The sequence below is a fragment of the Physella acuta genome, unplaced genomic scaffold (assembly GCF_028476545.2).
Source record: "Physella acuta isolate Inbredline_101_S28 unplaced genomic scaffold, ASM2847654v3 ptg000777l, whole genome shotgun sequence".
NCBI lineage: Eukaryota > Metazoa > Mollusca > Gastropoda > Physidae > Physella > Physella acuta.
Genome location: NW_026732295.1, coordinates 1 through 54,885, shown reverse-complemented (window position 1 = coordinate 54,885; position 54,885 = coordinate 1). Strand labels below are relative to the sequence as shown.

Here is a 54,885-nt window from a genome sequence, read left to right as displayed (position 1 = left end):
AACCCAGGCCTCTGAGAGTAGAATTATAACATACTAACATTAACCCCAGTCAATACGTGGCCACCAGTGTTTTTACCAGACTTTTTTTCTCCGGGGAGGGGGAGGTGGATCACTTGATATTTCCGGGGGGGGGGGGGGGGGGGGGCGGACCAAATTTTCCGGGGGAGCGAACAATGATAAAAGTATATATTTTCTATATAAATTTCCATTTCGTTCGGGGGGGGGGGGGTCAATACGTGACCACAAACTAACGCTAACCCCAGTCTGACCACAAACTAACGCTAACCCCAGTCAACACGTGCCCACAAACTAACCCTAACCCCAGTCTCGCCACAAACTAACCCTTACCCCAGTCTCGCCACAAACTAACCCTAACCCTAACCCCAGTCCACACGTGGCCACAAGCCAACCCTAACCCCAGTCTCGCCACAAACTAACCCTAACCCCAGTCCACACGTGGCCACAAGCCAACCCTAACCCCAGTCTCGCCACAAGCCAACCCTAACCCCAGTCTCGCCACAAACTAACCCTAACCCCAGTCTTGCCACAAACTAACCCTAACCCCAGTCCACACGTGGCCACAAGCCAACCCTAACCCCAGTCTCGCCACAAGCCAACCCTAACCCCAGTCTCGCCACAAACTAACCCTAACCACAGTCTCGCCACAAACTAACCCTAACCCCAGTCTCGCCACAAACTAACCCTAACCCCAGTCCACACGTGACCACAAACTAACCCTAACCCCAGTCTGCCCACAAACTAACCCTAACCCCAGTCTGACCACAAACTAACCCTACCCCCGGGCTGAAGTCGATCAGATCACCGAGCTAGGACGAGCTGTCCCCGACCAACCACTCCAACCCCACAAATTAGACTTGCTAATATTTGCCATATATCTTTGACCCCCGCTCGTAGCTCCGGTTTTTTTCGCCGAGGGGGGTGGGGTATGTGGGGGACATGTGTAGGGTATTAAGTAGCTTTATGAGGATTATGGGATTCCCTCAATGGCACATCGACAAAATCTTTGAATTTTTTTTATACAAAAAGGGGAAGTAATAAAGTATTCGTTACAATTATTGCATTATATTCGCACAATGGGTCTAGTATTTTAATTACATGGATACAATGTTTCGTGGGTCTATTATTCAAGTTGAAAGGCCTAGTATTTTAATTAAATGGGTCTCGGACATAATTACTAGCATCTAGTATTATTTATTGCTTAGAAAATATACGAGAGAGATCTAGTATTATTTATTGCTTAGAAAATATACGAGAGAACAAGTGTACTTGTATTTCACTTAATATGGGAGACGCAATAAGAGATTGTTTTCTTGCTTAGTTTCATAGTTTGAAAGGTTGTTTTTTTTAAATAATTGTTGTCTACAGTTATTTCGTCCTGTAGTTGTCCTCTATCTCTCCTGTATTTATCATCTATTTGTCCTCTAACTGCCCTATATGTGTTTAGTATTTGTCCTTTAACTGTCCTTATCTCTGCCCCCCCCTACCCCGTATTGTTATTGAACATGATTACAGTGTTACTCAACGTAAAGAAATACAAAGTTCAAAGTCCAAGTTTTCGCTCCGTCAACAGCAAATTGAATTTGAATTTCTTGACAACAAGAATAGAGCTTATTGGCCTGCAGGTCAATGAATTCGCCGAGAAAATAGATTTGTATTTGTTGTTCTAGTCGATCAATGAATTCGCCGAGAAAATAGATTTGCATTTGTTGTTCTAGTCGATCAATCAATGTACACGGTGCGAACTGCCGTCTGCTTCTTTACAACAATGGCGTGACAGATCACGCGAATGCCCCAACAAACATGTCACGTTGACACGCTACTAAGACGAAGACTGCCTGTGTTCATGAGGTGATAGATCACGTTGCTACACTGAGAAAACGTGACAGATCAAAGTGACACAGATTAAAACGTGACTGTTCACGAAAACACGCTGTGAACCCGAGGTGACAAATCACGTTGTCACGCCATAAACACGGTGTCACATTGTGACGTTTGTGACGGGGTAGCATAAACGTGACATTATTTCTACTTTAACTCGAACATATAAAGATCACATTCGTGACACACTATAAAAACATGTATGACAACGTGACATCAAACAGGCGTTAAATCCAACATATAACAACCACATACACCACAACACGGTGCAATAAACTTTATACAACCTTGCTGTATGTACAAGTACATGACGTCATCTCCCAGCCCATAGCGAGGTGTAAAAAGTAATAACCGAAATATTTTTTTATCACCCAGATACGGACCTAAACCATTTGAAACCACTTTGACCATAAAATATTTATCGTGCCCGATCTTGGGTGGAAGTAATTGTGTGTTTAATGTTACCAGACAACCTCCCCCAGCGGTCTGTTTTAGATCGGATGTAAACCTACAATGGCTGGCTTCCTCTCTAATGTGAACTTTATCTTACCATCAAATGTCCTTTTCGTAACACACGTAAGACCAGTGTTTCTTCCAGACTTTTTTCTCGGGGGAGGGGGGGGGGGGGGGGGGGCTGTAGACTTTCTTCGGGGGGGGGGGGGGGCGGACACTGTTAAAAGTATATATTTTCTATATAAATTATATAAATTTCATTTCGTTTGGGGGGAGGGGGGCGGTAAAAAAATTTATATATATATATATATATATATATATATATATATATATATATATATATATATATATATATATATATATATATATATATATATATATATATATATATATATATATATATATATATATATATATATATATATATATATATATATATATATATATATATGTGTGTATATATGTATATATATATATATATTTCTAAAATGTTCACAACATGGTTCTAAAGCTTTGGCTTTCATCAATTTTTGTGTTAAGCTCTTGTTGAAATAAAACTGTTGTTTAATAATGACTTTTATTACTTTTTGGATTAAGCTCTTGGTGAAATTAAACTGTTGTGTGATAATGGTGAGATTTTTTTTGCCAAGATGCCTTAATGGATTAAGAACACAATGGTATATAGTCTCGAAAACAATGAAAAAATGGAGTTAGAACAGTCTGGTTCTCGGGAAGCAGCCATCATCATCTGTTCTTCCAGTACCTTGTTCTCTGCATGGTTGTAAAGGCTTGTTTGTCCTTAGAGATGCGTGTTTTAATTTCAGCGGTGAAGTCAGCTTCTAATTGACAATGCTGCCTAAATATGTGAAATCTTTTACTTTCTCTAGTGTTGTTTATTTTAATGGTTTCCTGTCTAGATGTATTTTGCCTTATAACTTTGATATTGTTAATGTTTAGTTTTTCTAATTGACAGTACTGCCTAAATATGTGAAATCTTTGACTTTCTCTAGTGTTGTTATTTTAATAGTTTCCTGTTTAGATGTATTTTGTTTTATAACTTTGATATTGTTAATGTTTAGTTTGAGATCAACTTCCTAAGGGAAACAGCCAAGCTAGCCATCAAATCTGTTGAGCATTTGTGTTTAAATTCGCCCTGGATTTTGATGTGGATGTAGAAAGTATCAACTGTTTTATCCTTTACTTGGCCTATAAAATGTGGTCATTGTCCTTAGGATAGAGCTTTTATTATTTGCTAGAATGTAAAATCCTAACAAATAATGATATAGAAAATTTAAACTTAAAAATCTTGCCAATGAACATACAATACACATTTAAAATGTTTACACGTTAGGCCGCTGAACATAAAAAAAAATGGTTTCATCTTGCGTCACATACTTGACCAATTATCTCACAGCCTCGCTGAGATAAAACCGGTATCTCTTCAGGTAGGGAGAACAAGAGGATTTCACATGACAGGGTTTCATAGTTTCTCTCTCTCTCTCTCTCTCTCTCTGCGCCCTATGGAGGTCAAGGGGGAGAGGCGGTGGGGATATAGGGGTAGAAGTCAATCAATCTTCGTATCCAAAATATACTATTTTTGACTGAGAAGGGAGCGCTAAAAGTTTTTTTTTTTTAATTTCCTAACGATCTCTACTTTGATGCAAGATGTCAACGATAGAAATGTATTTTATGGCTGTTTTCGTTTTATGTGTGAAACTACTGTGTGAATATACAAGTAATTCTCACATAAAAGGCGAATGCGTATCAGTAATGTAAAACTTTTCCGTCATGCTCTAGAGATTTAAATGAGAAATTTTATGACCGGAGTTGGCGCGGGTCAATGTGTTGTATCGGTTTCCACTTCACAAGACGGGATGGCAGTTGTCTGTGAGGTGGTGGCCAACGACGCCGATTTCTTTCAGAAGTTGCAGAAGTTAATGGCAGGACACAATGAGCAGTGAATGACTGTAAGTGCACCAGAGGTTGGTAACGGCGTGGAGTTGATTACAGTGCCGGCAGAGCTAGGTGACGGCCGCCTTCACACTGCTCGCTGCAGTTAGCTGACGCTTTGAAATCTTGCTTTGATACGCCGGCTGATAAGTTGTGATACGCGAGCGGATAAGTTGTGATTGACGAAGGGAGATGAGGAGATAGGACTTGAATGAATTATCAGACCACATCTAAATGTTAGGTTAGGTTTTTGAAAAGACCCAGTTAAATTTTTGAATTTTCTTTAATTGGTTTAGCGCTCAATACAAATTTTATCCACTACATAAATCTGACAACTTGTAGGTGACAAGTGATGTTTAAAAAATAATTTGTTTTTCATCCTCGATTTTTAGCCTTTAACAATGTAGCAATGTAGTCCGTTATTGTGATTTTTGTTTTGGGCGTAATTGATGGAGGAGGTTTATTTTTAGTAATGTACGCATGTGTTATACTAAAAATAAGTGTTACTGTTGTGTTACGTTCATCCTCGCTTTTTAGCCTTTACCCATTTAGCAATATAGAACATTATTGGGATTTTTTTTTTTGGCATTATTGGTGGAGGAGGCTTATTTTTAGTAATGTATGCATGTGTTATGCTAAAAATAAGTGTTACTGTGGTCTCATATATGTATGGAGTTGTGTCACGTGATATGTAGTGAGCTGTCTCTGTTGTGTCGCGTGATATGCAGTGAGCTGTGTCACGTGATATGCAGTGAGTTGTCTTTTGTGTCACGTGATATGCAGTGAGGTGTCTTTTGTGTCACGTGATATGCAGTGAGGTGTCTTATGTGTCACGTGATATGCAGTGAGGTGTCTTTTGTGTCACGTGATATGCAGTGAGGTGTCTTATGTGTCACGTGATATGCAGTGAGGTGTCTTTTGTGTCACGTGATATGCAGTGAGGTGTCTTATGTGTCACGTGATATGCAGTGAGGTGTCTTTTGTGTCACGTGATATGCAGTGAGGTGTCTTATGTGTCACGTGATATGCAGTGAGTTGTGTCACGTGATATGCAGTGAGGTGTCTTTTGTGTCACGTGATATGCAGTGAGGTGTCTTATGTGTCACGTGATATGCAGTGAGGTGTCTCTGAAATGTGCAGCATCCCATGGTCTCCTATTAAGATGTTATTTCTTCTGCCGCTTTTTTTATTCCCGTCATTCTTTTTTTTTGTCCTTGACCTCTCCACCCACACAAGAAAACGTTGACGCCCCCCCCCCCCCCTCACGGAACCCAACATTCCGTTTTGCCCCGATCCTACCCATTGAAGCACAACCCTCGCGTTCATTGACGGCTTTTGTTCCGTGCTTTCATTCTCACACGGTCCTCGTGGACTACAAAGGCTGATTTTTTTTATTAGAACATTCCTAGAGACCAACAAAGGCTGATTTTTTTTATTAGAACATTCCTAGAGACCAACAAAAGCTGAATTTTTTATTAGAACATTCCTAGAGACCAACAAAGGCTGATTTTTTTCATTAGAACATTCCTTGAGACCAACAAAGGCTGATTTTTTTTATTAGAACATTCCTAGAGACCAACAAAGGCTGATTTTTTTTATTAGAACATTCCTAGAGACCAACAAAAGCTGAATTTTTTATTAGAACATTCCTAGAGACCAACAAAGGCTGATTTTTTTCATTAGAACATTCCTTGAGACCAACAAAGGCTGAATTTTTTATTAGAACATTCCTAGAGACCAACAAAGGCTGAATTTTTTCATTAGAACATTCCTAGAGACCATCAAAGGCTGAATTTTTTTTATTAGAACATTCCTTGAGACCAACAAAGGCTGAATTTTTTCATTAGAACATTCCTAGAGACCATCAAAGGCTGATTTTTTTTATTAGAACATTCCTAGAGACCATCAAAGGCTGAATTTTTTTTATTAGAACATTCCTTGAGACCAACAAAGGCTGAATTTTTTCATTAGAACATTCCATTTAGACCAACAAATGCTCAATTTTTTCATTAGAACATTCCTTGACACCAACAAAGGCTGAATTTTTTTATTAGAACATTCCTTGAGACCAACAAAGGCTGAATTTTTTCATTAGAACATTCCATTTAGACCAACAAATGCTCAATTTTTTCATTAGAACATTCCTTGACACCAACAAAGGCTGAATTTTTTCATTAGAACATTCCTTGAGACCAACAAATGCTGAACTTTTTCATTAGAACATTCCATGATACGAACAATGGCTGAATTTTTACTTTCTCGTATATACGTAGTATAGAGAAAGTATTGTAATCGTGCAAAAAAAAATCGAGATTTTTACAAATCTCTACATTTTACACCTCACTGATACGGAAAAACATAATTTTGCAATCTTGTCCGTATGTCTGTGTGTGTGTGTGTGTGTGTCTGTGTGTGTGTGTGTTTAAACACGATTACTTGAGTACCGTTACAGCTAGGTTGATGAAATTTCATATACAAGTATTTTATCAAAATCGTAGATCCGTATCAACTTTTGAGCGATTTCCGATAACCGGAAGTGGTACTTTTTCTACTTTGAATTTTTCAAAAGCCTATAACTTGAGTACTATTTCAGATAGATAAATGAAATTTCACATGTAAGTAAAAGATCTAATTCTCTACCTTCTGTTAAATTTTGAGTAATTTCCGTTGACGGGAAGTACTAATTTACGCTATTTCCGATTTCTCAAAAACGCATCTAAATTTATAAAGTACTAATAATATTGCGCACCATTATGAACATCTTTATTTGGTGTTCGCTTGGTGTGCAATACTTTTTTCTATGAGATTCTATTTTATTTTTAAAAGTTTATGTAGGCCTATTTAAAATGGATTAAAAATCATAACTATATCCCGAGTTCCCATCCCCTGTTGTTTTATATAAGAATATTCGAGAAAGTTTAGGGGAGATCACTCCCGGTTTATTTCATTAGAACACCATTGAGACAAACAAAAGCTGATTTTTTTAAAAATTAAAACTTTCTTTGAGACCAACAAAGGATGATAATTTTATTAGGTATATGATGGAACATTCCATTTGACGAAAAAATACCAATTTTTACTATAACATTCATTGGAACAAATGCTGATTGTTTTCCATCAGAATATTCGTTTGATGATTTTTTAATGCTTTGTAATAAATTATAGAAAAGGTGTATAATGACATTTTAATTAGGTAACAATTAAGATAAAACATTGCTTACTGCATTGTTCATTTCAAATCGGATTACCTTCTTTTTTAACAGTTACAAAATTGGGTGAGTGGTCGAACTATGACCTAATATATGATAATCACTAGAACATTAACGTAAACATCATCTTTTCATTCCTTTAAATGTTAAAGTCAGATTTAAAGACCAAATCAGCACCTCGTGACGTCATACATCACGTGATCAACACCCCGTGGGAACTTCATCCCACTTGAAATGACGGACATGTTTGTTTACATTCTCGCTTGGTTGATCTAGCATGACAGACACGGCACAACCAACATACGGTACGTCATCACTCAATACGTACCCCTGTGGCGTCATAAGATCAAATGTCACCCGCGGTCTTAACTGTAACTACCCTCCTCCTCCCCCCTTACCCCCACATATTTTACGGATTGCTACATTGTACCGTTTATCTTTTAAATTATTTACTTTTGGACTGTCTACCGCAACTCATTGCCTTTAAAGGTTGGCGATAATCTGTACTAATACAAATAATTATATCTAATCAGCTGTTCGTTAACGGGGCCAAAAGAAATGAGTTGCTCAATAAATTGGGCAGGCAATGTCTTAGTGTGATTCAGTAAATTGAGCAGGCAATGTCTTAGTGTGATTCATTAAATTGGGCAGGCAATGTCTTAGTGTGATTCAGTAAATTGGGCAGGCAATGTCTTAGTGTGATTCAGTAAATTGAGCAGGCAATGTCTTAGTGTGATTCAGTAAATTGAGCAGGCAATGTCTTAGTGTGATTCAGTAAATTGAGCAGGCAATGTCTTAGTGTGATTCAGTAAATTGAGCAGGCAAGGTCTGAGTGTGATTCGGTAAATTGGGCAGGCAATGTCTTAGTGTGATTCAGTAAATTGGGCAGGCAATGTCTTAGTGTGATTCAGTAAATTGGGCAGGCAATGTCTTAGTGTGATTCAGTAAATTGAGCAGGCAAGGTCTGAGTGTGATTCAGTAAATTGAGCAGGCAATGTCTTAGTGTGATTCAGTAAATTGAGCAGGCAAGGTCTGAGTGTGATTCAGTAAATTGAGCAGGCAAGGTCTGAGTGTGATTCAGTAAATTGAGCAGGCAATGTCTTAGTGTGATTCAGTAAATTGAGCAGGCAATGTCTTAGTGTGATTCAGTAAATTGAGCAGGCAAGGTCTGAGTGTGATTCAGTAAATTGAGCAGGCAATGTCTAAGTGTGATTCAGTAAATTGGGCAGGCAAGGTCTGAGTGTGATTCAGTAAATTGAGCAGGCAATGTCTAAGTGTGATTCAGTAAATTGGGCAGGCAAGGTCTGAGTGTGATTCAGTAAATTGAGCAGGCAATGTCTTAGTGTGATTCAGTAAATTGGGCAGGCAATGTCTAAGTGTGATTCAGTAAATTGAGCAGGCAATGTCTGAGTGTGATTCAGTAAATTGGGCAGGCAATGTCTAAGTGTGATTCAGTAAATTGGGCAGGCAAGGTCTGAGTGTGATTCAGTAAATTGAGCAGGCAATGTCTTAGTGTGAATGTGCCCCTCGCGACTAGACTACATGTGACACTGCTACTATCACAAGTATTCACAAGACTGTTGGCTACAGTATAGGGCTACACTATTTGACACTGCTACCCTCATTGTGGGGCTCGGCTACACTGTGAGACTGGTACCCTAACAGTATACGGCTAATCTATGTGTGACACCGTTACTCTCACAGCCTAGTGATGTAACTGCCTTGCACAACAGTTGTTAGTGGAGTTCTTATCTTTGTGTGGTCAAAATGTGGGTAACATCTCAACTGTCGGTTTAACCAGGATCGTAATCTGCTGTCAATGAGAGGTGCTTGAGACTTAAGGGTCAATGATGTGAACGATCCTTAAGGGTCAAGGATGTGATGGACACATCACCGCTGGTGCAGTGAGTGAGATTATATAGGGGTCTACAATCTATCTTGATTGTTTTATTGTGCCTAAGGGGTCGTGCCATGACCATTTATGTTTTGTTTAACAGTGTGTCATCACACTCCACCCATCTCGCTTGATCCACCCATCTCCACTCGATCCGCCTTAGTCCACGCTTACATCCACCCATAACAAATGGATCCACCCTCTCACCTGATCCACCCAACTTTATTCGATTCACCCAACTTTATTCGATCCACCCAACTTTAATCCAAAAAACGACAACGAATTGTAAAAACTGAAAGGTTTTGCCTCAAATCCCCATCAAAGAAAGCCCAAAATACATTTGCTTTATACCAAATCCAGCTCCGTTCTCCGTAAAATAAATTATGCTGAACACGGGACAGCCATTGTTTTATTTGTACATACAACAAGACGTATACGCCGATGGCGCTACCAACTTACGCCTCAATCCTCCCCTTTAACCCCCCCCCCCCATACACACACACGCCTACGTAGTCCAAGTAGATTATGCTAATATTCCCCGGCTTAAAGGATTTCGGTATTTTATAGTAGGTCTTCCAGCTCGAACTCTGAGAAAACTCGTCGCTCTCCTTCGTCGGATTACATGGCCAAATTAACGGGACTTTTCTTAGCTCGTGTGACCGATAGTGGGAGGACTGATGTGGTTAGTGGGGTCTTTTCGTTTCTTCAAGATTTTAGTTTCTTAAAGTTTTTGTGTCTAAAAGTTTTTAGTTTCTTGAAGTTTTTAGTTTCTTGAAGTTTTTAGTTTCTTGAAGTTTTTAGTTTCTTAAAGCTTTTTGGTTTCTTAAAGTTTTGACATGCAACACCGAGTTAGTGAAGGGACAAAAAAGAAACGAATGAAATGATGTTGTTTTAATTGACAATTTTTGTATCACTCCAATGAGTGAGTCTAGTATGTAATCGTCGGATGGTTGTCTCTTCCAATCAAGTTGTTTGTTTAATCAAATCAAGTTGTTTGTTTAATCAAATCAAGTTGTTTGTTTAATCAAATCATGTTGTTTGTTTAATCAAATCAAGTTGTTTGTTTAATCAAATCAAGTTGTTTGTTTAATCAAATCAAGTTATTCGTTTAATCAAATCATGTTGTTTGTTTAACTGGTTAGGTGTTTGCTCTTACTCTTCACCTGCTAGACTAAGGTGACAAAGTTGAATTTCATTCAATGAAATGATGGGTGTATTGTAGCAGACAAGGTTGAATTCACTCACTTGGGAAACTATGTGTATTGCAGTAAAAGTTGAATTTCACTCAATGAACAGTAAGTGTATTGTGGTAGATACAATGGTATTTCACTCCAACTCCAAGAAAAACTGAGAGTATTTATTGTATAAGGTATATCAGCATAGTCTTTAAACACCACCGCCCATAGACGTTTCGGTAATTAGTTTGTGATAATTTGATAAAGTGTTTAATTACCCACCCACTGACAAAACTGACCTTGCAGAAAACGACGCCCATCTTAAATACTCTAAGCGCCTAGGCCTTGACTGCCTTTAACACTCACCGAGACCAACTCTAGGCTAGATGTTCAAATTATCTGTCTCGCCACGCCCAACTCTAGGCTAGATGTTCAAATTATCTGTCTCGCCACGCCCAACTCTAGGCTAGATGTTCAAATTATCTGTCTCGCCACGCCCAACTCTAGGCTAGATGTTCAAATTATCTGTCTCGCCACGCCCAACTCTAGGCTAGATGTTCAAATTATCTGTCTCGCCACGCCCAACTCTAGGCTAGATGTTCAAATTATCTGTCTCGCCACGCCCAACTCTAGGCTAGATGTTCAAATTATCTGTCTCGCCACGCCCAACTCTAGGCTAGATGTTCAAATTATCTGTCTCGCCACGCCCAACTCTAGGCTAGATGTTCAAATTATCTGTCTCGCCACGCCCAACTCTAGGCTAGATGTTCAAATTATCTGTCTCGCCACGCCCAACTCTAGGCTAGATGTTCAAATTATCTGTCTCGCCACGCCCAACTCTAGGCTAGATGTTCAAATTATCTGTCTCGCCACGCCCAACTCTAGGCTAGATGTTCAAATTATCTGTCTCGCCACGCCCAACTCTAGGCTAGATGTTCAAATTATCTGTCTCGCCACGCCCAACTCTAGGCTAGATGTTCAAATTATCTGTCTCGCCACGCCCAACTCTAGGCTAGATGTTCAAATTATCTGTCTCGCCACGCCCAACTCTAGGCTAGATGTTCAAATTATCTGTCTCGCCACGCCCAACTCTAGGCTAGATGTTCAAATTATCCGTCTCGCCACGCCCAACTCTAGACTAGATGTTCAAATTATCTGTCTCGCCACGCCCAACTCTAGGCTAGATGTTCAAATTATCTGTCTCGCCACGCCCAACTCTAGGCTAGATGTTCAAATTATCTGTCTCGCCACGCCCAACTCTAGGCTAGATGTTCAAATTATCTGTCTCGCCACGCCCAACTCTAGGCTAGATGTTCAAATTATCTGTCTCGCCACGCCCAACTCTAGGCTAGATGTTCAAATTATCTGTCTCGCCACGCCCAACTCTAGGCTAGATGTTCAAATTATCTGTCTCGCCACGCCCAACTCTAGGCTAGATGTTCAAATTATCTGTCTCGCCACGCCCAACTCTAGGCTAGATGTGCAAATTATCTGTCTCGCCACGCCCAACTCTAGGCTAGATGTTCAAATTATCTGTCTCGCCACGCCCAACTCTAGGCTAGATGTTCAAATTATCTGTCTCGCCACGCCCAACTCTAGGCTAGATGTTCAAATTATCTGTCTCGCCACGCCCAACTCTAGGCTAGATGTTCAAATTATCTGTCTCGCCACGCCCAACTCTAGGCTAGATGTTCAAATTATCTGTCTCGCCACGCCCAACTCTAGGCTAGATGTTCAAATTATCTGTCTCGCCACGCCCAACTCTAGGCTAGATGTTCAAATTATCTGTCTCGCCACGCCCAACTCTAGGCTAGATGTTCAAATTATCTGTCTCGCCACGCCCAACTCTAGGCTAGATGTTCAAATTATCTGTCTCGCCACGCCCAACTCTAGGCTAGATGTTCAAATTATCTGTCTCGCCACGCCCAACTCTAGGCTAGATGTTCAAATTATCTGTCTCGCCACGCCCAACTCTAGGCTAGATGTTCAAATTATCTGTCTCGCCACGCCCAACTCTAGGCTAGATGTTCAAATTATCTGTCTCGCCACGCCCAACTCTAGGCTAGATGTTCAAATTATCTGTCTCGCCACGCCCAACTCTAGGCTAGATGTTCAAATTATCTGTCTCGCCACGCCCAACTCTAGGCTAGATGTTCAAATTATCTGTCTCGCCACGCCCAACTCTAGGCTAGATGTTCAAATTATCTGTCTCGCCACGCCCAACTCTAGGCTAGATGTTCAAATTATCTGTCTCGCCACGCCCAACTCTAGGCTAGATGTTCAAATTATCTGTCTCGCCACGCCCAACTCTAGGCTAGATGTTCAAATTATCTGTCTCGCCACGCCCAACTCTAGGCTAGATGTTCAAATTATCTGTCTCGCCACGCCCAACTCTAGGCTAGATGTTCAAATTATCTGTCTCGCCACGCCCAACTCTAGGCTAGATGTGCAAATTATCTGTCTCGCCACGCCCAACTCTAGGCTAGATGTTCAAATTATCTGTCTCGCCACGCCCAACTCTAGGCTAGATGTTCAAATTATCTGTCTCGCCACGCCCAACTCTAGGCTAGATGTTCAAATTATCTGTCTCGCCACGCCCAAGTCAGACCCCACGCTGGGGATTACAAAAAGACAACGATAGCCCCTAATCATGTCATAGCTAATTGGCACTAATTGCTAATTGTCTGTAATTGGTTTCTTGTAATCTCTAAGCCAGCAACGACACTTCCTTGCAATTGCTGGTTCCTACCGGAGTAGCTGAGAAATCCAAGACTTTCTCCCGACATTTCAACCACAATGTTGTAACTGGGACATCGCTGTGATGTTATCAGTGTGTCTGTCCAGCTGTTTGTGTGATCAGCAAACGATGCTCAGATGAAACTTGTCAGGATCTTCGACAGCTTTTAATAACAGATTCAAGCCTTCAGCTTGCTTAAATACAAATTTCAACGACAAGTTTGAACTCTTAACAAAGATGAGACTTGATTAAACCATGGCTAAACTTACTAATGTATATATGGGCCCCTATTAGCCTAGAAAAATGTTGAATTATAATTTTACAAGTAAAAAAATATATATAATTTTACCCAGTAAATGTAGAGTTGGTAATTTTCGGTTCCTGTTTGTAAATATTGACTTACTTGCCAACTTTGACGGTAATTCTCCGGCCCAAATTCTTTATAACCGGCCCAAAATTCTTTATTTTTTGCAAGTTAATCGTAACTTCACATTTTTAACACTCAGCCACGCAAACACTGACGTCACAGCTTTCAATGGAAATATTAACCCCGTCAATTTACTATGTAAATACTGCCATCATATTTTACGATGCAAATAATGACGTCATAACCTTGCCAAGTAAATAAGAACGTCATAATTCCATCGTGTAAATATTCACGTCATAAATTTCTCATGTAAATATTACCTTAATAATGTAAGCAGGAAAATGTAGGCCCTCCCCACCTGCCCCAGGTAAAAGCTGAAACCAGCCCGCATCCCCGCCGAGGTGCTATCCTTACACTGCGCCCTTCCTTCGCCAACTTTCTCCAGAATATTTGACACCCCTCTCCCCCATCCCCACCCCCCGGAGCTTTCCGTCTGCCATCAAGGGCTGACAACTCCGACAGGGACCTGTCGAACAAGGGTAGGTAAGTCTGGCTTACCTGTGTCAGGTCGTGTAGCAGCAGGCCGACGCCTGCCTGACAGGGTCCAAGGCAGGAGGTCAAATGTCACGCCAGTGAAAGACTCGTCTTTCCTCACGTACCGCCGACAATAGACTTCATATTAACCCGCACGGTCACCGGGCCGCATTAAAACCGCAAACTATGCGAGCCGCGGCGGGAGAATGTTGAAATGGAGTAGAGGCACTTGAAATTTTTATGCTGTTTTTTAGATCCGAAGTTTCGAGTAAAGCTTAACACCTGTGGCCGCTTTGATACACGCAATAAACGAAGCCTATTGGAACAGGGGCGACAATTCAGTCAAACTATTAAAGTTTTTGTGCTGGAGATATTTGGGGTGACGTCTTACAAAAATGTGTCCCCTTCAATGAAACGCTCCTTTGATGGATTCGGTAGATGTTTACAGCCGTAGGGGACTAGTGGAAATATTTCTGTGAGGACTATTCGCTACAGTGTAAGGCTACATATGTGACACTGGTACCATCACAAGACTGTTGGCTACAGTATAGGGCTACATTTGTGACACTCCTACCATCACAGTATAGGGCTACACTATATGTGACACTGGTACCATCACAGTATAGGGCTACACTATATGTGACACTTGTACCATTACAAGACTGTTCGCGTCAATGTAGGGCCACACTATGTGACACAGCAACATTCACTCAACCCCACACTTCCCACCCCAAGAACCACAACAAAAAAACTGTGAGTAACATGACATGGAGTCAGAAACTAAATATCCAAAATTCACCGCGACCGAAGCTAATAAATGTTTACACTACGATAGTAAAACTTCAGGTTCTAATTCAAACCTGATGAAAATACATGAAATTGTACCATTAAACGCAAAAAAAATGTTTTTCCAGTTTTCTGGATTAGCAATTTTTATAACATTGATTCTTAGAGTATAAAATTTCTATTAAAAAATTCAGGTTTAAATTTGTTTTGTTATCACGGCTGTTGTAAATGCAAACGTAACAAATACACGTTTTGTATTCACGTCAACAATTATTACAAAGACCATTTAGTCAAACTCGTTGTTGTCCATTCATTTTGGATTTTCCACCAGTACGATAAAGTTAATTTTTTTTCTCCACAGCCTCCCCCCCCCCCCTCCCCCAATGTAGACAGAGAAAGCCTTCAATCCCGACGACGCCACAACACCATCGCCTGTCATCTATCGCTACCTGACGTCCCATTCAAGCTTCGGCACACCGCATCAACCAACACATGACACGGCACACCGCATCAAGCAACACACGACACGCTCAGCTGCAACACACACTAGTATTCGCGGCCTTGGCCTTCGTTGTGAACGAGATTCAGGGAGAGAATTTTTTAAAAACTTGGAACAAACGTAGCACTGTAGCAGGTCACGTGAACAAACCTATCTTTGTACACGTCAAGTGGCCCAGGGATACTGTCTCTACTGGATCTAATTTATGATCCTGACTTTTAACAAAGGAGCTAGAGGTTGACTAGCTGCTTGAGCTACCCCAGCATTCAGGGGGGTGAAGCATCTACAGCCCTAAAACCAAGCCCGGATATTGCTGCGGTGTGATCGTGAATGCAGTCAATTCACCCTGACGAATAAAGATTATCTCCCGATTCATCTTATTCACTGGTTGTATGGAAATATCCCCGACACTGGGCAGGACACGAAACAAAAGTCTTTGTTAGGCCTGGATCTCCTACACAATGAGGACAGAGGACGGGGGGTCAAACCGCTGGAGCGGAACCTGTTGTTAAACGCCCATGATGTAACTGTCAATCATGCTTAGGGTAATGCGTTACATGGGAGGTCAGAGGGATGGCCCCTGGGATCAATCGGTTCGGATCTTTCCGCTGGTGTGGGTAATCGGGAAGATCCTGTGCTGGATGTCAGCGTAAAAAAAAAATTAATCGTGAGATGACGTCATCGCAGTTGTCGCCGCGTTTTGTGGTGTTTGTAGTGGTGTCGCTGATCAGCCATCTGATGGAGCTGGCGGCGTGTGGGCTGTTCTGCCACACGTTGTTCCAGCAGGGGGACCTCAAGGCGCCCTGGTTCAGCGTCACAGCTGGGCTGGTCATCATCCCCCTGGTGGCCGTCCAGCTGGTCTCGGCCGTCATGCTGCTCAGGAGGAAAGGCGAGACGTCCACGTCATACGAGGTCACGATGACTGCAGTCCTGCACGTGCTGCAGCTCGGGTTCATCAGCCGGCACTTTGCCGTGCTGCAGGAGGCGCCGATACCGTCCAAGAGAGCGGAAGTGGTGGAGCTGCTGATTCTGCGAGCGTCCTACGCCGTGACGACCGGCTGCACGGTCTTCCTGGCACAGATCTACCTGCTGCTCCGTGATGCCTTCGATGTCTGGTGGCTGTGGGCAGCGTACGTGTCAGAGGTCACGCTGCTCATCTCCATCACCTGGGCGCTGTCCACCTTCAGGAAATGTGTTCCAGACCACGGCCTTGACCTTGCGCTAGTCGCTTGGCCAGGTACGCTGCTGAAGCTTCTGTGGCGAGGCGGAGAAATCTTGACCCGTATGATATCACTCGGACTGTTCGCATCTATTTACACTCACTGGGTTTTCCTTGTACTCGGCCTGCACTGGGCGGCCATGCTTGTCTGCGTGTGCATTCCTGTTATGGGGTCGTCGACCTTGAGATCGCAGAGACCTGCGCAGAAATTCCTCTACTCCCTCATTACATCTTACACGTACATCTTCGCGTTCATCAACACGTGTCCAGAGAACACGGTGTTTAGATACACGTTCTACTACGTCATCATGTTCCTGGAGAATGCGACACTGCTAGCCGTCTGGCTCATACAGTCCAACTCTCGAGAGTTCTCCAACAACTGCCCCTTCCTCTATGTCGCTGCCTTTGTCTTTGTCATGTCCGTTGTATCGATGATCGTTTACTACAAGTTTTTCCACTTGACCTCTGACAAAGACTCGCCAGAAAACAGATGCAGGAACGAAAACTGCCTGGCCTGTAAGATGGGGAACTCCACACATCATCCCCCGTCTCTGGTCAGCTCCGCAGCAAACGATGGTCTGGTCCAGCAGTGCCACCATACGGACTACTGCGGCCCGTTTTGTAAACATTCCTTCGGCGGCTCGCTGTTGGACTCGGAGCGAAACTCCACAGCCACAGCTAGTTCCCTGCAGGCTCGGCTACAGCAGAAGCTGGCGTCCTGCAGCGACGAAAGGCTCAGCAACCATCTCGACAAGAACGACGTGAGCTCTTCCTCCATCAGCAACACTGACGCTACATCACACGACAAGTCGCGAAAACGAGGCAAAGGGAAAACAACAGGTCAGCCGAACACTTCCGAGTCAGAACTAAGCTCAATCAGAACTGAGCTTGACCGGTCTGAAGATGACCATTCTTCCAAGAGACCGGTGTGGCTACCCAGCGGTGACTCCAACTTCGCTAACCAGCTCCTGACCTGCAGTCTTGAGACCTTCAACGCTGCAGACGACGAGCGCTCGTCTGTAGGTACCAGTTGTCGAGGCTACCACTCAGGAGAAAACCCTAAACCAGCACATAAAACATCCTTCAAGGATCTGCCGCACAGGAAAATCTTGTCTCAAAGGAGCGCCGAACACCGCTGGTACTCTGACGGTTACAGCACCGACCGGTCAGCAGAGCTGCCCCAGATCCTGACGGCAAGGACCGGCAAGTGGGCTGGAGATGGCGAGACCGCGGGCGAGTGCTGTCAGTGTTGTGACGGTTCTGAAGTGTCCTCCATCATCAGGTCTATCACAACGGTGCCTGAATCTGTCGAAGACGATCAGGAATTACCATCCCACCTCAGAGAAATACGTCATAAAAAACTGCACCATCATCCACCCTGTCAACAAATACACCGCTCCAACCTCGAGGATTTATCGGGTATCGGAAACGAAGATTCCGGAGTCTCGCTTGATGTACCCGGAAGCAGACACAACATGTCTTCGCCCGCTTCAGACCCCAGCCATGGTCCAAAAACTAAAAAAAGCCGTTCCGCGAAACGGCACGACCCTCCACATCACAAGACAACTACCTCAAAGCTACAGAAGAAAAACGACAGTATGGCTGGCAGTATGGCTGCTGGTATGGCTGGCAGTATGGCTGCTGGTATGACTGACAGTATTACCACTCATCTACCTCCTATTAATGTACAGCGTGAACATGGTGACACTCCAGCCCAACAAAACCAACAGCTTAAAGACAAGCCCGGCGGGGCAACTAAAATCAACAGGAAAATGAAAGGTTCAATGTCTCCTGTACACGTTTCATCGAACCCTGTACACGGCTCAATGAACCCTGTTCACGGCACAATGAACCCTGTTCACGGCACAACGAGCCTTATACAAGGTTCAACAAACCCTATACAAGGTTCAACGAACCCTATACATGGTTTAGCAAAGCCCGCAAGAAAAACGCAAAGTGAAGAAACCCTCAACCAAACCCCGGATAAGGCAGTTGACAAAGCTGGTCTCCAGACTGCTAGCCAACACATCTCACACTGCTCTGAAGTACTCACGGCCAAACTGCCAACTCTGGAATTGCTGCAGAGTAAAGCACATGTTGTCAGTCGTCAGGACACGAACACTGATGCCCTGGGTCAGCAGACGACACCAGATATCCCAGGGAAGTTGACGGACGTTGTTTACGAGAACATTTGGCAGACTGGCCAGATAAAACATTCCAAACATACCCAACAGCAGGGCGGCCAGATATTTATTTTAGACAACAGCCATATCAAATCTGACATGTATGTCTATGCACATACACGTGACACCAAGTATGTGTGTAGTGAATCAGAAGACAGCGCACTTCCGCCGGAAATTCTTAATTCTAGTATCGACTGCTTCACCCCGTCTGAGTCGGAAAGTGACCTTAGCTTGGAGATTGTTATTTAATGGCGGACAGTGTTGAACTGCGCAGAATACTTGACTGCTTGTAGTCTGCTTGTTTTGTTGATTCTGTGTTTAGCAGAACTGCTCAGGGTTCCATCTTTGTTTTAGAAGACCATTTTTTTTTCTAGAACATTCCTTAAAATGACATCAATCGATGTGTGAAGAATTTGTGTGTTGTTTATCCGTGTTAATGAATGGCAAACATGTCAACAGGAAGCACAGGGCAACACACAGAAGCTACCAAGCTGGGCAGTGTTTACGTTAATAACGTCCAATTATTTGTGGTCCAAGCTAGAAGAATGTAAACAAAGGCACGTGACCTTTTCATTTGTGAACTCTCCAACATGAATCACACCACATTTAATTGACGATGTTAACTTTGTACAGTAATTAATTCCCCTTGTTAGCCATTTAGATGTTAGTTGTGTATACTAATTAATTGTTGACCATTTAGCGGCCACCTGTTTTGCATTTATCCATATTATATTCTATGCTGTGTGTTACATGGGTTTTTGTTTCTTTGAGGTTGAAATCTTTTTCTGATAAATAAATATGTCCTAACCCAGCAATCATCTACCTAATCGTCAACTGATAGTACGAGATACAGGGCAGATGATCTTACACAGGTCACCTACTGCAGACATCTCCGTATTTAAAGGGATGGTGTGGTCAGCACTATGCACACGAGGCTTTACTTTCCCTAACGTGAGACAGGTACCCATTAGGACTGGGTGGACTCAGGGATGTTCTACAGACTTAAGCCCAGGATCCGAACTCGAGACTTTCAGGTTAGCAGAGGAACGCCCCGAGAGGTCTAGCGTGTAGTTTTGTGAGGGCTAGCGTGTCTAGTTTTGTGAGGTCTAGCGTGTAGTTTTGTGAGGGCTAGCGTGTCTAGTTTTGTGAGGTCTAGCGTGTCTAGTTTTGTGAGAGCTAGCGTGTGTAGTGTGGTGGGGTCTAACGTGTGGAGTGTTGTGAAGGCTAGCGTTGTCTAATGTCAGAACAAACACGGACCGACTCAATAAATCCTCGAGCCAAACAATGAAGTTTCCCTCGCCTCAACCTGTGTAAGCCGTGTTTCAATCCAAACCCCCCCCCCCCCTCCTGTGTCAGCGGGAGAGAAATGGGCTAGTATAGAATGTCCACCTGTTAATGCCTCAAACCTCCTCTCCCTCCCCCCCCCTTACCAAAGCCCTTGAAATTCCTCAGTGTAACGTGACGAACCTACAGAATGAGGTCACGACCTCCAATCGTTCAGTCCTGTTGAATGGAGTAGAAATAAGGGGAGAGAATGTCTCCGGGACTTGGTCCTATTGTTATTGCCGCTGGGTTTGTTTTTTTCTCTGGTCTCCGTGCAGTTCAATGCGGTTTGTATTGAGATCTTCGCGCAGCCGAGTTGACGTGTTAATCAAGTTTTAATTAGGTTATGTCCATTGAATTTTAAACATGTCAAGATTTCATAATGCAGCAAAATATGATATATTGCTTAGGAATCGTGCACGTATCATATAACACGAAGGGATTTTATTTTTTTATATATATTATGTAACGCGGGGGAGGGGTTAGGGTGGTATTGACAACAGAGCAACATCAAAAATAGAAAAGCCTTTAATTTGTTAAATTATTGTGTTTTCTAAGCTGCTATTTTTGGTATTGTGACTAATTTGACACCCTGGCTTAAAAATGTTTTCCCTTGTAATACAGTGTAAGATTTGATTTCCTAGTAGTTGTGATGCAGCTTGTTGTTGCCTAATAACAAATTAGTAATATGACGTGCTGCCTATGTTATTAATATCACTACATTTTTCTCAGTGCTGGGCTCTTCACGAAGGGTGGGGGGAGGATGTCCAAGAAATGTTATATTATAGGGTCTTTTGAAATGTTATACATTATTAGAGCAGTTATTTTTTCAAAGTTATACTATATTAGAGCTGTTATCTTTTGAAATGTTATATTATACTAGAGCAGTTATCTTTTGAAATGTTATAGCGTTTTGTAGAGTGGATAGAAAATGTCCTATTTACTGTTACAAAATGTACACAAACCTTTTTAGTGGGAACACCTTGTCATCAGTGGTGTCACAAAGTCTGGAGTCACCCCCCCCCCCAAACACCATTGTTTAGTTTTTAGTTTAGTGTCACCTCTCGCCTCTACTATTTTATTATTTCATTTGATAAAAATTGTTTAGACATTAAATTGTACTTTTTATCAATTTGTTGTCACCCCAAAATCATGTCACATGGTGTGGATAGCACCCCCGCCTTCTGACGGTACTGCCTCTAGTAAATGGTGACCACCAGTCACCTTATATTGGTGATATGGTGTCACCATTGCAATACACCAGCTTCTTGATATGTATACAAAGATGTTAAAATGTGTAAATATAACAGACAATATCTGTGGTCTACCTTTTTGTTTGATATTACTATTATTAGAACAATTTTTACTACCTCAATAAAATAATGCTGTCTGTTTAGACTAGTTACCCCCAGGTGACTCTAATTATAATAAATAAACTTTGTTTTGTTCTTGTTTCCAATTTTGTGTTCTTATTCAAGATTTAGCCAAAAATTTGAAATTTAAACTATGTAAAAGCTAATTAGATCTTTACTACCAATTGCAGATTTAATATAATTTTATTTACATATATGTAACCTACTAGAGGTCTTGTCAACACTAATCTAAATGTATTTTATTAGATACTAGATCACATACAAATGAAACATTTAAAAAACTGAAATTTTTTCCAGGATAATACTGAAGAAAATTTATTGACTATTTAGTGACTATAAAGAATAGAGAAAAAAAACAACCAACATGACATAGTGAATCATCATAGAGTGTATACATGTAAACAGTGACTAAATAGGGGCCAGTACAAGCATAGTGTGTACTGACACAAGGGGAAGTTACTCTGGTTATTGTAAGACAACCATTCAGTGGTTATGGGAACTTGAATGACAACACAGCCAAGGTGGTACATCAGGAGCTAAGTTAAAAATCTTGTTACTCAGACACTAGTATAGAGCTGTCTGTTTTAAATTATGTGAAGGGGCAGGGGTTTGAGTAAAAATATAGTCATACAAAATATAGTACAAATAGTTCTTCAAGTTTCAAACAGCATTATAGTATCCTAAAACAGCACACACAAATTATGTACACGCAATGTACAGACATCATCACAGTAATCATGGGAATATTCAAAAAAAATAAAATGCCAACAGTTTAAATAAATCTAAATGTCATCTTCATGTCAAATACCATATGTCAAAACAAAAACCTGTCATGTCACCTCCACAGTGGGGTAACTTGCAGGGACCCCTGCAGTGTGGGACCCCTGCAGTGTGGGACCCCTTGCTGTGGCAATACTTAGATATCAGTTCAACTCCGTCAACAAATTAAAGCTAAAGACCACCAATTCTAGTAGCCAGAGGGCGGCAGGGTCTATCAATGAGAGCCACGTTTCTAGTCATCAAGCTTGGCAAGGTCGTACATGGTCTCCAGGATTGTAGCAGAGCTCCAGGCCTGGGTCCGGCAGCTGCCCGGGCAGAACTGGAAACACAGAAAAAATGGCTTATTAAAACACAGAATAAATGGCTTATTGTAACAGATTAATTGGCTTATTGAAACACAGAATAATTGGCTTATTGTATCCCATATAAAACAGTATATGGTATCTAATCACAGAATAAACGGCTTATTATAAAAGATTAATTGGCTTATTGTATCCCATATTAAACAGTTTATGGTAACTAATCACAGAATAAACGGCTTATTAAAACACAGATTAATTGGCTTATTGTATCCCATATTAAACAGTTTATGGTGACTAATCACAGAATAAATGGCATACCGTATCCCAGATTAAATGGCATATGGCAACAAATCACACAATGAGTGGCCTAGTTCACAGAGAATAGTTTGAGGAACTACACAAACCTGTCCATTAGAATTGGTCAGTTCTGGCAAGCCCATGTACGGGTTCTTTAAGATCTCCTCGTAGTGTTTACACAGCACTGAGTTGACGTACATCTTGGTGGCGTGTAAAGTTCCGGGAGATTTGGCTTCAAGTTTTTTGGCAAAATACAATTTGGCTCTCAGGAAAAATCCCACAGGCCACAACCATTCCTGTTGTAGAAATTAAAGTAGGTTCATTTGACAAAGTACTATTTGGCTCTCACAAAATACAATTTGGCTCTCACAAAATACAATTTGGCTCTCACAAAATACAATTTGGCTATCAGGAAAAATCCCACAGGCCACAACCATTCCTGTTGTAGAAATTAAAGTAGGTTCATTTGACAAAGTACTATTTGGCTCTCACAAAATAAAATTTGGCTCTCACAAAATACAATTTGGCTCTCACAAAATACAATTTGGCTATCAGGAAAAATCCCACAGGCCACAACCATTCCTGTTGTAGAAATTAAAGTAGGTTCATTTGACAAAGTACTATTTGGCTCTCACAAAATAAAATTTGGCTCTCACAAAATAAAATTTGGCTCTCACAAAATACAATTTGGCTATCAGGAAAAATCCCAAAAGCCACAACCATTCCTGTTATAGAAATTAAATTAGGTTCGTTTGTCAAGTACTATTTGGCTCTCACTTACATGTGAAATTTTATTCAACTAACTTGAACAATACTCAAGTTATCAGTTTTTGAGATACTAGAGAATAAGTAACACTCCCGGTTACCTCACACAAAAGTTGATAGTGATTACAAATATGATAAAAAAACTTTGATATGAAATTTTTTCAACATTGTTGAAAAGGAACTCAAGTTATTGTGCTTACAGACATACACACAGACGAACACACCAACAAATTGCTAAACCAAGTTTTCCGACGAACAGATAAAATCTTCAAGATAGATTTCTTGCAAAACTGAAGTATAGAAATGCAAACTGCTAAAATTGTAAAAATTTCATTTGATTTTTGTGTTTGATTACAATATACACCTATATTCTATATATAATAAAGTTAAAATAGTAAACCTAAACTGTTCATGTATACATACTGGTCCTTGATGGTAGTTCCATCCATTGGCAACATGAATATCTGTGGTATCATTGTCATTATAGTAGTCTCCCCTATACCAGTAGTCACTGTAAAACAAAACATTGACATTAGAGTAGTCTCCCCTATACCAGTAGTCACTGTAAAACAAAACATTGACATTATAGTAGTCTCCCCTATACCAGTAGTCACTGTAAAACAAAACATTGACACTACAGTAGTCTCCCCTATACCAGTAGTCACTGTAAAACAAAACATTGACATTAGAGTAGTCTCCCCTATACCAGTAGTCACTGTAAAACAAAACATTGACATTATAGTAGTCTCCCCTATACCAGTAGTCACTGTAAAACAAAACATTGACATTAGAGTAGTCTCCCCTATACCAGTAGTCACTGTAAAACAAAACATTGACATTATAGTAGTCTCCCCTATACCAGTAGTCACTGCAAAACAAAGCATCATACTCCTATACTAGTAGTCTTTGTAAAAGCAAAACAAACACTATATTGTAAATTTCATTGATGAAATCTTCATAAGATGTTCGAGTCAAATCTAATCAGGATGGTCAAGTCTATATAGTATTGACAAATCTATACAGAGTGGTCAAGTGTAATTGGGATGTTTGTGTAATCAGGATGGTCAAGTCTATATAGTATTGTCAAATCTATACAGAGTGGTCAAGTGTAATTGGGATGTTTGTCTAATCAGGATGGTCAAGTCTATATAGTATTGTCAAATCTATACAGAGTGGTCAAGTGTAATTGGGATGTTTGTCTAATCAGGATGGTAAAGTCTATATAGTATTGTCAAATCTATACAGAGTGGTCAAGTGTAATTGGGATGTTTGTCTAATCAGGATGGTCAAGTCTATATAGTATTGTCAAATCTATACAGAGTGGTCAAGTGTAATTGGGATGTTTGTCTAATCAGTATGATCAGAATTAAGTAGGCTGGTCACACAGGGTGGTCAAGTTTAATTAAGATGGTCAAGTCTACTTGAGATACTAACTAGAACTTTGCACCAGACAACTCACACATAAGGGCAGGTAGTTTACCTTGAGTCTAGAGTCTTCATCCCTAATGGGCCCATTAAAACTTTCTCCACCACAGTCAATGCTGACCAAGCATTCTCAGGACTAAAGATTTCTGGACACTGGGAGAAAGAGAAAATTATTTACTATCTTTATAGTGTGCTTATAATGTCAGATAGAAACTCGATCAAACAAATGACATTTTTGTCGGAAACATGATAAAAACAGTTCTAGGGGAAGTTAAACTGGACTTTATATTAGCACCAGGTAAGTGAGACACTCCAGTGGGATAAAGTGTGACAAACTGTAGCTCCAACTTACTGCGACCATGGCTATAAGGAAGTTAAACTGGACTTTATATTAGCACCAGGTAAGTGAGACACTCCAGTGGGATAAAGTGTGACAAACTGTAGCTCCAACTTACTGCGACCATGGCTATAAGGAAGTTAAACTGGACTTTATATTAGCACCAGGTAAGTGAGACACTCCAGTGGGATAAAGTGTGACAAACTGTAGCTCCAACTTACTGCGACCATGGCTATAAGGAAGTTAAACTGGACTTTATATTAGCACCAGTGAGACACTCCAGTGGGATAAAGTGTGAGAAACTGTTGCTCCAACTTACTGCGACCATGGCTATAGGGAAATTAAACTGGACTTTATATTAGCACCAGATAAGTGAGACACTCCAGTGGGATAAAGTGTGAGAAACTGTAGCTCCAACTTACTGCGACCATGGCTATAGGGAAATTAAACTGGACTTTATATTAGCACCAGTGAGACACTCCAGTGGGATAAAGTGTGAGAAACTGTAGCTCCAACTTACTGCGACCATGGCTATAGGGAAGTTAAACTGGACTTTAAATTAGCACCAGGTAAGTGAGACACGTCAGTGGGGTAAAGTGTGAGAAACTGTAGCTCCAACTTACTGCGACCATGGCTATAGGGAAGTTACACCTCAGCTGGTAGTCTGTCCAGCACTGCGAGGCGTTCAGTGTATCCTTGTAGATCCCCCTCTTGTTAACTAGATCTGGACGAGGCTCCTTAGGATCGGGGGACTTGGCAATGAAGTAAAACTGCTCAAAACTTTTCTGGATTTTTTCAAACCATTCACTGAACAGGATTTTCTGTTTTTTTCCTAAACCATTGGGAAATTAATATTTAGATGGTAAATCTATTAAGTGAAAACAATACACAATCTCGCATGTCATGTACGATTTTACATTAATCAATTTTTTTAAAATATGTAGGTGGTCAATTAGGAGTCAACTTAAGCATGCTTTGAATATCTTTAAATATATATATATATATATATATCCAATCAATGTTGAATTCTTAATTAAATAGTATAGGGTATGTTAAATTATTCTACATTTAGTTCAATAGTGGATATGGTTACATTAGAGAGCTACAAAGCCTGGTATAAAGGGTCAAAGTTGAGACCATACCATTGAGTAGGGGCTCCACACCATCATATGGGTACAGGTTGCTCTTTTTAGCCTCAGAGAGAAACTTGACAACACCAGCGCACATTCCAACCAGCTCTACAGCAGACCCATCTCTGAAACATACAACATCAACTACTACATGAACCATCAGTTCTTCAACGTGAACCCTTAGTTTTACATCACCAACTTTTTCTACAACAATTACCCTATTTTAATAATTTCAAACACCACTATTAAAATAAAGTGATCTCCCCTGCTAGAGTACACAAGTGTGTACCTGGGTGTGGATGGCTTCCCTTTGTTCCCTGCTCTAGCTGAGCTGCCCATCTTGTCCATCCATGTACCACAGTTGTGTTCATTGCCACCAAACACAAACCCTGTCTGCCAGTCCACGCCTACCTCATTGTTGAATCCTGAAACACAACATCAGTCACAGCACATCTAACAATTTAACAACACATGTAACAATCTAACAGCACATGTAACAATTTAACAACACATGTAACAGTTTAACAGCACATGTAACAGTTTAACAACACATGTAACAATCTAACATGTCATTCCAGTCTAATCTAACCCTATCTATCTGATTGTTGCAGTACCTTCATCTGTCATCTGGTCATCTATCTGGTATCCAGCATTCCTCTCTCTAAACTTGACACCCTCAGCGTGTCTGGTCAAAGCTTCCTGCATCACATCACACAGCTTTTGGTCCTGGCAAAACAAATCAGCTGACAATGAGCAGACTACATAATCTAAGCCTAACCCCATACAACCTACTCTAATCCCATACAACCTACTCTAACCCCATACAACCTACTCTAACCCCATACAACCTACTCTAACCCCATACAACCTACTCTAATCCCATACAACCTACTAACCCTAACCCCATACAACCTACTCTAACCCCATACAACCTACTCTAACCCCATACAACCTACTCTAACCCCATACAACCTACTCTAATCCCATACAACCTACTAACCCTAACCCCATACAACCTACTCTAATCCCATACAACCTACTCTAACCCCATACAACCTACTCTAACCCCATACAACCTACTCTAACCCCATACAACCTACTCTAACCCCATACAACCTACCAAACCTAAACCCATACAACCTACTAAGCCTAGCCCCATACAACCTACTAACCCTAACCCCATACAACCTACTCTAATCCCATACAACCTACTCTAACCCCATACAACCTACTCTAACCCCATACAACCTACTCTAACCCCATACAACCTACCAAACCTAAACCCATACAACCTACTAAGCCTAGCCCCATACAACCTACTAACCCTAGCCCCATACAACCTACTAACCCTAACCCCATACAACCTACTAACCCTAACCCCATACAACCTACTAACCCTAACCCCATACAACCTAACCCTAACCCCATACAACCTACTAGCCCCATACAACCTACTAACCCTAACCCCATACAACCTACTAGCCCCATACAACCTACTAACCCTAACCCCATACAACCTACTAGCCCCATACAACCTACTAAGCCTAACCCCATACAACCTACTAACCCTACCCCATACAACCAACTTACATGTGAGCCTGGAGGCTGGGGTGGGGAGTCATCAGTTGGGTACATCCGACTGACCGGATCATTGAGGATGTTGTATCCATCCTTGACCTCCAGACAGTAGTTCCTGATGGCAGTCAACCAGAACCAGACAGCATCTCTGGCGTTGTACCTGGACCCCGTCCCCTCATTCAGCAAATTAGGAATCAGCCCATGACGCAGTGTGCCACCATAACCCAGTATGATGTGCCTGCAGAGATAGTCCAATGGTAGATCGTTTCTTACAGCCATTACATAATATTACTACTTATAATGACTTTAAAATGGTATTTATTTTTAACTTTATGTTTACTAATCAATAATTAATGGTTAAGTCAATTCCAAAAGGGGATTTAAAAAATTGGAAGAAGCAAACTTTACACACTAATTTTTATATCATATGGGGTGGGTAACCATGGTTGAGAAACACATGTAGGGTGAGATCAAGGTGTATTGCTCCCCCCCCCCCCCCCCCCACATGTGGCCTGACACAAAACCTACTCACCTGGCCTCCTCATGTCTCCCTGTGATCAGAAGAAGCCCACGCAGGGAGATGAATGTGTCTCTCCCCCACATGTGACCTGACACAAAACCTACTCACCTGGCCTCCTCATGTCTCCCTGTGATCAGAAGAAGCCCACGCAGGGAGATGAATGTCTCCCCCCCCCCCCACATGTGACCTGACACAAAACCTACTCACCTGGCCTCCTCATGTCTCCCTGTGATCAGAAGAAGACCACGCAGGGAGATGAATGTCTCCCCCCCCCCCCCCCACATGTGACCTGACACAAAACCTACTCACCTGGCCTCCTCATGTCTCCCTGTGATCAGAAGAAGACCACGCAGGGAGATGAATGTCTCTCCCCCACCCACATGTGACCTGACACAAAACCTACTCACCTGGCCTCCTCATGTCTCCCTGTGATCAGAAGTAGCCCACGCAGGGAGATGAATGTGTCTCTCCCCCAGTTTCTCATGTAGCCTGCACCAAAGTGGGGAAAACCTGAAAAAGTAACTAGGTTTAGTTCAACTGATGAATCGGTTTAACTAGGAATAGGAGGCTGTAATATTAGCTAGGCAGTAAGGCAGACAGCTAGTTCTACTGCACTAGGGGTGAAAGCAAAGCCTACCAGCAGACATGGAAAGACAAGCCTACCAGCAGACTTGGAAAGACAAGCCTACCAGCAGACATGGAAAGACAAGCCTACCAGCAGACATGGAAAGACAAGCCTACCAGCAGACTTGGAAAGACAAGCCTACCAGCAGACATGGAAAGACAAGCCTACCAGCAGACATGGAAAGACAAGCCTACCAGCAGACATGGAAAGACAAGCCTACCAGCAGACATGGAAAGACAAGCCTACCAGCAGACATGGAAAGACAAGCCTACCAGCAGACATGGAAAGACAAGCCTACCAGCAGACATGGAAAGACAAGCCTACCAGCAGACATGGAAAGACAAGCCTACCAGCAGACATGGAAAGACAAGCCTACCAGCAGACATGGAAAGACAAGCCTCCTCCAACTTCTTGCTGTGGTTGTTGAACTCCTCTCTGGGACGAGGAGACAGTTTTGGAGACAAGAAAGGAAGTCTGGCCTGACAGGTGTAGCCGACAACTTGAAGTGATGTCATGCTCAGGGTTTTCACAAAATTGGAGCTGTCTTTCACAAAACTAGGGAAACAAAATTTCATTTTTTGTCAATAATTTAACTACATCTGAAAAATTTTAAACATTAGTAACCAACTACTCTATGGGTTTTTAGTCAGTGAACAAAATATCTATGGGGTTTAAGTAAGAGACCAAGATCTCATTGGGGTTTTGAATCAGTGAACAAAATATCTATGTAGTTAAGGTTAGTGATACACATCTCAAAGGTTATAAAGTCAAAGATTAATAAAGTTTAAAGATAAACTTACTCTGACATCAATTCATGAGCAGCTTCAGTCAATATAATATCAGCGCCAGTCACAATGGCATCAAAATAGCAGGGAACCAGAAAACGTGGCATTAGTTTCAAAGGTGTGAAGATGTTTTCAAACCAAGTAGCCAGCTACACAAGTAGAAGAAACAGTCAATAATAACAAAATGTTTTCACACCAGGTAGCCAGCTAACAAGTAGAGTAAACAGTCAATAATATTAAGATATTTTCCAACCAGGTATAACAATTCATAATAAACAGTTTTGCAGCAGTTAGCCTGCTAAAAACAACCATCATCTTTTCCAATGTGTGCCCAAGACACATGCGGTAGATGAAGTAGGTGTTCTGTTTCAATGACTTCAGGATATAAGGGGATAGTGTGGCCATTTGTGTAACTTGATGTGAGTCAGGTACCCATCAAAGCTGAGTCAAGTGTGATGTGGTACAACCAAAACATGCCAGGTACCCATTAAAGCTGAGTCAAGTGTGATGTGATACTACCAAAACATGCCAGGTACCCATTAAAGCTGAGTCAAGTGTGATGTGATACTACCAAAACATGTCAGGTACCCATCAAAGCTGAGTCAACTGAGATGTGGTACTACCAAAACATGCCAGGTACCCATCAAAGCTGAGTCAACTGAGATGTGGTACTACCAAAACATGCCAGGTACCCATCAAAGCTGAGTCAACTGTGATGTGGTACTACCAAAACATGCCAGGTACCCATCAAAGCTGAGAGGACTGTGAGAAGTGGTATGGCTAAAGACATTACCTGCTGTAGATTTTGATGGGGTTTCATCCTGTTGGCTATGTAATCAGGCAACCAGTTGCCATCTCGCAAGTTTCCACATAGTGGATGTCCAAGGTCATTAACTGGACGGATTTCTTTCAATTGGGAGGTTATACCTGTCAAATGTTTTAAAAGACATTTGTAGGCTGTAGCCTATTCCAGTACCATCATCACCTGTCTGATATTTACAGGAACTTTTATTTCTAGGGTCTGGCAGCTTCATTATAAATAGTAAGGATAAGTTCCCTTTTCTGACTTAACGATTCATACGGCAGATAAAGTAGTGTTCATGTTTCTTGACTGAAGGGATGGTGTGATCAGCCTTACTTACGCTTACTTAACTCAGATACCCATTAGAGTTTGGTGGTCACATCGACAGCCTACAGCCATATGTCCGAACTGAGATCCAACCTCGAGACCTTCTGGCTTACAGTCAAGTGCTCTACCACTCAGCCATGCCATCCCCTCATCTTTCAATGCTCCTCTGTTTGGGAACTTGTTTCCAGGAACTTACACTCACCTCTAAGTCCACAATAAACCATTGCTCCTCTGTTTGGGAACTTGTTTCCAGGACCTACGACTCACCTCTAAGTCCACAATAAACCATTGCTCCTCTGTTTGGGAACTTGTTTCCAGGACCTACGACTCACCTCTAAGTCCACAATAAACCATTGCTCCCTTGGGAACTCACCTCTAAGTCCACAATAAACCATTGCTCCTCTGTTTGGGATTCCATAAGCCCCGAAACCATAACAGTCATCCTTTTCCTCCTGGTCAATCCTGAACAGGCATCGATTAAGGTCAGCTAGGGAGAGCTTGGACACAATGACGCGGAAGTTGGACGAGTCAAACTTCTCATCAAACATGGTGTTGCCACTGTAGGACCTCATCATGTAGCCAAACTGGCCCAGTCCTCTCCGGATCTCTAGTATAGCTCCTTTGGCATGCTCAGTTAGTGTGCATCTGTTAAGGCAAGAGAATTTTGTATGGTACAAGATCTAGTGGCATCAAAAGCACTAAACAGTGACTAGACACACAAATAATCCTGATAGTCAGACATTGAGACATTGTATTGCAATCAAGGCTAGCTGTTCATGTTCATTCACATAAGACATTTTATATCCCCTTATTAAATTCCACATAAACAATGCTTCAGATGGCATTACTAATAGTTCCAAACAAAAATACTAGATTTCTATTAACTCTAAGAGTTTGTGTACATAGCAAAAGAAATCATTGGACAGGAGGGAACTGGTCAAAAAATCATTTGTGTAAAAATCATAGTGTAGAAGGAACACATCTTAAGACACAAATCTTTATATGATCTCAAATATGTAGAATTCTTATACACTAAAGAAGTAAAGAGCACAATTAACAAGTTAGTGCAACACAGAGCTGGAGAGAGAAACACTGAACAAGCAGAAAACTAGTGACAAGAAACAAAAGGCAAGTGAAACAATTTAAGGACAGAACACTGAGACAGGTGAGACAGAACACTGAACTAGTGATGGTGACACAGAACACTGAACTAGTGGTGTTGACACACAACACTGAACTAGTGATGGTGACACAGAACATTGAGACAGGTGACAGAACAATAAGACAGGTTAACACATAACTGGTGACACAGAACACTGAACTGGTGACACAGAACACTGAACTGGTGACACAGAACAGTGAGAGGTAACACATAAAATTCAGACATGTGAAACTCACTTCAATACTACAACACTGCCAGGGGTGAGATTCTTAAAAGAAATTTCATTGGTCTGCCCGTCATCAAAAGTCCTCACAGATATGATTTGACTTTCGTGGACAGGAAAGTGCTCTCTCAGTGGCAGGTAGAAGTCAGGCAAGCCATTAATGTAGTCACTGTCCTTTTTGTAGCTAAACTGGTTGGCATGTTGCATTCTACCTTCAAGCACAATTTCTTCAATTTTTCCTGATGGAGGAAAATACAAGCAGGAATTTTATTGTTTAATCCTTAACACACAGTTAATGCGTAAGCCATGTGTGATTAGTAGATCACGAGGGGGAATGGAATGATGAATACAACAAATAATCTATAAAGATGAAAAGCTCTTCTTTATATTAAAAAAATCTCCATTAAAAACAAGCTAAATTTATAGACTAATGGCACAGCGTCCACTCAAATAGAAAATACACTACCCTAAAACAAATGCTGGGACTGACCATCACAAGCTTATACTCAGTCTTTTAATATAGAATGACTAGTACAAAATGACCTAATCCTACGACAACAAGGAACTAATCTCTATTATTATGGGTCTTATAAAGCATGACACGGACCTACCCTGAATTGTTATGGGTCTTATAAAGCATGACAAGGACCTACCCTGTATTGTTATGGGTCTTATAAAGCATGACAAGGACCTACCCTGTATTGTTATGGGTCTTATAAAGCATGACAAGGACCTACCCTGTATTGTTATGGGTCTTATAAAGCATGACAAGGACCTACCCTGTATTGTTATGGGTCTTATAAAGCATGACAAGGACCTACCCTGTATTGTTATGGGTCTTATAAAGCATGACAAGGACCTACCATGTATTGTTTTGGTCTTATAAAGCATGACAAGGACCTACCCTGTATTGTTATGGGTCTTATAAAGCCCTGATCTGATGGGTTCCACGGCTGTTGGAAGGCAGTCCTAGCAATCAAGACGACCGAGTCGTGTGTCTGGGGTCTGTGTCTGGTAATGGAAACTGTGTTGCCGTCCACCTGGTCAACATACACCTGCAGCAGAGAGTGCACACCTTAGCTCAGGGGCTCATCTCACCTCAGTGGCTCATCTCAACTCAGTGGCTCACCTCACCTCAGTGGCTCACCTCACCTCAGTGGCTCACCTCACCTCAGTGGCTCATCTCACCTCAGTGGCTCATCTCACCTCAGTGGCTCATCTCACCTCAGTGGCTCATCTCACCTCAGTGGCTCATCTCACCTCAGTGGCTCATCTCACCTCAGTGGCTCATCTCACCTCAGTGGCTCATCTCACCTCAGTGGCTCATCTCACCTCAGTGGCTCATCCCACCTCAGTGGCTCATCTCACCTCAGTGGCTCATCTCACCTCAGTGGCTCATCTCACCGCAGTGGCTCATCTCACCTCAGTGGCTCACCTCACCTCAGTGGCTCATCTCACCTCAGTGGCTCATCTCACCTCAGTGGCTCATCTCACCTCAGTGGCTCATCTCACCTCAGTGGCTCATCTCACCTCAGTGGATCACCTCACCTCAGTGTCAATCTTCTCATTTAGTAACTGGTCAGGTCTAATAAGACTGGTCAGTTGTAGGACCAACTGCCCAGGCCTACTAAAACTGCTGTAAGAAAATGTACCTGTGAATACCCTTCTCTGGCCAGCTTGTAGTGCAGTTTGTTCAAAGCTCTCTTGCCAGCTGTGATACCAAAGGTTTGATTGATCCAGGGACGGTCAGGACTGTCTTTGTCTGTCCATGAAGTGTACAGACGTTTTTCTTTCACCACATTTATCTGCAACAAGATGGGTTTTTCTCTTGTTTAACTTAAACTGGTTTTTGTGACCATATTTATCTTTGACAAAGTGGTTTCTTTTTCAACACATTTTTTCTGCAACAAAATGTTTTTTTCTGTGACCACATAAGTTAATAATAAAAATGTAAAATAACCAAATTTCTCCTTACATGTATGGGCACCATCTGGTCATAGCCCCTGTTGCTTCCTATAGCACAGTTAGCAATGGCCACCATGGCCGCTGTTGGCCAGATGTCCCAGGCCGACCTCTTCTCTATGGGACACTCGTTGTCATGGGTCTGGTCATAGAACAGGGCGTGTGCCATACATGGCACCAGGGGTCGGACACGAGGCTGGATGAAGGCCCCAACTGGGTCACCACCAAATCTGTGGACCAGTCTACCCTGGTCGTGGGAGTCATGGGCCACCAGCGCCTCTGGTAAACAAACAAACAAACATAACAACATGGGAGTCATGGGCCACCAGCGCCTCTGGTAAACAAACAAACATTACAACATGGGAGTCATGGGCCACCAGCGCCTCTGGTAAACAAACATAACATAACAACATGGGAGTCATGGGCCACCAGCGCCTCTGGTAAACAAACATAACATAACAACATGGGAGTCATGGGCCACCAGCGCCTCTGGTAAACAAACATAACATAACAACATGGGAGTCATGGGCCACCAGCGCCTCTGGTAAACAAACAAACATTACAACATGGGAGTCATGGGCCACCAGCGCCTCTGGTAAACAAACAAACATAACGTTACAACATGGGAGTCATGGGCCACCAGCACCTCTGGTAAACAAACAAACATTACAACATGGGAGTCATGGGCCACCAGCGCCTCTGGTAAACAAACAAACATAACGTTACAACATGAGAGTCTTAAGCAACCAGCGCCTCTGGTAAATAAACAAACAAACATTACAATCTGGGAGTCATGGCCCACCAGCCCCGCCCCCCCCCCCCCCCCCCCTGGTAAACATAACATCACAACCTCCATAGAGTTAGATTGGTAAACAATATTTGTAGAACAACAGAACTATAGGTTTACATTAGTGAACAAACTAAGTATAAAATCACACCATACATCACAGTAAGATTAGTGAACATCATATAATCTTTTCTACAAAATAAAGTATGAAAAACAAATTATAAAAGTTTAAAATGCATCCAATTACAATAGGCACATATGTTTAAGATCAATGACTTCATTTAAAGTCTTGATAACATCTAATTTCAATGCAGTAATAATTGGGTTGTATTTTTGTCAAACACGGAATGAGAAAATGAATATCTTGTCTGATAGCATAGCTAAGCTTGCGTAAACTGAACTGAGATAATTGGTTGGTCTGACCTCTGATGAGAGAATTGATCCCCAGTCTGTTCATGAACAGGTTGTCCAGATGTTCACTGCCAGTGAAGAGTTCAGCAATGACATACAGGTCAGGTCTGACACGTCGCGCAACATCCAGCATGTGCTGGGGACACATCAGTCAAAAGTTTATGTCATAGGGACACATCAGTCAAAAGTTTGTCATAGGGACACATCAGTCAAAAGTTGAATAGGGACACATCAGTCAAAAGTTTATGTCATAGGGACACATCAGTCAAAAACTGAATAGGGACACATCAGTCAAAAGTTTATGTCATAGGGACACATCAGTCAAAAGTTTATGTCATAGGGACACATCAGTCAAAAGTTTATGTCATAGGGACACATCAGTCAAAAGTTTATGTCATAGGGACACATCAGTCAAAAGTTTATGTCATAGGGACACATCAGTCAAAAGTTTATGTCATAGGGACACATCAGTCAAAAGTTGAATAGGGACACATCAGTCAAAAGTTTATGTCATAGGGACACATCAGTCAAAAACTGAATAGGGACACATCAGTCAAAAGTTTATGTCATAGGGACACATCAGTCAAAAGTTTAATAGGGACACATCAGTCTATGTCATAGAGACACATCAGTCAAAAGTTTATGTCATAGAGACACATCAGTCAAAAGTTTATGTCATAGAGACACATCAGTCAAAAGTTTAGTAATGATAGGGACACATCAGTCAAAAATTGAATAGAAACATATCAGTCAACAGTTTAGTAATGATAGTGACACAGCTTAAAACAACAATTTCAATATTCTCAACAAAATGGCAGTTAATGGTTTTTTATCAACACACAAATTACTCACTAAAATGTTTATTTGTATACTAGACAACCCACATGATCTATGAAGTCAATAAAGGTAGAGAAGCAATCACAAATAACCCCTCACCCCTTCTACTGCAACAACAGATTAAGTTGTTTATTAGATTCTAATTTAATTTTTCATTTGGCTTAGTTTTTGTTTGAAAAGACTTAACAAATGGGATGACAAACAAATGGTCCCAGTAAAAATGGGATGACAAACAAATGGTCCCAGTAAAAATGGGATGACAAACAAATGGTCCCATTAAAATGGGATGACAAACAAATGGTCCCAGTAAAATGTGATGACAAACAAATGGTCCCAGGAAAATGGGATGACAAACAAATGGTCCCAGTAAAATGGGATGACAAACAAAAAATGGTCCCAGTAAAATGGGATGACAAACAAATGGTCCCAGTAAAATGGGATGACAAACAAAAAATGGTCCCAGTAAAATGGGATGACTAACCTCCGCAACATGAATTGGTGTACTGTGACAGTTGTCGAGCCTTAGACCTTGGAACAATTTGGCAGACTGACGTGTGTACTCCTCCATTCTCTGCCACAGGAAGGGGCAGTCACTGGGGGTCTTGCCGTAGTTCAGCTTGACACTGTCCCCCCAACCAACCAGCTCCCTCCGCAGGTACACAGTTCTACCTGTACAGGAGAAGAGAGGAAGGTCATTGCACTTCACTACAAGGTGTCTGCACACTATGCCTACATTACAATTAAAAGGGAAACCTTAACAACAAGTGCCAACACTAAAACCTATACCTACACATTTTAACCCCAACATTCAAAGATTTGGGCAACAAGGATTTGTACTTATTACTAACCTGGATCTGCAAAGTTTTTGAGAGGATCATCCCCCATAACCCATCCATTGCATGCCATGATATTCTGGGGCTCTTCGTAAGATAGTTTTTCTTCCTTTTCAACACTTCCCTCATGGGCTTTGGGTATGATAAAGTATCTACATTTCATAGAAAAAAAAAACAATTAAATCCATCCAGTCCAAACGACATCAAAATACTCACCTACAATAAGACATTACATATCTGTGTATGAAAAAACCTACTCCCAATAAGACATGAAGACACCCAACCCCAATAAGACATGAAGACACCCACCCCCAACAAGACACGAAGACACCCACCCCCCAACAAGACATGCACCCACCACCAATAAGACATGAAGACATCCACCCCATTAAGACATAAAGACACCCACCCCCAACAAGACATGAAGACACCCACCCCCCAACAAGACATGAAGACACCCACCCCCCAACAAGACATGCACCCACCACATTAAGACATAAAGACACCCACCCCCAATAAGACATGAAGACACCCACCCCCAACAAGACAAAGACACCCACCCATTCATGAGTGGTTCCTCCTCTGTAACCTCAGCAATTCTGGGCCCATGCTCTGTGACAAAGCGCCACCTAGCATTAGCTATGAAGTTGCCAATAGCACAGTTGATGTGGTCCTGGGTCTCCCTCTCCTTGTTGCCATTCAGACGGACCAGTTCCTCCATCAGAGCCTCGCAGCATTTCCTGATCCTGTCCTCCCTAGAGAACACCCCAGGCCTGGAACAAGCAGCAAATCAAAACCTCACCAACATTTATTCCAGACTTTCAGACTTACTGCTTTTAAAATCCTAACCTTTGATACATCTTAGTGTTAACATACAGGGAACTAGAATTTTAATGCTGATGTTTTTCATAAGTAAATAACTAAGGTGATCAAGTTCTGGTGCATACTAAATAGGAAGGGTGATCTAAAGAACTGCATCAGCTAGCCAGGCTAAAAACACAGAACCATTACAGCAGTCAAAAGACCCTCACTACATCAAAGGTAGCTTAACATGCCCAGACTAGTCTAAAATCTCATTGATGAAGTTAATGGGTGCAAGATTATACAGAGGGATAGAAAATTATGTTTTAGTCACTAAAACTAAATATACTTATCCCCACAAAGTAACCAGAAATTAACAAAATGTATACTTAGATTAAAGATCTAATATATAAAGCTCAGTTCTGTAACGTGTGGCAAAAAACAAAAAAGTTTGTCGTTGACACTTCTACGGATTTAAGTGTTAGATTTTTTATCGTGCTCAAAGTCTAAATTTACGAGTCAAAAAATTACCACTGAAAGTCTTTAAAAACAATTTTCATTCTATTTACTTAGAAGAATAATTTTCAATTATGAACGCGACATAAAATTTTTAAAAAGTGTATCGACGTTTATAAAATTTCTAAAATTGTGTCGGAAATGTATTGACTGCACAGTTACTTCCCTTTAATAAAAAAAATTCTTAAGAAGAAAGAATTTACATTTTATTACTTTGTTTTTGGTGTTAAGAAAAAAAAAAATTACATAATTAGCGGGGATTGATTAAGTGCAATGTCGTTAGGTATTTTTAACACTGCCTTTTATTTATTCTATACACTGAACATACTGTTCAATAATTTTTTTTTTTTTAAATCAATAACATTTAATAAGCCAGGTCCTACAAATCCAATATGTTTATTTCTTTCCATTTACGGATAAGCTTGGAGTATTATCATTTTTGTTCACTAAATTGAAACAGGCGCGTCCGCCGGCGCCCCTGCACGGTTTGATTTGGCACCCTGGGCTATCATGTGGGCGCTATGCTGCATAATTTTGTTTTAAACAGTGCGATAGACTATGGATAAGAAAGGTTACTATAGTCTTTAAGTGAATCAAATCCGGGCGTCCTCCGGCACCCCGACAGGGTGCTATTTGGCGCCCCGGGCCTTCCGGTGTACGCTATGGTATCTACGTTCGCGTGAGTTCAAAAGACTATAAATAAGTTATGCACTATAGGCGTTTACTAAGTTCAATCAGGCGGTGACGTCATGGTGCGTCCTCTGGCGCCCAGACAGGGTGCTTTTTGGGGTCCCGGGCCTCCCGTGTTCGGTTTCGCGCCTACGTTCATTAAAGTGAGTGCAAAAGACTATGAATAAGTTGGGGTACTATAGTCGTTTATTAAGTTGAAGTAGGCGATTCAGCCCCGTGAGCACTTTGCGTTTATATTCGCGTTAGTGTTTTCTTTGTGTTTAGGTTGGGTTTGCGTTAGTGGTTGCGTTTTGATTTGGTTCGTTTTTGTTCTTTCTTTTTTCGTTTTCGTTTGTGTTTTATTTTCATTGGGTTTGTGTTTGTATTTGTGTTTGAGGTTGGTTTTGCGTTTGGATTTGGTTTGTTTTCGTTTGTTTTTCTTTTGTGTTTTTTTTTTCTTTGGGTTTGTGGTTGGTTTTGCGTTTGTATTTGGTTTGTTTTCGTTTGCTTTTTCGTTTGTTTTTTTCTTTGGGTTTGTGTTTGTGGTTGGTTTTGTGTTTGGATTTGGTTTGTTTTCGTTTGCTTTTTTCTTTATGTTCGTATTGGTGTTTGTGGTTGTGGTTGGTTTGTTGTAAGTTTTTGTTTTCGTTTGTATTTGTAATTGTGTTAGCGTTATGTTTGCGTTTTGTTGTTTTGGTTTTGGTTGGTTGTGGTTTGGTTGGGCAATGCCGGGTTTATGATGATTACTAAACACACAGGTAATGGTCTTTAACAGAAAAGTTTTTCACAGAAGCCAGAGCAGGGCCTGGCCGGGACGGCTAGTAACATATAAAGCTATAGATTTAAAAGCTGCGAATATGTGTAAAAAAAATGTTAAAAATTAGGTAAGTTATACATGTATAAAAATATAAGTATGCTTGCCAGAACCAATTATTATATTAGTTCGTCCCTCTACATTCTTCTCCAGAATATTTTCAAATATGTTTAAAGCTTACAAATATAAAAATTAAAATAAAAAAAATAACCATAGAAAAAGAGAAGTAACAATCAGAAACATTAAGAGATGTACTTTATATTTTTACCACATTAAACACTATTTGTCTTTCTTGAGGCAATTAAAGGTAAAAGTTCTTTTACTTTTTTAAGTTAATTATCTAATGCAAATTAACATAAAATATAATTTCAAAAGCAAATATATTTCTTTAAAAAATTTTTTTTAAAAGATAACATAAAAAGCAACAAATCAAAGTATAAATCTAATATTAGAGTGTCATGAAAAGCATGAAGTGCTAAATGCAAACAGGATTTCATCCAGTTCTAAACATCAAGCATCCACATGGAAAAAAACAAAAACTAAAGAAGAACTACAGCACTAAAGTTTACCCCATATCCGCATGACGGCTGAAAATTATTTAGAAATGGATCATCAGGTGTTCTATTAATTTATGATAAGATTTTATACTTTTAAATATACTTAGCATCAACTTAAAACTTCACTTTAAAAATGTACAAGTCAGATATTCAGTAAGATTAAATCTAGATCATTGGAAAATTATAACTAAAATGTTTTATAAATAACATGAAAAGAAGACTATGTAGCAAAAGGTTATGGAGTTCACAAAAATGTCTTGGTAATGCTGGATACAAGGCTTCCATCAACCTCATCAGTCATGACATGTTGGATACAAGGCTTCCATCAACCTCATCAGTCATGACATGCTGGATACAAGGCTTCCATCAACCTCATCAGTCATGACATGCTGGATACAAGGCTTCCATCAACCTCATCAGTCATGACATGTTGGATACAAGGCTTCCATCAACCTCATCAGTCATGACATGTTGGATACAAGGCTTCTATCAACCTCATCAGTTATGCCAATGTTGTTCTTTACCAGATAACAAAATAACACCAGACTTTTATAAGTCTACACTTGAATCAGAACCCACTGTCATAAAGTGTATGGGGAGCATGATCAGAACTCAAACAGCTACAGAATACAACAAATGGTTAATTACAACAAATGGTTGATTACTAAGTATAACTGATTACAACAAATAATTAATTATAAAGTATGATTGATTACAAATTTGATCAGCAACAGACTGTTGGCATGGAAGATACAACTCTTATACAAGGAAGAGATACAACTCTTACATGAATAAGAGTATGGTCAGAGAAAAATTAACAGCAGATCAGAAATTTTCAAATTGTTATTTGTAATTTGTTAGTTAACATCTAGAGTGGAAAACTTAATTTTGTTACTTTTATGGTATGGTAATTTAATCTCCTTAATCCTATAACCCCAAAAAACTGCATTGTCGGACTATGTAGTCCTAGCAGAAAAACTGTTTCTAATAAGCATCTGTACAGTTCATACAGACAAAATAGAAAGAAGAAACCATACAAAAGTTATTTAAACGTAGCTGAAATTTTATTCAATAATTCAATAAACGCAGCTAACCTTTGCATAAAGTGACCAGTCTAAAAGAATCAAAATGTACCGGTCATTAAGAAGTTAATCATGCAAAAAAAAGTGCCCCACCTCTTGTCCTATTTATATAATTCCCTTTTTAAAAGAGTAATGTCAAAAACTACTCAATCCTAAACACATTAATGTAAGCATTAACAAATGTCTCACATCTAGACAGTCAAGACTTGTACAACACCAGTAGTAGCCAGCTAGGCCAAAACCAGGCTGGACACTGGTCAACTCACCTGTCTGTGTTGTACAGCTTTAGAGCCAGGTTGATGTTGACAGTGGACTTGAACCTTCTGTACTCAGGGTCCTGGATGATGGTCAAGTGGTTGTCTTTTAGGTTATCACCACCATTTGGGTTTCCTAAAGAAGAAGAGTTCACATTGTTCACTAAGTGAACTAAGCTAGGTATTATCATGTCAAAACTTGCGCTTGATGTTTTTAGTGTTTGCGCTTGATGTTTTTAGTGTTGTATAACCACTTGATTTCAATTTTAAAAAATTTGTTACAAATTGAACATACACATTTTCTATTATTTGAAAAAAATTAACATATAAACAGAATATTTGACAGTAAGTTAAAAAAATATGATCACTGTCACAATAATCAAATAAACAATATATATTGCTATATTATAAATTATTACAGTAATTTGGCAATAAAGATAATCGTCATACTTACATAAAGATAAATTTAATACTCTAACATTTTTTAAAACTTCTCAACCAGTAATCAACACTAAATAATTAACGTCAAGTAGATCCAAGTAAATATTCTAATAATCCAAATAAAAAGTTGGTCCAAGTCTAATAATGATGTCAGCCAATACAACAACAAAGTGGTTTTTGACCCAACAACATGGTTTACCTTCTATGGCCTTTTTGAAGTCCTTGATAACTTGATCCACTCCAATACAAAAAAATTCATGAATTCTATAGTTGTGAAAGACATGATGGTGAAGTGCATGAGCTATTGCCTGGAAGATAAAAAAAATTCAGGGTCAGACTATGTGTAGCAGGCACATAATGGTATCACTGGTGCTAGACTTACTCTAAGCTTTAGACCAGAGAAAGACATACATTGAGATGATCCTCCGAGTTGACTGTCCTGGGGATGCCGTGACCCTCCCACTGACCTTTGCTGACCTCCAGGCTGAAATGCTCAAAGATCCTGTCCACAATGTAGGCAGGTCGCAGGTGAGGGGAGTTCTTGAGGTTGAAGGAGCACTCAGGGTGTTGCCACAGCCAGGGGCTGTCTTTGGCTGTGTGGTTGTACACCAGGTCAGACAAGCTCATCACCTGCAAATATAGTCAGACACCTGACAATACACCTGACAATACAGTCAGACACCTGACAATACATACATCTGACAATACAGTCATACACCTGACAATACAGTCATACACCTGACAATACAGTCACACACCTGACAATACATACATCTGACAATACAGTCATACGCCTGACAATACTTTCAGACACCTGACAATACAGTCATACACCTGACAATACATACATCTGACAATACATACATCTGATAATACAGTCATCTGACAATACAGTCATACACCTGACAATACAGTCATACACCTGACAATACATACATCTGACAATACAGTCATACACCTGACAATACATACATCTGACAATACAGTCAGACACCTGACAATACCGTCATACACCTGACAATACAGTCATACACCTGACAATACATACATCTGACAATACAGTCAGACATCTGACAATACAGTCATGCACCTGACAATACAGTCATGCACCTGACAATACAGTCATACACCTGACAATACAGTCAGACACCTGATAATACAGTAATACACCTGACAATACAGTCATACACCTGACAATACAGTCATGCACCTGACAATACAGTCATACACCTGACAATACAGTCATGGGTCTACGACAAATTCCCGAAAGACACTTGCCCGAATGCCATTTGCCCGAATTCCCGAATGAACACTTGCCCGAATGCGACAAATGCCCGAATGGACACTTGCCCGAATGCGACAAATGCCCGAATGCGACAAATGCCAGAATGGACACTTGCCCGAATGCGACACACACAGCAATATACACACATATACACAAATTTATTTCAATGTGTTGATTTAAAAAGTAACCCCCACAGATCAACTTACCGACCAGTTTTGGTTCATGTATGTGGTCAGCTTCTCCACATCGGTCAGGTCATATTGTTTACTTGAGCCCTTGCTGTAGACTGGACTCAGCCGCAGCTGGTCCCTGATGGAGTAGGCTGAGTTAGAGATGCCCAGCTCATGGATGGGCGTGAAGTGGATCATGTTGTAGCCACTCTCATAGGCTACCTGTGGAGTAAAGGTATCATGTAGCCACTCTCATAGGCTATCTGTGGAGTAAAGGTATCATGTAGCCACTCTCATAGGCTACCTGTGGAGTAAAGGTATCATATAGCCCTCTCATAGGCTACCTGAGGATAGCAAAAAATGGCTGAATATATCTAAAGCAAAAAAAAAAATTAAAACTGAATATAGAATAAAATAAGTTTGTTTACCTGTAACCTAGGTAACCAATCTTGGAATGGCCCAAGCAGTTTAGTGATGACACTTTGACATATCACAGAGTCCATGGGTACCTCCTCATTATTGGGACCCAGGTGCAGTGTGGGGTCCACTAAAAAGTAGCCGGAGCCGTTACACTGTTTGACATCAGTGCTGAAATAGCCAGGTCAGCCAATTAACTTAATATGGTTTCAAGACAAGCAACTAGAAGTAAACTCAGACATATGCTGTGAAAAAGTAGAATAGTGAAGCATTCAATAGCCACACAGACTCTAGTAAGGCTTAGTCCTTATGCTTATGTTCAAAGGACGACTCTTCTCTAAGGAAGATTAAAGAACTGAGTGCTAAAAAAGTGCAGATACTTACGAATTGTTCAAAGTGAAGAAATAGTTGAAGGATCCAGCGAGCACTATCTTCACCTCAGCAGTCAGGTCTGTCCTGTCACTTTTGATCCCAGTTGCTGTCTTCCACTGGACTTCATAGTACTTGGCCCTTTCGTATTGCGTACTTTGGTTATCTGGGTGGTTGCAAAATAAACGCACATTTGAGGACATCAAGCTTGGGCCCAGAACAAAGCGAAGAATCCATCCTGAAAAACAAAAATAACAATGATGAATTACACATGCACATCCTGCAGTAATGAATTTTAAGTTAATACAACAAAAATTTTCATTCCAATTTTATAGTGTGAAGGAAACTTAGTGAAACTAAGATTAGCTTTGGTATATTTAGACCTACAATAGAGTTAACACTGGCTGTGAGTATCCAGGTACTGTTTACTGGATTAGAGAATTAACATCACAATTTTTTAGATAAACCCTAAAAAGTGAATTTTATAAACTTCAAATTGAAAGCCAGCTGTTAAAAATACTAAAAGATTCCTCTAATTTTACTTTATCTGATATAGACATATGAATATTACAGTATTTATTGAAGGTTATTTTTCAAACAACAATATCAAATAAAAACATACTTTATGTTCAAAGACAATTTGATTTTGTGTATCTAATCTCAAAATGTGTATTTTGTGACTTAAGTACTTTTGGAACTTCAAGTTTTCAACTGCATTCTTTTTTCTAAACAAATTTTTATTAACAGTAAATCTAATTTTTTCCATTATTATCAAAAGGGAAACTGACCCAAGACAAGTTTTGTTTTTTACAAGCCTTAACTTATATAGGCCTATAGAGATTACAAGGGGAAAGTAGCAACAAAACTTTCTTGCAGTTATCCCACTTTGCTGGAATAAGATTTGTGTACATCTCTACTAGATCTATACTGTAAATAATTTTAACTTTTTTTTCAAGCTCTCAGCTGAAAATGCTTGAAAGAAGAGATAAAAAGGTCAACACATTTTGAATGAAAAACTGGGCGAAAAAAACAGTGGAAAGTTGAAAGTTCAAGGTTTTCTAGGTCAAGGTTTCTCTTGTGGCATGTAATTTAACATCCTGACAACCCAACTACAGAACAGGCACATGTTTTTTTTTTAACAGCCAACTGATAACAGGGCACACAAGATTGATGTTTGTTTTTTCTACACCACACTGCAGGTGAAGTAGAACAGTTGGATGTACTCAATACAGCCAGTGTGTTGGACCTATCTATTTTGAGGCTATCACAGCTTCACTTGATGTTATATCAAAAATACTTGACTTGCATATTTAAGAAGTAGAAATTCTACGTGCATTGACAACATAAAAGGCTCTTGAAGAAAATATTTATAATTATTTTAATAGCAGCTCAGCAGTTTTGGTGTTGTTTTTTTTTGTTAAAGATACAAGTGATACAAATTTTAATATTTTAAAGCGCACCATACTACACCAGAGTGTCTATGAGTTCATATCAATTATTCAATGAATGTGCTCATCCAAATTAAAATACTACTTAGCTCTTCTCATAATACAAGTTTATTTTTTCAACTGTAGCTTACATTATACTTTTAGAACTGGGGTTTGGGGAAAAAATCTGAATTACTAATGCCAAAAAGATTTAAAACATTTCATGTAAAAAAATGCTGACATTGCGGTTTCTTGAATCTAAATGACCATGTGTATCAGATTATCATCCCATGTGCCAGTCAAGAGAAGCCAGAGTTACTCACCCTTCTCTAGCCTGTAGAGTTTGTATTGATTGTTCTCATCTTGATTGAGTGTGAGTACCCTAACCTGAGGAAGTGGTGGCATCCTGCTGGCTGGAACAAAGCATACATTAAGATAATATTTGACAACAGTCAAATGTGTGGGGCTTTACATCAAAAAATTGTTTTTAAAATCCATGAATGAATGGTCTGAATACATCTTATAGGCATGAATCAGAAACACAGCTGTCAAATTTTTTTCTATAATTTAAATCAAACCCCTGAGAGTGAAATAAATCTAGTTCATATTGAACCACGTTTTTATTGATTATCTTTTTCATGTGATGGGATTAGAGGCAAACGCAGATGTGAGAGTAAAAAACCTTCACTTTCAATCTGTTAAAAACTGGTTAAGATTTCAGAGAGTTACAAAAATGAGAAATACAAAATGGACACACAGAGTAGGAATTTGTGCATAATAGAATATAGAATACTTAGCAAACAGGTAGATTTGAGATGAAGGATGTCTTTATCAGAAGGGCAGGTCTATAAAGTGAGTACATTCATTGCTTTTTCAATTTTTCTTCAAGTAATGTAACAATGTGATGTAATGTTATTTTCTTAGCTTGATAAGTAGGGGAAAAACTTTACCAGACAACAGTAAACCAGACATAAGAATAGCAAAATGTATAACACATGTTGCTGTGAAGCATGCCTATATAATTTGAACTGAGCAACCACAAGGTTACTACACTTTACCTTTGAGTCAAATCAATGGCGTTTAGAATATCAAAGACAGACAAATTTTCAGTATAACCTTGCAAATAATACATATGTATGTAGAGCAGAAATTAAGCCTTTGAATGCCATGCTCCGTGACTGCTAATATATAAGGACAGGGTTTGAAAGATAACCTTTCTACAATTAGTCTACTAAGTTAAAAACATGTGCAAATAACTACTTTTCCCTTAACTTCACTTAGAGCTGACCTTGCTACAGTAACTCTGTTTCAAATTTGTCAACACCTGCACCTAAATAAAACTATAGCGGCTAGCTGACCTTGCTACAATTACTGTTGTGACCTGTTTCACCTGATAGCCCCCCCCCCCCCCCCAACAACACACACAAAGCTATGGGGTGATAAGCTTTACTTAACCCCTCCCCCTGTCAACCCTCCCCTTTGTATATTCACCCAAGGCCAAGCTTATGCTGACTATGCAACAAAGTATTTTGGGGTAAAATATTCAACAGTTCTAGGTTTAAGGCAAACCATATTTTCCATTAAAAACAAAACTAAATGCTAATAAAGAAAAACATTTAACTGTACTGTCCCACTAGTCAGATTTTTCTTGCTGACATCTCAAGAAATCTACCAATGTTAAGACAGGGACAAATGGCTGGCTTAAAGTTAGTAATTTACCCTTGTGAAATTAAACCTCTGGTGCTTAGGAATGGGATAAAATCAACTAAACTCATTTGGATTAGCTATAAGAACATTGTTAGCCAGAAATGTATGCAGCAGCTAACCCCAACTAAACAAAGCTTTATAATAACTTAATGCTTTACATTTCAGGCTTATACTTTATTTCAATAACAAGTGGCTGAAGTCTAGGTTGACATATTTAGGGTTCATTGATTATTTACTGCAAGGTCAAGGTCTATGTCAGTAGAAAAACAGTTATCTAACTTAGGGAATAACTAGCAAGACAGACAACAACAAACATCATTGCCTGTCTGTTATAGATGCTAGTACAGAGAGTAACTACCTGCTAATTACATAAGTCAAAACCAAAATCATTTACTACAATTCTCCTTTTTAATGTTATAAGGCTGCAGCTATTCGTACTTTACTACAAATAGCCTTATGAAGGCTATTCATACTCTTACCAATCAGCATGAGGCATTTTTTCTGTGATTCTTAAATTCTCTTATACATGCTATGTAGAACTAACTTTTTTTTTTAATCTAACCTTATCACTAACCTTAAACCTAACTCTAACTACCCTAATCCCCATCCCAAACCTAATGTCAAGCCCTAAATCCTAACGTTTAGCCCTTATCCTTAAGTAAAATTTTTTTTAAAAAAGCAAAAAAAAAAAAAAAAAAAATCTCTGAGCCAAAAGGAACAGAACCCAGCCGATGCATTACCACTATGACCACCGGAACAGTTCCACCAAATGGTAAAAAGTCGAGTGTCATATGCAAGACAATAAAAAAAATAATTATGCATGCATGCGCAGGACAATAAATTTAAAAATAAATTTGATTAGTTGGCTAAAAATAGCGAATTATGAATAGCCCTCTGAGGGCTATTTGTAGTAAAGTACCAATAGACACTCTCTTTTATAATTCACTACATTGAGGCAAAAAGAATATCCTCAAAGATGTAATACTAATTAAATGTAGGTGTATACTTTTTATTTAGCCATCGTTACATAAAGCCAGAATACATGTAGGCCTATGGGGTCATCCATAAATGACGTCACGCTTTTTTAAAAATTATTTTTGCCTCCCCCCCCCTGTCACACGTCATCACAAAAAGACAGACCCCCCCTAAAATGACGTCACACCTCAGCCTACAACCCCCCTCAAAATCGCAGCTGAATTTTTTTTTTCAACATTGATATTTTTCCAAAATCTTGTCTGAACTCTGTCTTCTTCTTCTTCGTTCTTAATTTTTAGTGTTGGAAGGGATCGAGCCTTATCTGCCAGAGGGTTTGAACTCGATACTTTTTCGATTTTATCAACCAAGAGCTTTTGTCAACTCGACCACGCCTCCATCACAATTAAGGATACGTGTCAACTGGTTTTGCGCCATTGAGGCCATTGACTCCGATTTCAGCCTGCTTTTCTTTTTGGATTTGCTTCCATAGCATTTTGTCCAACCAAGAACAAACTGGAAGGCAGCAGTTGTTTGATTTTGGAGTTGTCTCTCCTAGAAGAGTGGCTGTCCCCAGCTAACGAGCCTCATCTGCCCGAGGGTTCGAACTCAAGACTTTTAGGTTTAGCAACCATGAGCTTTACTGACTCGACCACGCCGAACTCTGTCAAAATTTAGTACTTTAATCAATTCCTATTACAATTTATTAAAACAGTTTTCTAACATTGCTTTTTTATAATGCATGTGTGACGTCGCACCATCTGAACCCCCCCTCCCTCTCATCACACACCGTCACAAAATTACGGACCCCCCTCCCCCCTACGAGTGTGACATCATTTATGGACAACCCCTATGTAAGATTAAGGCTGCTATAGTAATACTTTGTGTTTGATAGTGTGTCAATACATTAATCAAAAAGAATCTTTACATGTAAATTATATGTAACGAGACTATTTGCCTGTAGTGCCAAATGTTAACGAGTTCTGCTCGACAACGCCAAATGTTACCGAGTCTAACCACTCATTCTACACAACATCGACCACAGTATAGATACTCGAAGATGCAGGTTCGCTATTGATCCTTTTATTACATGAATCAAAGAAATGCTTCACAATAATATAATGAATCAAAAGGAATGCTTCACAATAATAGTCTGAATCAACTGACCCCCAACAGTCCTCACTAGTCTTCACATAACTGAATGCACATGTCTATCGTCCTTCTTAACACAATACGGCTAACCCGTTCAATAACCAACTTGATACTGCCACACTGACTGACTGATCGAGAGAGAGAGCGAGCTCAGCCGTCGCCTTCCTATATATCCCCTTCGTATTCGTAATCGTATTCGGTTCTATCATAATCGTAATCGTAATCGATTCTAATCGTTGCATCAGAATGTTAATTACGCCGCTTCTGTCGTACAGTCCGATTTAATAAGCCATCTGCATCCTGTCACATCAAAGTTGACAGACCGTATTGCGTTCTTATCGTATCGCTTCCCAAGATACTACGCCTTGGCTTTCTGATCGTTATCAGCCAACACCTGTGTTATTGCATCAGTCGTGTCAAAGTTGACAGCGCTGTACTGCGTTCTTATATCTCTGGTAACTTCCCCTAGTTACATATATTTAATCAATACTGCTAGTTACTTTTGATAAGGTAATAGACTATAGACCCCATCTGATTTAGTCAAAAAGAATTTGGTATAATAATTGTTAATTTTGCTACTAAGCCTATACTGCCATCTATAGTCCTTTTTGCATTCACAATACTAGTACTCATATACAAAAAAGGTATGTGCTTAACCTAAGTTTATTGTAGTGAAACTTCTGTGAGGAATAGGTTAGGTCTAGGGTTTTTCTAAAATTGCAGTGCAGATAAATACGCATCTTATTGTCCTATTGAGGTTTCTATTTCCATTCTTTTACACTATGCCCATTTGGTGGGTTTGTGGTCAAAGCTTGTAAATTAGTTTTGATACTATGTCTGATTGGGGATGGAGTGGTCTAGCGATAGAGAGCTGGACAGCTAACCTGTAAGTCTCGAGTTTGAATCCGGGTTCAAGTCAGTAGACCATCCCTGAGTTCACCCAACTCTGATGGGTACCTAACTCATGTTAAGGAAAGTAAAGGTGGCTGGGCATGGTGCTGACCACACCATCTCTTAATATGCCGAGGTCACAGAAACAAGTGAACTCTACTTCACTTGCCCTATAGATCGTCAGGTTTGAAAGGGAACTTTACTATGTCTGATAGATCAATTTTTAGTGTAGGACATACTGTTGAAAAAGCCAGTGACAAACAGCCCAAACATATTAACCCACAACAACAAAAAAATAGTCATAACTGACTGGCCAGAGGACTCCAGACTTCAACTATATGCCTACTGACATATTGGATTTTGTTAAAGTGACCCAGACTATTCAACTTGAGATAAATTGGCTTTAGACTTAGACATAAAGGCCCAAGATATAGCCTCCTATTAAGATAGAAATAGTGCATACGTTTTTTGCAGGAGCTTAGTGTATTACAGTAGCTCAAAAATGTTAGGGAGCTAAATGTGTTGCAAGGGCTGTATGATAGGAGCTCAATGATAGATAAACATGCCATGGGAGCTAAATGTACATTGGCCACTAACAGCAAGACAAGATCAAAAAACTATATCAGGGCTGGAGCCTTTTTTTGTCAGGAGCTGTAATGCTGTGGTCTTCATGTTAAAGACCCTTTTGACCAGGTCGATTTGACTGGATAGATTTGTCAGCAAAATTGAGCTCTTGTCTTCCTTACCTATGCCTATTTTCAATGTGATTACCTATTAAATTAGCTTTAAAAAAGCAATAGGGTATATTTTCAATATATAATAATATATATTATATAAAGAGGGAAATAAGTATGTAGTTGAAATCTAGCTAGATCTAGTAGCTAGTGGCTAACATTTGATTAGACAGAACCTACTTGTCTCACTCCCCGCCCCACCCCCCACACTTCACTCTCCCCAATTTATTACAGCTTGCTATCTAGATTCTATAGCCTATTAATTTAGATCTAGATTCTAGATCTAGATCTCTAGATCTAGTATTAGTGTAGAGTAGGGACTTGGATGACGTAGATTTTGCCCCTCTAAAAACGAGAGTTTTTTCCCCATACCGTAACTTAGTGAATTTAGCCGTGCGGCAGTGGGTGATAATTAAAAAAAATAATTTCACTATTAATCACCATTGTTAATAGAAAAGTGTCACTTTATTCTGAAAGACAAATGGATTTCACCGATTGCTGTGTTATTTTTGTTTTTTTTCTGCTACGAGTGCGTGATGGTGTGTTTCAGGCAAAAATTGGGTAAGTAAAACTTATTGTTCCATAAAAATTTACCGTCGCCTTAGGCTAGAAATGCGATCTCCGAGCGTAAACACCATTTTTACATATGTGTTTCAAATTTCATTTAGTTATTCATTAGCGACGTATTTTTTTTATAAATAACTTTGAACGCATAGGGCTTACAACAGCTTAAGATTGCCGGAAAAGATCGAGGTTAAAACCGGAAGTGGTGTGTTGTTGTTAATGACGCTATACAATGTAAATCTACTTGATTATCTAAATCCAGCAACATCCACATGAATCTGACTCTAAAAGCTTTTTAAATTATCGAATTACATTTGTTATTTATTAAACTTGTTATTTTTTATGACTTTTCATTTGTATTTTGTTATTAGATTCATTAATTGGGTAATTTTAGGATTGTAAATAAGATCGGTTTTTTCTCTCTCAGTTCGCGATGTTTATTTTTTAAACAGTAGATTCTAGATCTAAATTGTTAACTTAAGAATTATATTTAAAAACAAAAGAATGTTAGTTATATGTAGTGTGCTTTCCTATACAAATTTCTTAAATGAACAAGTTAATTTTAAAGCTTAATAGTAGGCTCTATTGCTATGCCTAGTATAAATCTACTATAGACCTATTGCAGGCTATTACACTTAGTTCAGTGAGTTTGTTGGGACTTAAGGTCTACTAATATTTAAAAAATAAAATGAATATAGATCTATTACAAGTGTTAATATTTAATTCCAAATGAACCATAATATGTATATTTTTATTCAGCCTTCTACTTGTTTTCTTAGAGCAAGTTTTTACTTTTTTATTAGATAAGTCCTCTTTATTTATGTTAAACTTGTATAGGCCCTTTTCAATTATAACTCTAGGCATTTTCACTACTTACTTTATGTACATTTACACAATTTTCTGTGTAAAGCTACACTATACTACTGTATTTTTGCTATTGTATATTTTTCAGTTGGAGCTTTACTAGTCTTGGCCCTAGATAAAATGTACCAGTTCACAAGGGGATAGAGAATCAAAAGATGTGGATCTACTCATAAGCAACTTCAATGAAGGAGAAATAAGTCCACTTAAGAATGGATGCTGCTGGTTTTTATTAGTTCTAAAAACTATCAGCCAGAGGAGACACAGCTTCAGTAGATGTTTGATCAGATTTCATTTTTAAATCATTGATGGTGTTATTTTTGAAAGTAAAAAAGTGACACAAGCTAATAGACTTAAACATGTTATCCACACAGCATGAGATGTCACTTAAATATATGAAACATGTTTCTAAATTATAAAACTTACCTTTAACATTAAATGGTGATCTTTACTCCACCAATAAAAAAATCATTTCAATTATTAAATTATTTGTTCAACAATAATTGTAAATTAAATTATATCAATTCTATGATAACATACACATAACATGGATGAAATATCATGAATATTGACAACATTTAGATACAATTTTAGTAATCTAAAATGCGTTTAGCATTGTACTTCTTTCTTGCAAAAAAGTAGTTGCGCATAACAAAAATGACTTTTTAAATTTGACCAACATTGTAACAAAACCACATAAGCTAAGTGAAATATTTTTACTTTGTGTGGATGTATACAATGTTGGCACCAATTAGGCCAATTTTCATTAAGATATTCCATATAATAAAAATTTGGCAACAGATTATGTGTTGCCTATAGCAGAATTTATTGTTTAAAATTAAGGGGGGTATATGAGTTTAAACCCCTTTTTCATTAAATAAAATATTTTTAAAATCAAATTTGAACAATGGTAATATCAAAGTATATAATAACCTTCATGTTTACAATATTTCTTGCATATAACCAAAGTAATCTAAAATCTGCTCAACATTGTACTTCTTTCTTGCAAAAAAAGTAGTTGCGCAGAATAAAAATGACTTTTATTTTGTCCAACATTGTAATAAAACCACATAAGCTAAGTAAAATATTTTGACTTTCTGTTAATGTATACAGTGTTGGCACTATTCAGGCCAATTTTCAGTAAGATATTCCATATAATAAAAATTTGGCAACAGATTGTGTGTTGCCTATCAAAGACGCTTATTAAAAAATTTTAGGGGGGTGACCCTCTTTGTTAACATCGTTTTTTATGATCATTCTCATCCACTTCAATTATTTTTATCTTACTCTTTTACTGATATCATAAGCTTGATCTTAGTGAATTTTCATTAAAAAATACCTGCTATTTAAAAAGTTACAGAGATTTTAGTTCGCATCCAAAAAAGTAGGGAAGCAAAAAATTGAGAAAACCCCATAGTAAAAAAACCCGAAAATTAAATACGTTAAAAATTCATAACTCCGTAACTGTTTGAGCTAAAATTAAAATAAAAGTATCTTTGTTCTTGTCTAAATGAGCTCTATAAACTGGTGCTACTACATTATTTATTTTTTTAAAATTGAAATTTCATCCAAGTCCCTAGTGTAGAGTACTGTAGACTGTAGAGTCTCAGTGTAGACTACTGTACTGTAGTGTAAGATAGATCTAGATCTAGATTCTAGATCTAGAATCTAGATCTAGATCTAGATCTAGATCTATAATGCTCGTCCTTTTGG

At 39.7% G+C, this 54,885-nt stretch overlaps 2 protein-coding genes across 3 annotated transcripts; one reads left to right on the top strand and one right to left on the bottom strand.

The window, feature by feature from the left end:
- Nucleotides 1-15,398: 15,398 nt before the first annotated feature.
- On the top strand, nt 15,399-21,629 carry LOC131950703 (uncharacterized). The gene has a single exon (XM_059312929.1). The coding sequence runs from the start codon at nt 16,176-16,178 to the stop codon at nt 19,152-19,154; it is 2,979 nt and encodes a 992-aa protein (XP_059168912.1). The 5' UTR covers nt 15,399-16,175; the 3' UTR covers nt 19,155-21,629.
- Nucleotides 21,630-21,898: 269 nt separating this feature from the next.
- LOC131950702 (glycogen debranching enzyme) lies at nt 21,899-46,704 on the bottom strand (the record flags this gene model as incomplete). 2 transcript variants are annotated; one of them, XM_059312927.1, is given in 30 exon segments in its annotated part: nt 21,899-22,700; nt 23,088-23,276; nt 24,169-24,256; nt 25,226-25,323; nt 26,131-26,339; nt 26,650-26,762; nt 26,927-27,062; nt 27,252-27,363; nt 28,228-28,453; nt 29,143-29,245; nt 29,737-29,915; nt 30,161-30,294; nt 30,939-31,072; nt 31,648-31,919; nt 32,673-32,898; nt 33,564-33,714; nt 34,312-34,464; nt 34,635-34,900; nt 35,832-35,955; nt 37,138-37,325; nt 37,505-37,641; nt 38,050-38,262; nt 40,859-40,876; nt 42,195-42,318; nt 42,823-42,931; nt 43,035-43,253; nt 44,115-44,300; nt 44,507-44,666; nt 44,880-45,102; nt 46,615-46,704. In XM_059312927.1, coding segments are annotated over 30 exon segments (4,659 nt in total). In that variant the 3' UTR covers nt 21,899-22,613.
- Nucleotides 46,705-54,885: the final 8,181 nt, after the last annotated feature.

What these genes read in the sequence shown, in the direction of transcription:
- LOC131950703 (XM_059312929.1), top strand. Translation starts at nt 16,176, where the DNA reads ATGACGTCATCGCAGTTGTCGCCGCGTTTTGTGGTGTTTGTAGTGGTG.